Source organism: Callorhinus ursinus, unplaced genomic scaffold (assembly GCF_003265705.2).
Source record: "Callorhinus ursinus isolate GAN/ISIS: 27379988/994484 unplaced genomic scaffold, GSC_fseal_2.0 scaffold33, whole genome shotgun sequence".
Classification (NCBI taxonomy): Eukaryota; Metazoa; Chordata; class Mammalia; order Carnivora; family Otariidae; genus Callorhinus; species Callorhinus ursinus.
In genome coordinates, this window is record NW_027397095.1 from 904906 (window position 1) to 976994 (window position 72089).

Below are 72089 nucleotides of genomic sequence, written 5' to 3' on the forward strand. Positions count from 1 at the left end.
GTCTTTCCGTAGATGGTCTCTGCTCTCCCTTTGTGCTTGCCTAAAGGTCCCTGCTGTAATTTAAATAGAGCTGTGCTATCCACTATAGTAGCCACTAAGCACATGTGGCCATTTAATCTAAGTTTAAATGAATTACAATTAAATAAAAAATTTGGTTCCTCAGTCTTCGTAGCCACATTTCAAATGCTCAGTAGCCACTCGTAGCTGGCGGCTACGGTATTCGACTGCATGGACAGAGAACATTTCCATCACTGTAGACAGAGTGGGACTTCCAGAAGGAACGACAAAGAACAGTCTCAGAGCCTCCGTAGGAAGGACTCTACTAGGAGCTGGTTTCTCAGTAAGCTGATACTGCTACCAGGTGCATAAAGCTGACAGCCTGTTCCAGTATACCAAAGACTCAGGATTTCCAGGATTATCTTAGCACAGAGTCGGATGACTTCATGAAAAGTAGACTGCTGGGGCGCCTGGGTGGCTCAGTTGGTTAAGCATCCGCCTTCAGCTCGGGTCATGATCTCGGGATCCTGGGATCGAGCTCTGCATCTGGCTCTCTGCTCAGTGGTGAGTCTGCTTCTCCCTCTCCCTCTGTGATCTTTCGCTCTTGCTCTCTCTCAAATAAGTAAATATTTTTTTAAGTTTATTTAAAAAAAAGTAGACTGCTAGTCTAAGTAGAAAACGAAGTAGGACTGAGTAAAACTGATGAGAAATGTAGTTGTGGTTGTCTTAGAATCTGATCAGATTTGTTCTGAATGTTCTTTGTGGCCGGCATAGACAGAGCCCCCTTTCTCCTTTGTCTCTACCAGCCCTCAGTTTAGCAGGCTGTATCAATGCCAGTATGGTGAACACAATTGCTCAAAGTTCATTACCAGTGGACTCCCAACCTAAACTTCTAAACCAACAGCGTAACTCCTTCCTTGACTGTTGTGCTATTTCAATTATCTGATTTGTGGAGGGGTGCTTTTAAAGAAAGCCTTGTAGGGGCACGCACCTGGGTGGCTCAGTCGGTTAAGCGTCTGTGTTCAGCCCAGATCAAGATCCTGGAGTCCCGGGATCGAGCCCAAGTTGAACTCCCTGCTCAGTGAGGAGCCTACTTCTCCCTCTGCCTCTGCCCCCCCACCTGTCCCCCATTAGCGAGCTCTCTAATATATAAATACAATCTTGAAAAAAAGAGGAAACCTTGCAAGGGAGGAATCAAAGCAGGACAGGGACAGGGAGGGAGTTGAGCAAGGATATGGCCTCGGATAAAGTCTAGTCCTGGCCTGACTCACAGGGGAGAAACCCCCTGCAGTGTCCTGTCTTGAGACAGGGGACAAGGACTTTGTATCCTAGAATCATTGGCTACCTGGGGAGAGGGGGCGGATAGCCTCCCAGGCTCCCATGTGGCAAGGGCAAGTAACCAGAGAAGGTCGCGGGTGGAAACTACATACCAAACAAATGTAGGATGAGGGCACTAGCTGGTCAAGGGAGCTGGATAGAGTGCCACCAGCAGCTACCACACCCATGTCTGTAGTGAAATGAGTTATCATGGGATTTTGTTTAGAAACAGCTTCCTAGTATAGGAATCCAGTTTAAAGGAATATTACTATATTATCATGAACATAAAGGACTTTAATAATGACCTTGTGTGCTACATAATTAAGACTATGTCTAATTTCCACCATTTGTTAGAAATTTAAAAAGCAATTGATTGGGCAACAAATTAATTGAATTTTCATTCATTTTCGCTGGTAGCTATTTAGTAATAATTTGTTTAACTGAATCCAGGTGACATTCTGGAATTTACATGAATACGTAGAAATGTTTCTACTCAACTTTATGTGTGGACTTTTAAAGGCATACTGTCTGATGTGTTTGTAAAAATTAGTTAGCAACTGTATTTTATCTCTAGTTTGTATTTCTTAAAATTCTTAAGTGTCTTTGGGGAGTTTAAATTAGTATAAAACTAGATTAATAAGCATTTAATTTTATACAGTCTACTAGAATTGCCTGGAATATATGTCTGTAACACATATAATATAGAGATGGTAATTATATATAAAGTGAGTGCTGACCTCAAGATGATTTCAAAAACCTCAAGAACTTGTGTTTACATCTCCCTTCCCCGTGAGAAAACTGTGGAAATTTAGATAAGAATAGCAAACACTTAAATTGCACTTACCATTGGAGAAATTTAAACACTGGATGTTTGAAGACAATCAGGGATTACTATTAAAAACTGAGGAGTTCAGGGGCGCCTGGGTGGCTCAGTTAAGCGTCCGACTCTTGGTTTCAGCTCAGGTCATGACCTCAGGGTCATGAGATTGAGCCCCGCGTTGGGCTCCCTGCTCAGCAGGGAATCTGCTTGGAATTCTGTCTCCCTCTGCCCCCCCCCCCGCCTTTTCCCGCCCCCCCCCCCCCCCCGTAAATCTTTTTTAAAAAAGAAATTTATCTTAAGGCTATAATCAGACAGGGGCAGAAAGCTCTATGTATAAGAATGTTCATCTCAGCATTATTTATTTTCAAACGTTTGTTACCCATGTTTCCTATAAGAAAAAAGGAAATGTTACTTCAACAAAATGAAAAAGGAACCTAAGATAGATTAGATGAGGACACTGAAATACAAAGAAAACAGTGGCAGCCCAAGGGTGAAAACAACTCATAAGGTCAATTTCCTATATTTTGGGTGTACTCCAGTAGAAAAGGTTAGGAATCACCCCAAGTACTGGGGAGGGAGAGAGCTCCCTCTGGGCCACTTGATCCAAATATAGTTCATGCTCTTTCCCCCAGATGTGGTTCCTTAGTGGCCTTCCTCTCTAGGATACTTGATCCAAATATAGTTCATGCTCCTGCCTCCAGAGTGTGGTTCCTTTTCCCTCCCCAAACCTTCAGAAGGATGACTTCCCAAGTCAACCTTCAGAAGGATGACTCCCCAAAGCTTACTCCTGGGCCTTCTTCAGGCTCCCTTAATAATGGCTGCTATTTCTGCGGGTATGCCTAACTTTAAATTTTTTTCCCAAAATTATAGAAAAGTTGCAACAGTACAAAGAGCTCTTGCATATCATCCATCAAGATTCATCAACATGTGGTATCTTGCTCCATTTGCTTTATCTCTTTACACACGCGCGCGTGCGCACACACACACACACACACTCTTCTTTTTCTGAACCAGGTAAAAGGCAGACATGACACCTTTACTCCTAAACACATCAGTATATATTTTCTAAGAATAAGAATATTCTCCTGTAGCCACAGTTATCAAAATCAGGACATTAACGCTGACATAATAATATCTAATCTTCAATCCATATTTACACTTAGTCAATAGTCCCCCAAATGTCCTGCACACCAAGAATTCTTTTTTTGCTGAGCCAGTGCCCAATTCAGGATCACACATTACTTTTAGTCATCATGTCTCTATCACCTTTAATGTGGAACTGTTCTTCAGCCTTTCTTTGATCTTCAAGACATTCAAGACAAGTACAGGCCAGCTGTTCTGTAGAATATTCTTTAATCTGGGGTTCTCTGCTGTTTCTTCACCATTGGATCAGCACTGTTTATAATAGCAAGGTAATAGCAATGACAAAACCTGGAAACTTAATGATCTAGTGATAGGGAAATGGCTAAACTAAGACAGATCCACAAAATGGACTATTATGCAACCAGTAAGAATGATAGAGTTTATTTACTGAACTGTGAAGATACTTCCGATTTTTAGGTGAAAAAAGCAGAATACAACTTAGGTATAAAATGCGCCTGTTATATATAATTACATATATGCCCAGATATGTTTGAAGATTTTACAAAAAATATAATGGTGACCTTATGGTTCATAAGATTAGGGGAGATAGGAAGTTTTTTTTACTTCTCTCTATTTTCTAACTTTGGTTCAAGGAGCATCAATTCATGTGTGAGAAGTGAAAAAAATACAAAAAAACTTTTCAAAGTGACAGGATAGCTTTACTTTTACATCTGAAGGATCACGTGTGGCAAGGGGACTAGCCGATAGAAGGATTTCCAATCTCGGTCCTGTCATCTAATGTGTTACTCTTGTTCTTGGGTTATCTGCAAAATAACCATGTGACAGCACTGTGACAGTCAGGGACATTACAGTCAAGAAGTCAAGGAAATAAGAACTGAAGAGGATCCACGGGCTTTAGCAATGGCCACTGGTGGACTTTGCTGGAACAGTTTCTGTGTAGTTGAGAAGGTGGAGAGGTGTGAACAGAAGTGAGCGCAGAGAAGCTGAGGAATGAGTAATAAAAATATGGAAGCAGAGGTGTCAAGTGGGGGCTCAACTTTCAAGAAAATTATATGAGAAGAGAAGAGAAACAGGGTAAAACTAGAAGGGAACATAGGAACAAGGGCAAGCGTTTCAGGAGATGGGAGAGTCTTTTTTTTTTTTTTTTTAATTTATTTGACACAGAGAGAGACAGTGAGAGAGGGAACCCAAGCAGGGGGAGTGGGAGAGGGAGAAGGGGGAGAGTCTGGAGTCTGTTCTCTCCTTTAATCGTCACAAGTCCATGCATGGAGTACTATTTTTGTGGGCATTTTAAAGGTGAGATCATGGAGGTGGAGACTGAGTAACTTAATCAAGGTTACATAGGATCCAAGCCAAGGCCACCAAACCTAGAGTCCGTATGCTTATGTTTGTAATAGTTTCTAAGTATAAAAGGAAAGACAAGTAAAAAGGACTGAAGACCGATGTGGAGAGCCTGAGACTAAACACCAGTATTTGGGGCGGCATCAGTCCGCACTGCGGCGATCTCCTCTAGAGGGTCACCTTCCCCAGATGGAACAGTAGAAGGAACTCTAGGCCAGGGGCAGGAAAAGGGTGATTAACCATCTCCTGCGGACTGAGTGGTACAGGAAGTGAGGCCAAGAACTGCTCCCTAAAGAAAACGAAGGCATGAAGAGTCTGAGGAACAAGGGTGTGGAGCGGAAACAGAAGTTAGGATTCTGGGCAAAAGGTGAAAGAGAAAAACCAACACCAAGTAAAATCCAAACTAGTTTATCAGCAGTGAGAATAAGGAGGATGGCTCCAAAAGACAGAATGACAGATTCTGAGGAACTTAGCAAGCGGATGTGGAGATGGAAGCAGACCAAGTGTAGCCCTATCGACTGATGGTGTCATTAACAGAGATAAAATTCAGGTCAGGACAATTTAGTTTGGGACTCATGCTCGAGTAGCCCGCAGGCTGGGTAGAAATGCCCAGGAGAATAGTTGAGACTATTCAGTGGGTGGAGCCGACTGTGCCTAAAGATGGGGGACTCCTCAGCAGAACACAGAGCTGACAGCTGGAGCAGATGATGGTATAAGTGAGAACAACACAAGATGGCAAAGACGGGAGCACTGGAACACTGACATCAGGGCTGGGGAGAAGGGTCGGCAAGGGAGTAGTCTTGGAGGGGTGGTACAGATCATGGGAGTTAAGGTAAGAGAGTTTCCAGGAGGGCATCAGAGGAAGAAAAAAAATAAAGATGCGAAATGTTCCAAGTTTTGTGCCGATCTTTCTAGGAAGTGGCCTAGAGTTGGCTGCATTTCATGGAATGAAGTGACCCCAGTTATGAAATGCCGGAAAGGCTACCGAAAACTTCTCTCTCCTGCCCTGCCTCTTCCGGAGCAAGAAAGCACATCTGTCAAGCCTTTCCCTTAAGCAACATATGTTTTCTTTAACCCCGCTCCCCGTGTCCTCGCCCCCAGCCCCCACATACTGGATAGCTGCCCTAAGTGGTTTGGGCACATGGGATAGGTTGAAATGCTTAAGAACAACTTTTCTAAGGGAGGTCCGGAAAGACTGTTGTATTTGAGGATAATGCCAAAATTCCAGCTCTCTGATCTGCCAACTTTCAGAGACTGCTTATCTTTTGTGCTTGCTCTCTAACCGAGAACATGTGAAACCAGGGTCCCAAGAATGATTGCTTCCTGGTAATACTAAATCAATACTAAATATAGAACATAAGCCTAGTTGGGCTTAAGGATCAGGAACATTTGAAAATAAGCCTTTGTGTTAAATTGTCTGGCTAACCTCTGAAATGAAAGCAACAGCAGTCTCCATGACCACTGAAGTTCAAAGTTACAAAAAGAACGAATGGAGTCAGGGTGTTTTCTTACTCCTCTTTACAGACTTCATTATTTCGTAAACATAGGAGAAATGAGTGGAGGGAAACATGATCAAAGGTTGGGTTATTGGTAAAACAGTAAAGAATTATTTTTGTAAGGTTATACATCTGACTTAAATCTTTTTAAATAAAATGGCTGTTTGGCTAATGTCATAAGTACCTAATTAGCACAGACTGATTTTGGGAATTAGAAAAAACTTCTTTTCAGGTGGCATCGATCATCCTTGACTACATTCAATTTATTCTTTACTTAGAAACTGGCAGGTTGACTGACCAGCATAACTGAATACTTGTGTTCTTTTTACCAACAGTTTATTTTTAGACAGGCAGGTAACTGTTGCTTGAAATTCTTAAATGAAAACAATCATTTTTTAGCAAATGAGCTAAAAGCATGATATATACACCAAGTCGATTCGTCTGGTTTGTCTTAGATTTTACTCATACAAGGACGAAACAACTAGTTGAAAAGGGAAAAGTGCCAATAGCTTCATCTTGTTTTTACACAACTGACTAGTTGTTAGACATATTCATGATTTGGGGAGTAATTACGAACCATCACGACAGATAAAGGTCATAGGAATTCTTCAACAAAACAGTACATGACCCCTTCAAGTACATGGAACCGAGCCACATATGACCCTGGACACACAGAGAAGCAGATCCATCTGGCAACAATGAACAGCTTTGAACAATCTGTTACTTTTCAGAAAGCAGGAGGAAGGGAAATGATTCACCAATTACTACTGTTACTAATACATATGAAACAAAACCTTGACTTGTTTCACAAATGAGATATGGTGTCCAGTTTCCCCAAAATAAGCCATATTCTACTTTGAGATACAGTCTACATGGGCTTTATGACAAAATGAAACCCCAGAGTTTTCCATAGGGCATGTATCATGTTTTTTAAAAGAAGGTACCATAACTCTTTCCATTAAAAGACACTCCTTTGGAGAGGAAAAGCAGGGAAGCTTAATCCCTTTGGGTGAACTTTTCAATTGGTGCAGTTTTTGGATGGCAGTTTTTATTATAACTTTAAATATATTTACCTTTTACTTAGCAGTTCCACTTCTGGAAATTTAGCTTAAGAAATGGCCTGCGTAAGAACGTGAAGACATACATGAGACCAGACAGAACAATTCCAGTTCTTCCACACATTGCCATGGATCAGAGCTGCTGAACAGAATGCGAGAAATCTAGTTGTTCCGACACTTTGTAGTGTTGTTCAAGTGAAAACGACAGGTGCAGAACTGCATGCCTAGCATGATCCTATTTATGCTAAAAAGTAGAGAAGTTATATATGTACACAAGCACTTTAGAAGGACATACGTCAAATACTGGGGAGCAGGCTTGTGGAGAACAGGGGAATTTCGCATTTTGCCCTACGGATCTTTGTATGTTTTAATTGTGTACGATGACCACAGAGTACTTTTTTAAAATCGAGGTAAAAGTCATATAAAACTCACCCTTTCAGAGTATATAGTTCATGGTTTTTAGTATATTCACAAAGTTGTGCAACCATCACTACTACCTAATTCCAGCCATTTGCATCACCACAAAAAGAAACCCTGTACCTGCTAACAGTCGCTCCCCGGGGGCCCCCCTCTCTGCAGCCCCTGGCACCCACTAATCTGCATTCTGGCTCTATGGATTTGCTGCTTCTGGACATTTCACATGAAAGGCATCATGCAGGGGCCCCCAGGTGGCTCAGTCAGTTAAGCGTCTGCCTTCGGCTCAGGTCCTGATCCTGGGGTCCTGGGATCGAGCCCCACTTCTCAGGCACCCTGCTCGGTGGGGAGTCTGCTTCTCCTTCTCCCTCTGCCCCCTCCCCCATGCACTCGCTCTCTCACGCTCTCTCTCTCTTAAATAAATCAATTAAATCTTTAAAAAAAAAAAAAAGGGCACCATACAAGATGTGATCCTTGGTGCCTGGCTTCTTAGCATTAAGTTTCCAAGCAGGGATCAGTACTTCAGTTCTTTACACGGCCATGTATGACTTCAATAAATAAAAATAAATCTGGGGCGCCTGGGTGGCTTAGTCCGTTGAGCATCTGCCTTCGGCTCAGGTCATGATCCCAGGGTCCTGGGATCGAGCCCCGCATCGAGCTCCCTGCTCGGCGGGAAGCCTGCTTCTCCCTCTCCCCCTCCCCCGCTTGTGTTCCCTCTCTTGCTGTGTTTCTGTCAAATAAATAAATAAAATCTTTAAAATAAATAAATAAATCTGTAAATAGCTCTGATTAAAACAAAAGCACTCAGAAAAAAACCTCACCCTTTTGTACAGATCACTTTGTAGAAACTCAGCAGCTCTAAATCCAATGTCCATATTGAAGCACAGTTTATTTCTATCTTCCTGCTCCTAACACTCACTTTAATATACTCTCAGGTCCCATTTCAAAGGTTTGCCCCTTCAAACGGTATTTTTATTTCCACATAAGTCTGTTTATGAGATCATTATCATTCACCCAGCAGACCTAGTTAGTTCTTTGCCCAGCTTCATCTTCCCTATCTCCCTGGCACTGCCCCTACCCCTACCGTAAAAACACATTTATAGCCACAGAGAGGTAGAGACAAAGGCATAATGTGGGTATTTATGGACCTCCTATCTTTTGACAAAGATCCAGGTCTAAATGATTTCAGTACACTGACCATGTGCAGAACATGTCTGCCACAGTGTAACACTTTAAATGCTATCATTAACTTTCGTAAGTAACTTTATAGTTTTCACCCTCTGAATAGAAATCAAGAATACATTTTTGCTTTATGTCCTTAATGTCCAGATACCTCATTATCTAAAGGCAAAACTGTGTAACATTGGTTGATCTATAAAGCAGCACTGTCTGTACAGCTGAGGACTCCGGTATATAAATAAGGAGGGTTTTCCCTTAAAAAGATGGACTGGCCCCTTGCTGGCCATAGAATTTTCCTAGGAAATTCTACCAGCTTTATACTTTAGAATGACCTCAGCAACTGCTGATGACTGCAGCTGGGGGGGGGAACAACAACCCCCCCGAAGGTCCCCAGCTGTCAATAGTTTCAATTAGCTAAAGAAAACCACAGAACCCCCTTCTCCAGATTTTTATGGTGGTTATAAAAATGGAACTAAGTAGTAGGGGTGCCTGGCTGGCTCAGTGGGTAGAGTATGTGACTCCTGATCTTAGGGTTGTGAGTTCGAGCCCCACCTTGGGTGTAGGGATTACTTAAAAATATATTTTTTTTAGATAAAATATTTTTTAAAAGTTTTTAAAAAACCAAAATGAAACTAAATAATGGATTTTAAACATACACACTCACACACGCATGCATGCATGCCAAGCACCACTGGGTGACATTTGCAGTCAGGCACACCATCCCACCAGTTCCAGCATTAATCAGAACCTGTTACATAATTTTTTTCCTCTCGAGTAGGAATGCAGGTGAGGACTTGTCTGTATGGAATGAGCTCATTCCACTAATTAAAAACTGATTTCTGTCCTGGATACGACTACCTCAATATATGAGCACTGTACTAGAAGTCAGCTGTCCATGATAAAGGGAGGACATCTAAATCTATAAGGTGGAATCCCTTCACAAGAATATTAATCCCCATCCTTATTAGCAGCCAGATAAACCACACTAGGAGTTTTGGTTCATTTTCAAAATCACCTTCTAACTAGGTTCCAGAGGACCCAATTTCAGCCAAAGGTACCCGAGTCAGGTAATAATAAAAGAACCAACGTGTAACGCAGTTCTGCTGTGGACTTGAAAGATTGCTGTTTCTCTCCATGATGAAACCTTCATGTGGTGAAACCTTGAAATGGACTCAAATTCACTTTTTGTTCTCTCTCATACTTGTTTAATGACAAGTTACTAAACAAACTAGGCATTTCATCTTGAAATGAAGACTAAAGGGACCACAATCCTATTGCCGCTACAAATAAGCTTCATTATACCCTTTCACAAAAAAGACATACATACAAACATGAAAGTCATAACTCATTTATTGAATGAATAGTATATGCAAGAATACCAATAAAAGGAAACTAATACTACAAACTACAATTCTGAAAATAAAGCCAATATAACAGGAACAAAATATACATAACATGAGAGGAATGTTTGATTTTGACCCATGATGCATTCCTTATCTTTACAATTAACCTAAATGCCTGTTAGAACAAAACGGTATACCTTGGTCTAACCTTTAGTGCTTTTCAAAAAAGCAACAACATTCTAGAACACTTTTCTTTTTCTTTGAGATATTTAAGGTTCACACATTTGTTCAAGTACATAGACTCTGATCCAACAGTAGATCTACATAGCTTGTTATTCTCGTAGTATCTTGAGTAGCGTGTACTCCTGAGCAAGTACTATCTGAAATTCTAAAATTGCTGATCTTTGAAATAAAATGTATTTCAACTGTGGGTTTTTAATAAATTGAGATGAAAGTAAAATTCACACCCCACCCCCCTCCCCCCAGGAACAAAGAGCTCTTATTAAAGTATAGAAACTCAAGTCTATCTTTCTACTCTAAAGAACATTTCTTACTAACAGTTCTGGTAAGGCAATAAATGCTCCAGAATAATCTTCAATATACGCTTGCAAAGATTACACTGTTGAGTATCAATAACGAAAACAAAACAAAACAAAAGGGGAAAAAAGGAAAGAAAGAAAAGACACTTCAAAATTTCAAGCTAAAATATGCGTAAAAGACAGTCATGGCAGTATTTTTCAAAATGATGTACATGTTATATACTTATCAAATAATGTCATGCTTATTAAAACTACAGTTAAGGACTTAAGAGATGAACAGTAAATACACTGCTGAGGTCCATTTTTCTAAATATTCATACCACAATGTAATTACTACCCAGAAGATGATGATGCTACTTGGGAACATAAGTACTGTACAATTTTTACATTGTAAGGCACTTTTTACTCAGCATGTGACGAAAACATGGATGGAGAATCAAAGTATTGGAGGTTTACAACCAAAGGTGATTTTTCATGTGACTTCAATTTACATTTCAACTTTTAATGAAAGACTGTTTAGCCAATCACACCACAGTGAGAAAAATAGGTAGCCAGCCACTTATTCTAGCCAACCAAAAGGTAAAGTGCTATTCTGGTTGCTAGTGGCAGAGAAAGGGTTGAAGACACCCATACAAAGTTACACACTTGATTACATAACAAACCCATCGACTGACAGCTATAGTATTTGAAATCTAAGATATGATCATTGGCTGGCCACTATTACCCCAGCACCTTCCATTTTTCCTAAAAACATCATTACAGTAGTTGTCCAAAAATGAAGGTGCTCTATTGTTCCATGGGTAAGTCTATGGCACACAATGTAAAAATGATCAAGACACAGTGATTCAAAGATTTTTAAAATAACAGGTTTCAAGCTGTTGTAAGGAAATAAAGTACAGATCCTTTGGGAAAAGTCACATAGCTTGGTAAACAAACATCTAGATCTGTCGTTGCACTTCAAGTCATGGTGAATTTTGAAAATTCATCACATACACACACACACACACACACACACACACACACACAAACCCAATGGCATATTTAGAGCAAAAAGAAAAACATATAGGGCAATCCCACTAAAGCTAGTTTCCTTCTAAAAATAACAAAAGATGGTTAAAATAAAGCAATCATTGAGTCCCTTGATTTAAGTGAATGTGTGAATACACACTTGACAAATGTGACCTTAAGGGACTAGCAGTTAAAAAAAAAAAAATCAGTCATTAAGCACAGTGTAATTTTCCACCTGTTACATTTTAAAAAATGCTTCTCCATAAGCTGCAGAATATCTTGATGTACAGTCAAGTTAACATGTTATTTCTTATTTGCTAATTTGCTTTAATGTGGTAGGTTAACGAAGAATTCGGAAATCAGGATCCCTACCCTTGGTATTGAGGTGCTATGGTAATATTAGGCAGACCACAACTAAAGTTTTTTGGTTTTGCCATAATGAAATATATAAATGTGCTTCAGCAGGTAAGTGGAAGAAAATATCCCTAGCTAGAAATGCCAGTGTGAAAATCCTTTCTAAACAGCTGGGTTCTTAGGCTTTGAAAAACAACTCTGATGATCAAGAAAACACCACCAAGCCCTACCAGAAAAAAACGTAGGGCACAAAAGCCTAGTCAATAGATAAGCAAAGCGATGCATGAAAACATTAAAAATATTAAATAATTTTTTTTAAAAAATAGTGGTCACAAAATGAAAAATAAATACTGTTTTATGCAGACTGTTTTGTTTTTTTTTTTATTCCAACAGCACATGAGACCTCCTTATGTACTTTGGGCCAGTATATGAAGTATTCCACACAACACGGCACTTGAGAGGAACCAGTTTCAGACATGGTGGCTTAAGTCCTTAGTGAGTGGTAACCCTTTAAATCTTAAAGAGGTTTAATTTGCTGTTGCCAAATCTTAGTTTAAACTTGAAAGGATCCAATCATTTTGCTAGAAGCTCTTTGTAGGACATGATAAGAGAAGAGGTTTACTGTCAAGAGAATTTTGGCATAAGCACTGGAGCTCACAACTTAAAATCACCAGTCGCCCAAGTGCATGCTGGTCAGTGAGAACAACTTTAACAGGAACGAAATGAAAAGCTTTAGCACACTTCTTGGAAGAGATTTTTAGCATGTGCTGTCAAAGCCAAGAGAAAAAGAAGGTTCTCTTCATTTCTAGCCTCCGTTACTTGAGTGTGAAAAAAAAGACCACAAATTCCCATGTGTTGCCACCAGAGGCGTGTTTGCACTGTAAAGTGAAATTTGCTTATGCTTTCCCTTGAGTATGAATCCACTAAACAAACTTAGACACTCTAAACAGTAGAACTTTGTTCATTCCAGAAATATAGCTTACTTCATTTCAATGTCTGCTTTAACTGTTGACACTATACACAGGGTTAATAGTGTTTCGATTGCTTCCCAGAAACTGCAAACTACAGCTACGTAATATCAACATGTCAAATTCTGCCATCTAGTGAAGGCTCATAAAACAAACAAGACGTTTTTAGGCAGTTCAATGAAGGATCTAAGAGTTGGGCAGTAAAAAGTTACAAACCCTTTTTGATTTTAGAAAACAGTGAAAAAAGAATAGTAGTTATGGATGTCTTATTCATTCCCAGTTTTCTAACTCTGTCCCATGAACCTGTTTAAAAGATGATAAAAAATTGTAAAATATGATGCTTGAGGGGAACACAATAAATATAATGTTACTGAGGAGCGAGAACATCTTACTGGTTCGACATTACAACTACACTTATTGATAAAGTGGATAGCTTGTTTTTACTGTTACAAAATCAGCTAGTTAAAAAAAAAAAAACTATGCAAGCCTACACAATCCTTTAGCATTCTAGTAACATGCTTAACTAAACATAATAGCATTAAAAAATCATACTGCATATACCATTACTCCAACATGTATTTATCAGCGAGTACTGTATCCTGACAACAGATCCGACATAAGTAACGTTCATACCTAGTTTCCATTAAGTTGCTGCTGAGTTAGTTGTTGCTGGTCAATTTCTACTTTTCCCCGGCTTTTACTCTCTCGTTCCTCATCTTCTTCGTCTCTCTCATCATTTCCACTATGATTTTTACAATATAGTCTACAATGACGAAAGATAAAAATCTCAAAATGTTTTGTCGCTGTTGATGGGAATATATTTATGCCATTAGATGAGGTTGGTGCCCATTTAAAATAAGGGTTTCCTCATCCATGCTTTTTTAAAAACGCTACAATTAGTTACAGGTCCATTTCTATCTAAACGATAGGAAAGCACTCTATTGAGATCGTAAAAAGTTCATCTGACATAAAACCTCTGGTTTAGCATAAAAGTTGTTATGTATGCCCGAAGATGAGGCAATTCCTCATTTTGCCCATTTGATTAAAAATAAAGCTTCCAGCCAACTTGAAAATATTAACTTGAAGATATATAGATGAAATAGTCAAATTCTAGGTTTCAGATACAGAATTCAAAAGCACATTTTAGGAAATAATATAAACTCTATAGATACTGCTGCTTTCTGCTCATATTTCATGAAACATTTTTATTCAAACTCCTCAAAATGTCTTTTCATCATTAGTGTCCTGGCCCTTTATGAGCCCCCTAACAGTTTTCCAGGCCCTGCATTTGGCTTGTTCTCTCTTGATCTAGGCTGGCTCCTCCCAACTTCTTTTTTTCCCATGACACTGACTTTTTGGGAAAAGTTAGATCAGCTACCTTTTCAATTATACCATTCTGGAATTTGGCTAACTGTGGTACTGTTTTATTTGGTTCTCTCTTACCCCATATTTCCTATAAACTGGAAATAAGGTCTAAAGGCTTGGTTAGCTCTAGGTTCAACTTTTCCTTGTTAGTCCAGGATATTTGATAGGGGACCCTGCATACTTCAGGAGGCATGTTAATTTCAGAATGCCCTACTATTACTATTAGTGATGTTGTTGGATCATTTGGTTAAAGTGGTGGTGATAGCCAGATTTCTCCATTGTACAGGTAGGTTTTCCCCCTTTAAAATCAGCAAATAACCTCTGGAGTGAAACTTTGACATCAGACTATTCTGACAACCTTTTATGTGAGTATACACACTGTTTACTTGACTTTAGTTGTTTTTAATAAAAAAGCAATGCGCATTATTTAGGACAAGGGTTTAGGTAGGCCAATTAATGTATATGTACCAATATGTGTTTTATAGTTAACCACCCCACCATAATCAATGGGTGAGCTGATCTCAGCTCAGTTTTAGGTCAATGATATACAAGATGACAAGATGGAACAATGCTTTAAAAATGTTCAGTGGGTGCCCTCTTGTGGTCAACAATAGGTAAGACATTCATATACGAATTCTGACACACATGACCTAAAAACTAGGTTTAACATGAAGAGTTTCTAACGTGTGAGTAGAATAAAAGGCAGGGAGGGGGGTAGGGAGCAACAATAGCAACGGACTTCTGACCTAGTTTTGCTTATTTTTTTATTCTTAAAACATTTTCAATTTTTTCCAAAGAACTATGGAGAATTTGTACTCTTCTTCAAACGCTACATATTGGGAATCACTTAAAAACAAACCAACAACCTGAGTTCAAATATCAAGAGTGAATTCCCTTATAGTACACCTATAAAGTGTCTTCCTCCAAAATACAACCCGAATTAAGCCTTTGAGCCAACTTCTAAATTACGGGGTAGAGAAACAAGGTGAATGGCATCATGAAAAAGCAAAAAGATAAATCTAGAATGTGGGACTTTCACAGGACGACTTATCAGGGTTCTGCAACAAGTAGGGGGGAAAGGCGGGGTGGAGTGGGGATTGCTCTATATTGAGAGACTTATGAGACATATCCATTAAATGCAATGTAGGGATCTTGTACATACTGAGATTTGAACAAATCAGGTCTGAAAAGGCATTTCCAAGACAACTGGGGAAATGTGAACGTGGACTTGGGAGATGACACTAAGAACTTCCTGTTAATTTTACAAAGTGTGATAATGGCATAGTGATACTGATGTATGTAGGGATACAATGACAAGAGGTGTGGGGTTCTGCTTTAGCAGATGTCAGAAAGAAAAACAACAGATGAAAGCATGTGTGGCAATAACTCAGGAGCTGCTGAGATGGGGAGCTATGCTATCCTATTTTTGTATACTTTTGAAAATTTTCAATAAGAGGTTTTTCTAAAAGGATGAGCCCTTTGTTGTTAAAACAGATTTTAATCTTTTTATGGGATTTTTCACTTCCATAGGCCCATTATGTATCCTTCACCAATCTAGACACCAAGACCACAGCTGTCAACCTGTCAAACAAGATCCCTGTCACGTAGTTTACTTTTTTATGGTGGGGGACTGACTTTTTAGAAACATACATATTTTTTAAAGTTTAGTAATACAACACAGACAATAAAACAGGATAAGCAGAATCACTGTAATCTTCCCTCGCCTTTTTAAGGAACAAATACATTTAATCTAATGAATAGATTAATGTAATAATTTAATGAATATATTCAGGATCCAGAAGGAGCCAGTAAAGAAGGGAAGCCGCATGTAGGAGAGGGAAGCCACTTCATTCAGAAGTATTTCTCCTTGCATTTCCTCCTATTTGTGCATTCTTCTATCCCCAAACTACTTGCATATGGACTCTCATTTGAACTCAATAGCCTATGAAAAAATCTGGAATCTGCACCATAAGCAGATTTTAGAAACAAATTTCAATGTGAAAAAATAAAAAGAGTCATTCAAATCATTGTGGATCCCAGTGTAAATATTTTCTTTAGAGATGGTCACTGCAACGTGGTTTTCTAATAGCTAAAGAATAAAAACCATCTGAATGTCTAAAAAAGGAACTGATTAAACTGATAGACCCATACAATGGAATACTATGCAACCAAAAACTGTTTAATGTCACAGAAAAATGTCTCAGATACAGCAAGTAGAAAACAGATTATAAAAGTGTATATAAGAAAATCTTAAATGCACACACACAATCACATAAATGTCTAGAAAATATTCCGAAAGATTTAAAATTCTCTCTGCTGGTAGAATTAAAAGTTCACATTAAGCTTTTTTCCCCTTTATTTTTCATTTTTTCCCCAAAGTGAAAATGGGTAACTATTACAATATCTTAATAGAGCTGAAATTTAAATACAGTAATTTTCCACATATCTGATTTTAGATGTTTAGCATGGGCCTGCCATTTTTAAGTTATTAATGCTACTTTAAAATAATGGACTGCTTACAAAAATATTCAACCACTGAACTATACAGAGAATGCAAAGCTGCTAAACAGGAAGTTGTATAAAGAATATAAAATTGCTTCTCTTCCATCCCCATGCAATGAGGTAACAACTGTTAAGTGGCTCAAAATTTTACGTATATAGACACAACTTGTACACATGTATTTTTATATGCCAAGATAGATCCTACAACTTGGTTGTTTCACCTTACTCGACCATGGAATACCTCTGCATGACTCTCCACACAGATCTACTTCAATCTTTAATTGCTGCATAGTATTCCATTAAATGCACGTACTAAAACTTGAGTCTCTTGATAAGACATTCTGTTTTGGGCTTGATTTTTGCTATTGTGGGTGAAAGGCTAAAATTCTTTTCCCATTTCACCTTTAGTTAACTCTAGCTATTCCCTTGGCAACTGAGCAAAAATTGGCATGGTGGGTCCGCTTCTTTACTAAGCTGCTAGCCCCCAGCTGGTAGACGGTAGCTGGATTGGGAGAATTATATTCTGATGAGCCGTATCTCCGGCCCTGTGTGGTGTAACCTGAAAATGACCCACGCCTATGTAACTATACGGTAACAGGTGCTGGCTCCAATTGGGTAGGAGGCTTTTAAGGCAGGGTGGGCCCCCTGTGGACCCACCCAGTGTGAATCCAAACTTACTGGGCCTGCGCTGTACTGCTACTCTGAATGCTGTGAGTGCTCTCTCTCGGGGTCAGCTGTTGCGCCGCTCATGCCATCTGTGCTAATGTCACCAATCCCAAGTACAGGTGAGTAAATAGGAAGCCCTAGCGGGTAGTGAGCTCTCATTAACAGGGCAACGGAACTGCTTGCACATACATCTTTGTGCTGTTTTCTGCTCATTTCCCCCGCAGAAATCCCTACAAAGCAAACTAGTAGCAAAATACATACGTTATTTTGTTAAAGGTTGTGGTCTCCAATGCTAAACTGCTCTCCTAAATCGCACCAAGGTACATTCTAACTATCAAATGTGAATGCCCAGGTCTCCAGAACCTGGCTGATAATGGGAATCCTACTAATCTCTGCCCATCAGATAGGCAAAAACTGGTAAGATCTTGTTTTAATTTGCATTTCTTTCATTACTAAGGGTGAGCGGCTTTTCACATACTGTTAGCCCATGGCTAGTTCTCCTATAAACTGCCTTTTCATGTTCTTTGCCCATTTTTTTCCCCCTAAACTGGGCTGTTTTTCTTAAGGATTTGGAGTTCTCTTTAGCCTAATTTTAATGTAGTCAAAAATTCCAAGTTTCCTATCATGCTTAGAAAGGTCATCTGTACTCAACAGATTCTAGAAAACTTCTACATTTTGTTTTACTTAGGGTTAGATTTTTAGCCCATTGAGGATGTATTCTGGGGTACAGTCTGAGGTAACGATTCAAATTGTTTTCTAAATTGAGCCAACTATATAAACTGTATAGAGATCAGATACTGAATAATCCAGATCTAGTCCACAGTCTAGTACCACCGAAATTACCCAACGAAGACATGGATCTGTTTCCTGTGATCTTTGTCACTGTGCCAGTACCAGTTTTAATTACTAGGTGACGGGGTTTGATATCTAATAGGGGATTTCTTGATCTCATTAAAATTGTTCTTGGCTGCACGTGATAAAGACTAGTTGACTACCCCAGTACCTATTTTCCCCCCTTCCCTTCATAGCATTGAACCAGATTTGGGTAGCAACGTGCCCACGGGGGGTACATTTCCCAGCCCCCTTTGGATAGGTGACTAAATTCTGGCTAATGAGATGCTGAGCAGAAGTGTGTGTGGAACTTCCAGGAAGGAGGATTAAAAACCCGTCAGCTGGAGGAACTGCCACTTTGTCCTTCCACTTTCCTTTGCTCCCACTTCTACTGCCTATGGAAGGACACCCCAAGGATGAGAGAGCAGAAAGATGGTAATCTGGGTCTCTGATGACACGGAGACGAGCCTAACACATCTGGACTGCTCTCCTTTGGACATCTTGCAGGGAAAAACAAATTTCTATCTTGTTTAAGCTTCTCGTTCTTCCCTGTTCATGAGGTAACTTAATCATTACCAGTAGAAAATAATATCCCATTCACTCTTCTAGATAAAACCATCAACATTTTGTATTTCATTAAAATTGTATTTGATGTATAGATTAATTTGAGAATAGGTATCTTTCAGTGTTGAGTAACTTTTCATCAAGGAACATAATATATTTTACTATCCATTTGGGTCCTGTGTAAAACTGTTTTTTGTTGTTGTTGTTTTAAAAAGGTTCAACTTTGGTGTGCGTGTGTGTGGGGAAGGGGTGGAGGGTGATGTTTCTCCTTTCCATTTTCTAACTGTTACTGGAAAAAACTAGTTTTTAAAACCTCATCTCATATTCAGCAACCTGAGCTTTTATTAATTTTAGTAAATGGAGTTGGTCCCTTCGGATTTTCTTGGTAGACAATGACATCAATAACAAATACTGACAATTTTATTTTGCTCCTTCATGGTATTTATTATACATTTTTCTTCCTTTTCTTGTTGCACCGGCTTAACCCTCCAGAAGAACGCTGAAAAGTAACATTAGTAGTTGGTACCCTTGTTTCGTTCCTGGATCTGAATGAAAGTGTATTGGTATAGTGGTTCTCAATTATGGATGAACATGAGAATAACCTGGGGAGTCATCGAAAAACATGGTTTGGGCCTCAATCCACTGAATTTAAAATCTCTGAGGGTGGGGCCCAGACATGAATATTTTTAAAGAGGGCCCTATTCACCCTCGGGTGGTTCTGAGGCTTAGCCCTGGTTAAGAACCACTGTCCCTTTACTTTAACACTAAATAAAGCTCTTTGCTGTTGTCTTCTCATAAATGCTCCATTAGGACTCCTCGCTTCCCAAGGGCACTCTTGGTACTGCACTTTAAAATTCAGAAATGGATGTTGAATGCTATGAAATGCCTTTTCACCATCACCAGGAAGGTAACAGGATTTTTCTTTCTCTATTAATGACGACGGATCACATTAATATATTTCCTAATTTTGAACAGTCTTTAAATTTTTAGAAACAGCACGGGATTTGATTTTCTAACATTTTATTTAGGACTTTGGTATATTATTTATAAAAGTAAGATTGGTCTATAGTTTTATTTGTTTTTGTTTTAAATGCTATCTTTGCCAGGTTTGGTCTCACAGTTATGTAAAGTTTTATAGAATGAAGTTTTTCATCTTTTGCTATGTGCTGGACCTCTCTAAATAGTACTGGAATTCTCTGTTAATTAAAGGTTTGATAGAACTCACTTGAAAAACAGCTCTGCCTTTATTATTAAACGAAGTTTGGCAAATTTTATAATATAGCACTAGCACCTCATCCAGTCACCCAAATACATGGTGACTGTTTGTATAAACTGCTTTGTACACAGAATAGTAGGGTGTTGACTCAATGGTTTATTGCATCCTGGGAATGTAAGGAAGTGCTTTACAACTCGCAAAGGCAAGTCGGAAAATCCACGGATCCCCACCAACTTATTCTCCATTCAATCAAACAAATGGAACCATTAATAGATGCGCACTGATATGGAAGACCCAGAAAACAGAGGGTAACATGTAATCCCAAATCTCCAAACCTTATGCCTTCATCATCCTTCCAAGAGTGTCTTTGGCCTTCTATCTTCACAAATACATCCTAGTCTAAGCTACCACAAATCCTCACCTGGACCCTGAGCAGGAGCCTCCTAACTCAGCCTTCCCATTTGCACCCTTGCTTCTATCCCACCGTAGGGACTTGCACAGGCTGTTCCTTCTGCCTAGCACACTGTCCCAGTGCCCACCTTGATCTTCGCCCAAGAAGATCAAGCTCTTCAGCTCATGCTCTGTTTCTTTAAGGACATTCCTAAACACTCTCCCAGTACAGACTAAGTCAGGTCCTCCTTGTCACATGCTCTCTTAGTGCTTTGTAATGTATCCTTTCTAGCACTTGAGGAGATTGTAATTGTAGATTTATTTATGTGGCCATTTAATTAGTATGTCTCTCCCACTAGACGACAGGCTTCACGAGGACACAGTCTGTGCCTCTACTGATCACTCTCATATGCCCAGCTCCTAGCACAAAACCTTGCACTTAGTAAGCATGATGCATATTGGCTGAATGAATGCGAATCCAGCGATGTGTTGTCAGAGGAAAACGCCAATCGTCATACTTGTTTCGTTATATAGAGTCCTAAGTATTCTACACTTGGCTAAATACCACCTAGGAATAGTGACCAAGTAAACTAATGCCATCTATTCAAGGGCAGTTACTTACTGACAAGTTTAAGAAAATGGACAATTGTTGTTCTCTTACTTGTAAATTCCTCGTGACATATTTTCAATGTATTTAGCTTTGTCTTGTACTCCACAGTGGTAATGGTAAGTCTTAACACAGGCTTTTATTTCACATCCAATAGTAGCACCGGGCTGACTGCAAAGTGTACATTTCTGTTTAAGGGAAGAGAAAGAATAATCATAAGCAGTATTTCAAAGTTTTTGCAACCTTATTTATTCTATTTTAGCCATATTTCAGCCAAACATTCTAGTTTACAAAGAAAACAGCCAGTTTTCTATGGAAAAAGAGTACACTGAACTTACTGTTTAGCGTATCTGTTAAATCATGCTGCAATTTAAACCATACTTTGATAGACTTTCTGATATTAAGTCATTCCCTGATGTTTCCATTATTTACCTATATTAACCTTCGAAGATCTGACATCTAAACATAAATAAGACACTCCTCATTACTGCCAAACACAAAAGAATTATATTCTATATTTTAGTGGTTGGCTTCTCCTCCTCCCTGGGACTAGTTGCTTTCCTATGATGACTAAAGAATGAGAAGACAGGAAAGCAATTCCCCACCAAGAGGGATTGCTACCAAGTAGGTAGAAGGGCAGAGGGAGACTAGAGGGGCTGAAATCTTTTTGAGACATCACAACTTGGCCTCGATCAGCCTTGCCTCAAGAATGTTCTGAGATTAAAAGGTGGTTGTTGACGAAAGGGTTTCATAGTCAAGTAAGTTTGAGGAATGCTAGTTTTAAACAGATTGCTTGATTGCAGAACTTCTCACAGGCCTTCTGCAAGAAGGAGGGTATGGTAAATAGTTCCCAAATTATTGAACTCGAGATGCCCTTGTATTTTTGGAGGGGTAGGGGAGCATTTTGACGGACTACTTTCCTTTGGAGCACACTTGGTAAAGTGCTAGGTTGGTGTTTACATGGACATTCAACTGTGCAGAGGTGAATTAAGTTCACCAGGAGAACTGAATTGTTATCCTAGTCACCTATTTGGACTTCAGCTGTATGACACAACAACACTGCTTGGTATGGTAAGTTGAAGAGATTTTTCCCTTACATTTTTTTAGTACTATACATTCTGATTTAGAGGAGTTTCATTTTTAAAAGAGTAATCAAAGTATCAAAACTGAACTGGATTTAAATGGAACAGATAACATCAACAATCTTCACACCTTCAAAAACGCAGCTCCACAAAGAAAGGGTCATCTCTAATGGATTCAGATAAAGCTCACCAACGTCTGAAACCACTAGATGAAAGACTGAAGGGGAACTTCACAACAGAGGGGGGGAGGGATTAGACTCACCACCTGAATCCAAGGATCAGACATTATGACTAGTCTGATGTGATAAAATATGGATGATACAGTCCCACCTGTGAAGTATTCTTACCCCCAAAAATCTTGAAACTGAATCTAATCAAGCCTTTACATCTAACTTCCACTTTAAAAGAAAATCTGGCGGATAGAGGGACAAGTTAAATGGCATCATGAATAAGCAAACAGACAGATAAAACATAGGGGATATTCTACAGGACAATTAATTCATTTTCTTCAACAAGCCAATGGCATACGACAAAACAAAAACAGAAAAAACAAAGACAAGGAGAGGGGAAGTGCCCTAGGTTACATCAAGGATATAGAACAACCAAATGCAATGTGTGATCCTCCTTTGGATTCTGATTCACACAAATCAACTTTTAAAAGATACTTTTGAGACAATTGGGGAAATACAAATACGAACTGGGTATTAAATGACACTGAGAACTCATTGTTAATTCATAAGGTGTAATGACATTGTGGTTAGGTAAGAAAATGTCCAACTTTTAAGAGATACATACTGAAATAATGTAGAGGTGAAATGATATGAAGTCTCAGCTCTGCTTTAAAACACTTCAAGCAACAAGAATAAAAGGCATAGATGAAACGAGTGCCGCAAATTCTTGATAACTGATGGGTCAAGGTGATGGACAGACGTGTGTTACTAGTCTTTCTAATTTTGAGATGGTTGAAAATTTTCACAATAAAAAATTTTTTTAATTCAAGTCATCTCTAGAGACAGTTGAGGTCTTAAAGAAAAGATTTTGCATTCCATTGACATTTTATAATATTCATCAACTGTAAAGGAGTAAGTGATCAATAAAGATGCCAATATTTCTTAAAGCTATTTATTAGTAATTCAGTATGTTTAAAAACATGAGACTTAGGCACATTTTATAAAGAAAACTTTAAAGCTATGATAAACATTTTAAGAGACATAACTGTGTATGTGAACTTTAAACAGAAGGCTCTGAAAAAAAAATCTTTTCCTTTTATTTGAAAAAAAAAGAAAAAAGAAGAAAAAGAATGAATAACAACATGGGGAAGTTCCCGATGCTCTATTAGGATTATGGAACTATTCTTTAAGCAAGCTTAAATAATATTAACATTTTAAACTTAGTAAAGGTGTGTCACATTCACATCTTCATTTCTTTTATTAAAAGACCCTCAGATACCCTGAAATATAAATCTCAGTGTAATTCTCTTAAGTAATGAGGTTACATAGAAAGAGGAGTAAGTTCCAGAAACATCAGCATCCTTTATTATATTACAAATAAGTCAAATATATACTTGCTTTAACATATGAACTACTTTATATTAAATGTTTTAATGACTGGATAAATTTGAGATGTGTTCTAAATTTAAAGCAGAAAGTCAGAGGAGTAACGTTGCATAGCATAAATATAAAACCACAGACCATTCTTTTTCCTCGCTTAATCTCCTGAAGTACAGTTTTAATATCAAAATCTCCAAATTCTGCTCTTGATGTTGTTGTGAGCTGGACTGTGCCAGAAGAAAATAACTAGAAAAGAAAAACGCAGGAACATTTAATGTTCAGAATCCTTGTGAGAGAAACATTAAACAACAGAATAACAAATGTGTTTTATTACTTCAGTATCCTGAGAAAGAGAACTTTTCCTTAAAAATCAAGTACTGACTCAAGTATTTTTAATATATTCATATGTCTGATTAAAATATAACCCAAAATAAGGACAATAGGGGCGCCTGGGTGGCTTAGTCTGTTGAGCATCCGGCTCTTGGTTTCGGCTCAGGCCATGATCTCAGGGTCGAGGGATCGAGCCATGGGTCAGGCTCCGCACTTGGTGGGGAGTCTGCTTCTCTCCCTCTCCCTCTGCCCCTCTGCGTGCATGTGTTCTCTCTTTTGCTCTCTCAAATAAATAAATAAATCTTTAATTTAAAAAAAGGACAATAAGGGGTGCCTGGGTGGCTTAGTCGTTAAGCATCTGCCTTCAGTTCAGGTCATGATCCCAGGGTCCTGGGATCGAGCCCCGCATCAGGCTCCCTGCTCCGTGGGAAGCCTGCTTCTCCCTTTCCCACTCCCCCTGCTTGTGTTCCCTCTCTCACTGTCTCTCTCTCTGTCAAATAAATAAATAAAATCTTAAAAAAAAAATTAAAAAAGGACAATAAAACAAAACTAATGTGTGGAGCCACACTCCAGTGTGGAGCCAAGATTAAATATTTCATTCAGGGCGCCTGGGTGGCTCAATCGGTGAAGCGTCTGCCTTTGGCTCAGGTCATGATCCCAGGGTCTTGGGATTGAGTCCCACATCGGGTTCCCTGCTCATCGGAGAGCCTGCTTCTCCCTCTGCCTGCCGCTCCCCCTGCTTGTGCTCGCTCTCTCTCTCTCTCTCTCTCTCTCTAAATAAATAAAATCTTTTAATTATTTCATTCAACAATGAAGATTTCAACAGTGTTACCCTGTCATCTCCATTGTTTTATGTTTCCACAAAGTTTTAAAAAATAGTTGAAACTGACAAATTTCAACCATAGACGCAGATCAGAATTACCTGGGATATTTTTTTTTTTTTAAACTAGACATGTTTGGGATATATTCCAGGGGTGTATATTTTGGAAAAAGCTCCCCAGGTATACCTGATACACCTCTCCAGCCAAGAACCTCGGATATAAAAAACATAATTTTTAAAACCTAACCATAAATGGGATGAATAATTCAATACAATCAAATTTAAAAATGTTTATGTATCCTATATGTCAGACCTGGATCTAAGGATGCAAAGATAAAGCGTAGTTCTTCTCTTCAAGGAATTAAAAGTCTATTAAGGGAGAGGCTCAAAAATGAGTAACTGCAGTACAACATGTAAAGGACAATGACACAGACATGTATTGGGTTATAGTGGAGGCTCAACATGTATTTCCCATGATAAATTTTTAAAGCTGAAATTTTTAGTTATGAAATAGTTAACTATCAATTACCTAGAATATGGTAACTATAATTAGGATTCCTCTAACTCCTACTAAATCATAAAGGCTGTATTTTAAAACCCTAAGGTCTATGAAGATTTGGGACTATAGGATATACTATTCATAACTCTACACCACTTATGCTAGAAGAGAAAAGTGCCCCTTTTGGTTACTTAGCTAAGTGCCTTTCAAAAAGACTTGGGTTTAAAAGCACATAAAAAGAACCATGCTTACCATGCACTTATAATGTGCAGCCGCCTTCTTGGCATTAAATATATGCAGTTTTCCTCTTGCTTCGTTTTCTTCCTCCCCTACATGACAAAATCCACATTTAGGCCTGGTGTCACTAGGGCTGCTTCTATGTGGAGACCTATCTCTCTGCAAATTTAAAAGAAAAAAAAAAACAACCACTTAAAAATATGTTATCAGTACCCTCAAGCTTAGTTAACATTTCAAATGATGAGCTTTACCTATAAACACAGTTTAAATGAAATATTCATGGTACAACAAAAAGTAAGAATCCCACATTTTTCTACTTACATAGGAACTACTTTCCATTTCATCTGTTCCATGGGAGGATGTGGACCTGGTATCTTCCGACAGCCCTTTAAAATTAGTTTTTCGTGGCCTTCCTTTGCGACTTTTCTTTTTACTTTTAGGTGATGAGGGCTCCAATTCATGTTCATTAAAACTTTCTTCTAAGTCAGCTGCTTAAAAATGAACAAAAGATTTACATAGACCAATCTTCAAATGAGCATTAGTTCATGGGTCCTTAGAATACGCATTTCTCCTTAGAATGAAATCCCCTCCAGAAATGAGGGGAAATGGTCTGTGGTATGCTCAACACAGCAACCTTAAGGTATCATATAAATGTAGCAAAAATCAAATACAAAAAAAGTTTTATTATAATCACTGTAATTATTTCTTTTGAATTTATGATTCTATAAAAATGAGTTTTGGGATCTTGACTGTGCACATAAGTCAGTAAACATTTTCAAACTCTAATAAGGCAATTTTTTGAATTAGCTCTTGTATTATTTTTTTACCATAGGTTTCAAAGAGTTTTCCCTCACACTGTTGGTAAAATCAGAACACTTAGCTAGAAAATAAACTTACTATAACTTGGAAAACTAAATGAAAATAAAGTAGGTATATCTGTGCTGTCCAGTATGGCAGCCACAAGCAATCGGTGGCTTTTTACAATTTTAGTTACTTATAATTAAACAAAATCAAACCTTCAGTTTCTCACTCACACTGACCACATTTCAAGTGCTTATTACTGGTCATATGAGGCAAGCTGCATCTGTATCGCACATCACAGATAGAGAACGTTTCTATCATCGCAAAAAAGTTCTATTAGACATCACTGTTCTAGGAGAGCTCCTTAAACTATCATGAAAATCAAATGATCATATTCAACAAAGAAGTCATCTACAAATGAACTAACCACTGATCAAGTAATTAAACAAATGTTAAGTATAAAAGGAATTTCTAAATAAATGGTAAAAAAAAAAAAAAGCTATGCTGCAAGTTAGTTGTACACTTTAATAGATTAAACAAAATGTATGCAGAAATTTTAGAACTGCATTTCCCAGCAATTTGAAAAGAATTTCTACCATTAACGGAAGGGTGTTTCATTCAGTTATTCACTACAAATATTTTATTTATTGAGGGCCTACTGTACATAAGACAATGTATTTAGTGTAAAAAGGTGTAAAAACCAAATGTTCACTTGTCTTTTAGGGTCAAACTAAAGAAAGTTTTAGGCACAGTTCTAATACCTCCATTGCTTTTTCTTTTAACATAAGTCTGCAATTCCAGGGACTAATTTCTCAATGAGAAAGCACATCAACTTTGAATCATAGATGCTAATATGTTTCCTAATAAATGCTTCAATGGTTTTTAATTTTTTGTTTTAGAAATAAAAGCATAGTCATTATGACAAGAAAAGGGTAATTCAATTAGTGTATCTGAATACATAAACTCAAGAAACTGAAAGCATCAGACTGTTTGCAAAACAGTTGATAAAAATTTATATCAATGCAACTTCATATAACTACAGTAGGATTTGAGAGAGGAAAAAAGCAGAAAAGGTAGAAGTGGATAGCGTTTTATAGGCAACAAGACAAATTTATGTGGCTAACTCCCTGTGAAGACAGAGAAGTCAAAGATACCTTCTGATCTTAACATTATAGCAAATTTCCTATCAGAACACAACACCGACTTAAAACATTCAAACCGACAGTTTTTAAGATACAGAATTTCATTAGGGCTGTTAGAATTACTTGCCCCAAATTAAAAATTCTTTAAAATGAAAAATCATAAGCAAATGCTTCAATCATTCTGATACATGTCATACCATATGTGTGGTATACATCATATTCTGTTACAGTGAAAACAAATAATCACTAACACTATAACACTACATTCTTAAACACCTTTAGAGAAATTACTTAACTGATTCCATTATCAGGCCAACATGACTAGTTTTCCACGTGGCTTTTTTTTTGGTCCTAAATATGGAACCATTCAGTGTAAAATTTTAGAGGACTTTAACAGCAATAGTAAAAATCATAAAAGACTGACAAATTTAACTATATTAAATTTTCAAACTTACATAGCAAAAAAAGTGCTAAAATTAAAAGGCAAACAATAAACTAGAAAAACCTGCTGTATTTGTGAAAAAGAATCAGTATCCTTATGCTATAAGCTCATAAGAGATTAAGACCCCAACTGAAAAATGGACCAAGCACATGATCAAATAATTCACAGAATGTAAGTAGTTAAACATACTTCTATAGAAAATTTGATTTCTCTGGGATCAAAGTGTAAATTAAATGATATATCATTTTCACCTATCAAAATAGCAGACTTTATGTATAAAAAGAATAACTGAACAAAAAATGAGTTAGCAATAAAAATCTAAAAGAAGCCCCACAAAAATACTGAGCTACACCATGCTTCTGGATGAACAGGATCAACATTAGAATGTCAGTTCTCACTAACCTAATTAATGCAACTCTGATAAAATGGTTGATCCCACAGTTTCCTGAAAGAGTAAATATATAATACACAATATTTTTTTTAAAAAGATATCAGAATATACTGTAAAGAAACAGCACTTAAAATCCTGGCACAGGAAGAGACCTATATCAGCAGGAGAGAAAGCAAGGTTGAAAATAGACCCATAAGCATATGGGAATTCAGAGTATAATGGTAGCATTTCAAATGAGTGGGGAAAAGACACGATGGCATAATTGGCTATCTACTTTTTAAACACTGAGATTCCTTTCCTCATACCATCTGAAAAAAATCTCATCATAAAATAACAAACTATAAATGTAACAGAAAAGAAAATGGAGGAGAGTATTTTTTATAATCTTGGATCAAGAAACCTAAGAAGTCATAAAGGAAAGAACTGAGATCTGACTAAACATTAGAAACCTTTGCATGGGGGCACCTGGGTGGCTCAGTTGGTTGGGTGGCTGACTCTTACCTCGGGTCAAGTCATGATCTCAGGGTCCTGGGATGGGGCTCCGCACTCAGCAGGGAGTCCTGCTTGAGGATTCTCTCCCTTCCCCCCCCCCCCCCCCCCCCCCCGCATGCACACAGGGGCTCTCTCTCAAATAGATCTTTAAAAAAAAGAGAGAGAGAGAGAAACCTTTGCATGACACAAGGCACCATAAACAGAGTTAGAAGACAAATGATAAACTGGGAAATCATTCACATTTAGTGACAGAATTAATACCCCCATTACAGGAACCACTCACTACAAATCTATTTCAAAAGGACAAACATCAAAAGAAAAATGCACAAAGGATAGAAACTGGCAATTCCTTACAGAAAAAATATAAATGACTGAAAAAAACACAAACAGAAGCCCAATCTTACTAGTGATAAGAGAAATGGAAATTAAATGAGATCACCGGATTTGCAAAAATTAAAGACTGATAACGTCCAGCACGGAGGCAGGAAATACAATGTTGGTGGGAGCATAACCTGAATGTGTGTTAACCGTCCTTTCCCCAATGTTAAATGCAAACCCCTTTTTAAAAATGTATCCTGTAGAATCACTCGTGTAAGTAAGCAAGCATATATGTACAAGTAAGATCAATGAGATCTTATTTGTATTAGTGAAACAAATAGATGTAAATGATTTTTATTTGATAGAGAAACCCTTAAACTATGGTTCTATTTATTCTATGATAGAACAGTTAAAAAGAATGAGGTCAATCGATGGGAAAAAAGACAAAATTGCTTCAGTGGAGGAAAATAAAAAGAATGAGGTCAATCTGTAAACACTGATGGGGAAGGAGATCTGTGATAAATCACAGAATAAAAAAAGCAAGTAGCATAACAGTATGTACAAAGACTATGATGCCACTGTATTTATCAATAAGTGTGCATAGACACTATCTACATAGGTTTGTATGGAGGTAAACAAGGCTCTGGGAAGATACCCACCAAACTTATTACCAGTTACTCCTAGAGAATGTGACTTTGGGGTGAGGGGGGGGCTTTCTGAACTGCTTTAATTTAATATTATTGTACTATTTTAATTTTGAAACAGCACTACTTTTGTAATCAGAAGAACTTATACCATCCAATGTGGTGAAAGGAGGGTAAACTCATCCACCACCGATGGGAATACAGTCTAGCACAATCCTTCCAGAAAGTAACATGGCAACATGTATCAGGAACCTTAAAAAGACTGAACCCTTTGATCCAGTGATTGGGCTTTGGGGAATTTACCCTAAAAAATCACTGAAAATGCACACAAAAAAATGAGTATGAGGCTAGTCACAGCGCCTTTGTTTAAATTTTTCATGGTTACAATAGGTTTTCCCCCCCCCAATTCAAAAGTGTGAACATGTTTTAACGTTAAATTTTGTTTCCTTCTTCAATAATAATTATAAAAGAACTCTGCAGAGAAGAAGGAAAGATCTTCCTTTCTACTTTCTAATTCCACCTGCTCTGCACTCCCAGCTGGTGCCCTACCTAGCTTTCTTGCCTGCCCTCCTACTTCCTCCCTCCCTCCCTCCCTCCCTCCCTCTCTCAAGCAACCACCCTTAACTGCTTTTCTCCTCAACCACAAGGGTTGAGAGGCTGGTTTAGAACCCTGGGACTGCCAGACTGTGTCCTCTCGCCTCAGAGCCGCCTCAGGGTCCACGAATGAACTGAATGAGTTAGTTCGTGTAAAAAGTGAACTTATAGCACAGCGCCGGGCCCGTGAGACACTCTCCGTATCTGTCCGCTACTATTTTCCCTGGGTGTGCAAATGGGTGTTTTTTTTTTAAAGGATACACAAACAAATGGCATCCTCAGCATACTATTCTGCATCTTGCCCTTTTCTGCGTAATTTATAAATTTATAAATTCCAATTTATAAATTGGAAATAGTCCAAATCTAAGAGCTCACATATGTGCTCTGTGATTTATACACACAATCTCACTGGAGCCTCACGACCTACCCTGTGAGGTTGTATCTGTCACCAACCCTATCCCTCATTTTACAGATAAGAAAAAGTTCAGAAAGGTTAGGTAATTTTAGCCAAGGTCACAAGGCTAGGAAGTGGCAGAGCCGGGACAAATCTATGCCTGTGAGTTCCAACATGCTTTTAAGGTGGTAATACCCACTATCACGGAAAATACACCATTTCAAGTGCTCCTGGACGTTAGAAAAAGGATAGTTTTACACATGCTTATGTCTACAGAGAAATGCTCTGGAAGGGATACTTAAGACACTGCCAGGAGTGGTTGCATTTAGCAAAGGAATCTGGAAACAGATATAAAGGTAAGGATGGGAGGAAAGCTCGCTAACAGTGGATACTCTTTCATACTGCTGATTTTTGTACAATGTTCATATACTTATTCAAACAAATGAATGCAATAAAAAACCAAAACGTTACCCTTGTATTCACAGCTGCAATTCCTACAAATCCAGGCTGATAAGGTAGGTGACAAAACAAGGCTGCGCTCCTTCCTGGGCCACCAAGCACTGCCACCCTTTGTGAGCACAGCTCCTAAAGGTCTATGTCACCTCAGAAAGGCCAGGCTCCCCTCTGGTTACCCTTCTGATTGCCACTAGGAGGCAAAGCAGTGACCAACTGACCAGGGCCCCAACTCTCCTCCCTCCTAGTACTGTCAAGCCTGATCTGTTCCTTTACCAATTCTCTTCTTCCTAATCAATGTTTTTCTCATCTCCTACCTTGTGGTTTTAGCTCCATTGCCTTTCCTCCCCAAAATCTCACATCAGTTAACTGTATGAAGTAGAAGGACCCCTGGACAGAAAGTCTGAAGACTGCCACCTACCAGGTCTTAAAACCTGGTAAAGTTAGTTAACACAAGGCAAAGTCTCCTGGTGTATCAAATGGAACTAATGATAACACCTTCCTGAAAAGGATGCCTTAAGAAAATGTGAGAAATGCTTTGTAAACTAGAAAATTCTATCCGACTGTTAGTTATTACTCTTGTCATACCTTGTATAGACCGTAGGCTCTTTGTCAAGGGGCTTATTTTCTAAATTGCCCAATGCGCCCACACCCAGGAGGCACTCAATAAGTGTATGTTGAAATTATTTTGAAAACAAAAGCAAAATGATGAGCATTAAGGTTGGGGGTAAGCATCACCACCTCTGCTTTACATCTTTAGGGCTGCGACAAAAGGAGGACTGGGGGTCACTTGCCCTGCCTTCTCCAGTGGAAACGTGATGTGCTTTTGCTCTGCATAAACTCTTGCTTTCTGCTTTTTCGGTAAAGGTAGGAGATAAATGACTTCATGCATATTCATATACAGATGCATATATAAACACATAACATACATCAAAAACATTAATTCTTAATTAAGTGTGCTAAAATGAAACAGGTCTGGAATTGCATTCACAATAATGCAGACGGAGGAAGGAGGGGAAGGGTGCAGATGAAACAAGACTGGCCCAGAGCTGATGACTGCTAAAGCCAGGAGATGGGGCTTTTTTTCAAACATACTTTTGCGTATGTCTGAAACTTCCGATAATGCGTTTGTGAAGTGTGCTAAATAAAAGATGAGCGTAAATAGTACCTAGCACAGCACTTTGCACGTGGGTAGTCAATAAATCTGGTGAATCAAAGAAAAAACTAGGGAGTCAATTCTAGCAGAGGGCACAATGGAATATGTTACTAAAATTTTCCAAGTTAAATCCCAAATACAATTTAAATTCTATTATCTTCCAAGGAAGAGCACATGTGGTATTTACTGAGCACTTAACTATGTGCCAGGAACATTGCTAAGGCCCTTACACACATTATTTCATTTAATCCTTACAATAATTCTATGAGGTAGGGTTTTTTTTAAATCCCCATTTTACAAATGCAGTGTCTAAGGCTCCAAGAGATACTAAATCACTTGCCCAAGACCGTGTGACTAGTAAGTGGCAGAGCTAAGATTCAAATATAGATCTGATTTCAGAGCCCATATTCAACCAGTGTACAAAACTGCCTTTCCAGTACTTCATAAATCTATTCAATGCTGCAAAACCTAAAAGGTTTTTAAAGACACTGATATCATAGTAAAATCTCCCTAAACTTCCATTTGATATACGTAATGAAGATTGGAAGGTGCAGCACATTCCAGAGAAAACAAAGGGGAAGAATATACTAAGGGAATATCCAAGCAGGCAAAGGCTTTGAATCTACATAGATGACAACACACTTACAACATGCTTCTAATATAACTATGATGACTCTAGTTCTTGAAACACAAATTGAGTTATATGATTTGACAATATAAAAGTTTCCAAACTGTCCGTTAAAGACAAGCTCTTCCAAGGTTAGGCACAAAAGATTCCTTTACATGGTCTTTTATGATCACTCCAAGTAATTGTGGCACTTATCACTAAGCTATTTTTAAGTAATTTCAGACTTATAAAAATTGACAGAAACAATTCCTGTACACCCTTCACCCAAATGTTAACAACCGACTACATCTGCTTTATCACTCATTCTCCCTTCATTCATTCATAGACTGTTTCCTGAAGGGTTTAAGATGCAAACATGATGCCCCTTTCTCTCTAAATACTTCCATGTGTCACCACTGTATTTTAATCAGCTGGTCACATACCTGTCACTAAATGGTGTCTTCCCCCACCCCCCAAAACCCAAAACCCTGTTTTAGTCATTCATCTTGCTCTACTAACGCCCGGTACAAGAGAAGTCACAGGAGACAGAAAGATCACCCAAAAATAGGTGATGCATTCAAAACCATGCTTTGTTTTAAGCCAAAGGAAAGAGATTACAAACATCTCTTGAGCGCCCATTCCATGCACAACATTCTATATTGGGTAGTTTAACAAAAGCAATAAGCCACAAGTTTGGCTACTTACAATGTCAAGAACCCACACTGAGCTGAGGTTATGTTTGTGATCACAACTTCAGAATCTACACATTCTTGCTACAAACAGCTAACACTCAGCAGCTATTCTACTGCTTTCTATCTCATCAGAGATGACTTTGCTCCATATAAATTATTAAACAGAAAAGCTTTAAGCCCTTAGTGAAAAGGATTTTAGAAGAACCACCAAGACATAACCACGGTTCCTTGTAGGTGCTCAAATGTTTACTGATGACAAGCTGTCATGTTCGAGTACTTCTACAATTCAGAAACTAGCAACAGTTACAAGCTAGACCTATAGGCTATTGCTAAGGTTTGACATTTTAAAAATTTGGCTTTAAAAAAAAAAAGGTAAAGAATATGCCTATTATCTAAACACATAGGCCAAAGGGGGGAAAACACATTAAGATGCAGGATTTAATTCTGGCTTTTCCTGTCCATTTTTAATGTACAAATTCCTATTAAGACTAGGAGGGTACTAAACCATTTTAAGTGCTCAACAACCACATGTGGCTAGTGGCTACCATATTGGATTGGATGGTGCAAATATAGAACACCTCCACTGTCACTGTCAGTTCTACTAGACAGCCTTGTTGAACCATTAGTTCTGTATCCCCTTGTAAAAAGCCCTGCGCCTGAGGTCCACATCATTTAGCTAAACCTCGGCTTCTCAAACTTTAACATGCAAACAAACCACCTGGGATCTTGTTAAAGTGGTGATGCCTATTTAGTAGGTCGGGGGACGGGCGCCTGAGTTAGGCATTTCTAACCAACTCCCAGATGATGCCAATTTTGCTGGTCCACCGACTACGCTACCTTCCTCCCTTCCGCGTTGCTAATAATTACCAACTCCCAATCATTCTCCCCCATGCATCAGATTTTCTTTAGCACACAGCTCACAGCTCTTTTCTCCTTCCTAGTCCCTGCTGCATCCTGGGTGATTTCAACAGCCCACGGGACAATCCAAGCAAGTTCCTTGACCTTCAACGGTGTCCTCCATCAACTACCCAATTCCTATAATCACACCCAGACACCTTTAGAATCACCTAAAAATGGTTCTAACCTCTGAAATCACTATACATCACACACACTTTGGGACCACAAAATGATTGCTTTCCCATGTACTTTCATTCTCATTGATCCTCAACCTTAGCAGGACCCCCAGTCTATTAATTGCTTCCTGTTTCTTTTTTTCCTGCCTTCACTTCCCTATCTTGGATTTTTGCCTTACAAATACCCTAAACTCCCTTTTACCTTTACCACTTTGTTGAACCCACTTGGCAAAATCCCAATTCTGAACTAACCAACTAACCCCTTTCTCTGTGCTACACACGGGATCCTGAATTGCTGGAGGAAGTCACACAACCTGAGGGTATCACTATATATAAATTAACGGTTAAAACCTTAACTGAGCCCTCTATCCAGTCTAGAAACCTTATATTTCTCCAAGCAAACTTCCTCTCCCAGTCTTCACAACTATTCTTTCGAACTTCCTCCTCTCTCCTTCAATTTCCAACCCTCATGGCTCACCCTACATTCTCCCTCACAGAGAAAACAGACCAGTTAGGAACCCACCCCTCCTCTTCCTTCTCTCCTATTACAATGGGAATTTCTCCCAGCACAGGGCAATTCTTGTTTGTGCACTGAATCCCCCTCCTTTCCTGGACCTTCAATCTCTTCTTGCCCTATCAGATCCTTTCTTGTAATCATTTACGTATCAACTAATCCGCTGCCCTCCCAGAAAAGGCCAACGAGGTGAAAGAAGCCAACCTGAAAAGGCTACATATGGTATGATCCTCACTAGATGACATTCTGGAAAAGGCAAAACTATGGAGATGGTAAAGAGATCCTCAAATTTAGTATTTCAAAACACAGTTCATATTACATCAAACTAATATGAACAGACTGAACTATGGAGTATTTAGCATTTTAAGTATTAGCAAGCTAGGTTACTGAGCCACACAGCCAATGATCGAGACATCGCCACAGCTATCAACCCCTCTTCGCTGCACAAAGGACCGCGGTACAGTTCTCCAAGGTAGTCCTTGAAGGACAACCCTATCAACCCCGACCACAGACTAATCGTAAAGTAGAACACAGCTTTCCCATTAGAACAATGAAGTAACTGGAAGTTCTGCTTCTGACAAAGCCCTCAATATCAAGTAAATTAAAGCTAGATAAAAGTGATAAAAGCCAAAATTCAAGAAATACAAACTCTGAGATGCCTTTAAATTGTAAGATTATGCTTCAAGTTCTACAATATGAGTATAAAGACACTGCATATACATCGATAATACAAGGGGTCCCAAAGTGCTACAAAAGTATACACTGAACCCAAAATTCAAAACAATTGTATCACGAATTTGAATTGCAGGAATCCTGCCAGTTACATTAAAAAACAGTCATCTTGGAAAGTATTCATTTAGGGCACCTGGGTGGCTCAGCTGGTTAAGCGTCTGCCTTGGGCTCAGGTCATGATCCCAGGGTCCCGGAATCTGAGTCCCGCATCAGGCTCCCTGCTCAGTTGGGGGAGGGGGGGCTGCTTCTCCCTCTCCCTCTGCCTACTTGTGCTCTCTATCTCTTTGTCAAATAAATAATCTTAAAAAAAAAGATTTTATTTATTTATTTGAGAGAGAGAGAATGAGAGATAGAGAGCACGAGAGGGGAGAGGGAAGAGGGTCAGAGGGAGAATCAGACTCCCTGCCGAGCAGGGAGCCCGATGCGGGACTCGATCCCGGGACTCCAGGATCATGACCTGAGCCGAAGGCAGTCGCTTAACCAACTGAGCCGCCCAAGCGCCCATAAATAAGATCTTAAAAAAAAAAAAAAAAGTGTTAATTTAGATCTTTCTCAGTAAGTTTCTCAAAGCAAAAAGGTGGTCAAAATTACTTTACTTTACGCAGTCTGCAGTGACTTTTCTCTACCACTAGATGGTACTATGAGCTTCAGAAATGAAGGGAATAAAAGGGAAGCCGGCTCCATTAATCACTGTTGGCCAAGCTCAACTATCCTGCCCCAGAGAATCCTATGCTTGTACTCATCAAAGCCTAACTCTTAACCCTTGGTTTACCATACACATCTGGTCACTACAATCTTAAAGAGAATCAAACACACTTGTTAAAATCTGAAGTAACGAAAGGTGGGCAAGCTTCCTCTTAACCTTTGAACAGGTTTTTCAATTGAATTCTAGAACTAAATGAGAAAAAAAGGAAAACACTGTAAAGGTTTCTCAGTTGCACTTTATCACCTCTAAAATGTTCTGTTCTTTTTATTTATCCAATCTGTTTACCTTAAAGACAAGTTTTTGCTCAAGATTATATATTTAAACCAGCACTACACTAAAGTATTGGAACTAACCTGGAGTCCCAAAGTGGAGGATACAGCCACAATCTAAGATATCAAAAAGGGTCACAAACTTTAATATGCTAACACTGATAATTAGGTAAATCTTGACACAGGAAACCACTTCCTAAATCAACATGTTCAAACCATTCTAATTCTTCTTTTTATTTTAGTTTTTATTTATTTATTTGACAGAGAGAGAGAAAGAGAGAGAGCGAGAGCAGAACACAAGCAGGGGGAGTGGGAGAGGGAGAAGCAGACTTCCCGGGGAGCAGGGAGCCCGATGCGGGACTCGATCCCAGGACCCTGGGATCATGACCTGAGCCGAAGGCAGATGCTTAACTGACTGAGCCACCCAGGCGCCCCTCAAACCATTCTAATTCTAAGCAACACGTTCTCAAAGGCTAGCAAAAACTAAAGATATCTAATTTAAATGGAAGGATAGAACAATCTCAGATTAAATCTAAGCCTTTGTATATTGCTAGTAAAAGTATCAAAACCATCTGTTTGCAAAGGTGTGAAACAAGTCAGAATTCAATTTAAGAACTTTCCCATCCCTTTTAAAAGACCAAGGACAACTTGGCTAACTACATATAAACACCCCTAACCTTGTTTTATATAAATTTAAGGGGAAACAAACTATAAAGTAATTTTAAAAGTTAATATATTTTAAAATTGATCACTTCTTATGAACATGTCTGTATTTTCAAAAAAGTACAATGTGAAAATTTAACAGGAAGCCATAAAAGGTACCAGTCTCTCTAGCTCATGTGACAGTAAAAAAGATCCCAATTATTAACTTTACAATCTACTAACACTTATATGAACACAGAAATCCAAAATCACTAGCATCCTTTTTTCCTAAAGATAAAATATATTCTCAACATACTCCTTACAAAAACTTCAGGGGTAAAAATTTTCTCAAAAATCCAGATCTTTTTCACTATGTAGTTTATCCTAACACTTTTCTTAATTCTTTGAAATGTATTCAATGTTGAGATACATCTTATGGCAAAAATTAGTATAGAATTCACTCAAATTTCTTCTTGATGTTGAAAAGTGGCTACATGACGTACCTTCAGAGTTATGTGCAGTTTTCTTGTGTTTTCGGCAATAAACCCTATAAAAAAATGAAGAAATCAAAAATTATCAAGTAAACAAACTAAACTCGTTTTTGAAATTAAGAAAATGAGCAGTACACTTCACCCCATTCACAAGCTGGATTCCAAAAATCTTATTAAATGTCCTATGCCATTTCTCTAACCATTAAATTCCTTACCCCAAAACACCCTTTACAATGACGATGAAATGCTCTGAAATGGGAAAAAGTTTTACAAAAGCCTAAAGAAAGTATGACTGCTAAAAAAAACTTAAAGAGAAGTTAAATAATTACATGTAAATTCCTTGTGAAGGTTTCTCTCGTATTTGAGCTTTATCATGCAATGCACAGTGGTAGTGGTATGTCCTGTGACATGTTTTCACATCACAACCAATTGTTGCTCCAGGACAATGGCACAAAGAACACATCTACAGCAAAACAATAAAATAATTATTATTAGTGTGTGATTCTGCTAAGGCCGTGATGTCAGGTTAGAGGCATATCAATCTCTGTCAAGGAAAACAAATCGGTTATTGAAAAGTTTTGTAACTAATAATGCTACTTTTGTTTTCTCGCCTAGAAATAATCTGAATAAAATTCTACTGGGGTATTTTTTTCCCCCAGATTAAACATTGACAAAATTAATGGAATATTATTAATGTCTATTGTTTCACTGTGGTCAAGAGAAAATTTGAAATGTTGCAAATCAGGAATGTAAGCTGTATACAACTTAGACCTTTTCACAATCCAGATTTTCCTGGAAACGGGTAACTGTGGAAAATGTCTCATACCAGAAAAAATTTTTCCTTCACATTTCCACTTAATGAAAATCAGAAAAAAACAAAACAAAACAAAAAACAAAACCAAAACCTCACATACTATTGGGGAACTTGGTAAAATCAATTTCAAGTGAGGGAAGAAGGATAAAAAATTAAGTAGATTTTTAAATATCTCAAGCTCTAAAAATATTTTGTGATGTCAAGTTGATTATGAGAATATGCTCATCTATTTTAATTTAATCTGTTACTTACCTCTTGTATTATGAATTCAGGCAAATAGAAGAATGGACTCTAAACATATTTTAATGTAATTTACCTTCTGACTTTATTAGATAATTCCTATTGTTTAGCTTATGCTCTCAATTTAGGAAAAAGCTCTTTTAAAAAAAAGCACATAACAATGACTGTTAGTGGTTTTGATTAACATATCATAGTATACGGTATTGAGTGGACTTTTAACAAGGCTATCCTCCTAAACTATAAATGCCATGCCAAAATAAATTCACTGTAAGGTAAATCTTAAAAACTGTTTCTTGGTTGCTAGATACCTCATTCGGAACCGTTCTCATTCCTCTATTAATTTTAACATAAAGAACACTTACCATCCTAACTTTTGGATTACTTGGCCCCTGAGCAATTTGGGTATACTGAGAAGCTAATATAAATTCCAATAAAATTCCTTACACTTCTCTAAGCAAGTCAAACACTCAACCTCTCATTCAAACTGTCATTTAAGAAATACTCCTAAGTCAGAAACATTCTCAATACAGGTACATCCCAGAAAACATGAGGGCCAGTGCCCATTATTAATACTAGGGAAATACTCCATTTCCTTAAATACAGAAACCTCAAAGTATTACTGTAAAAAGAAATATTGTGCCAAATTATCAAGCAGGAAAAGCTGTTAAATACCTTTGGGTGGCTTGTAAATTCTTGAGAAGGTGCAGCATTCGTACTACAGCTTAATTATGAAGTTTTATCATTTTAGCAAATTATATCTTTCATCAAAAAACACAATTATAGAAATTTTGGAAAACACAAGGGCAAAAAAGGAAATTAAAAAAAACAACTCATGCTTACCAAGCAGAAATGCACTTACAGTGTGTTACAATGTTTACATGCGAGTATTTTTCTATGTAATTCTGTACATACTATTTTACAACCTGTTTTTATCTTAACAAGTTGAACATTACCCCACCTCTACTGCAAGTAGTTCATCTTGAAATTTCATCAAAAATGGGTTTGCGCAGGTATATTTTGAAAAAAAATTTTTGAATTCAATTAGCAAGCAAAAATGAGAGGGGAGGGACTATTAAAAATACTGTACTTGGCTCAACACTGGCAAAAATACAGTGAGATGGGTCCTCTCATATCCTGCTGGAAATCACTATACTCTGGATAGCAGCTTGCCTTATTTATCCAAGAGCTTTTAAAAAAGTTCTTATTGGGGCGCCTGGGTGGCTCAGTTGTTAAGCATCTGCCTTCGGCTCAGGTCATGATCCCAGGGTCCTGGGATCGAGCCCTGCATTGGGCTCCCTGCTCAGCGGGAAGCCTGCTTCTCCCTCTCCCACTCCCCCTGCTTGTGTTCCCTCTCTCACTGTGTCTCTCTCTGTCAAATAAATAAATAAAATCTTTAGAAAAAATAATTAAATAAATTAAAAAGTTATTTCCTGATCCACTAACTTTACTTCTATTAATCTAGTCTAAAAAAATGAGATTGAAATGATTTATATACATATCATCTTCATTGCAGAATTGTTTACAATAGTCCAAAATGTAAAACCACTCATGGGAAACTGAAAAATCTTTGAATTATAGCACACCCATATTTAGAAATATTCTATAGCCACTCTCCAAAGAAAACTTAATGGCATGGGAAAATGTTTATGTATAATACTAAATGAAGAATAAAGCAGGATACAAAACTATGTTGATTATGATCACAATTATGTTTATAAGTTCTTTGAAAATGGGGGGAAGCAGATACAGCAAGATGCTGAGGGGTTGTCACTAGGTGGTTGGTTTTCTTTACAATTTCCTGTATTTTCTGATTTTTCTACAATGAGCAAAAATACTTTCACATACAAAAAATTACTTTGGGGGGAATATACTAGCAAATGCTTTTAATATCCATCTATCAGTTTATTGAGAATAAGAAGGAAACCAAATGTCCAAAATATATCAAAATTTGTCTTTGCTGCTTCTTAATTTAAATCTGCCCAAAGTATCTCGAGTTAACTACAGCAATTTAGGACAGATAAAATTTTTTAAGTGAGAAAAAGCTCATTCTCACTTTTGTCAGTTCCTCAAGGAAGAAGATATTCCAATAAAAATGGTTTCAAACAGTGGAAAATTCTTTTTAGGGTTAGCAGCAGGAATTTTTCTCAATTAGAATTTACTGGATCTACTTTAAGCAGCATTCATATAAAAGTCAAAATACCCACTTGTATATGAAATTCTGGCAAGATGCTAATAAAATAGCAGAAAGTACCCATAATAAAACTAAATATTCAATTTAAACATGCTTATGGGATGGAAATGGAAAACGTCACTGTTATCTTGAAGTCTACTACACTATACACCCCAACTCCTAAATAATTCTTTTATCCCTGAACTCCTGTGGGACTTAAGATACAGTATTCATTTTGGCTCTTACCATTTTACTTCCTTGTACGGCTAACAGATTTTATCTATCAGTTGTTTCTAGACTTGAGTTTTTTGCAAGACTGACACTGTGCTTTACAAAGCAGTGCTCGATACATGTGTTCACTTTAAGCTTACTGTTATTGAAGATTTTAATATCTTCCGGTATATTTTTTCTCATTCATATTTCTAATACCTACAGATTTAACATAATAATCTTCAAGCGTGTCTACAAATTTGAAGAGTCTGATCTAGAATTTGGAAAGGTAAAATTGAGAAGAACAATCCAGCTGAAGGGGCACAGAATGAAGAGAGGTGAGAATATTTGGGAGGAAAAGATTAGCCCTGTGAAATACAAGGTTGAGAATCAAGAGAGAAAAAGAAAAATTAGAGAAGTTGGAAAACCAGATAGGTGGCTGTACACTTTCCTTAAAAAAAAAAAAAAGTTATGGGAAATAAAACAAAGATGACCTCTCTTGAAAAAAGTAGAGTCCTAGGAAAATGGGATCCCCAACACAGCAAGACTGCAGTTGTTTGGACCCAAATAATGTCCTGTGTTTCTCTTTACATAGAACATCTGCCCTCAAATTTGTCATAGTCCCTACTGGGCTCCTAGCAGAGTGACTGTCAGCTGTCATTTAACATCAAGTTTGCACTACCCGTGACTCTTTCAAATGTGGGAAAATGAAAGTTAACCTGACAGGAACATGGTGAACTAACTGTGGACCTCTTCCCCCTGCAAAAATGTCTGTCCCACACAGCAAATATTCTGTTGAGGGCTAATTTCCTGCCCCCAACATAAGTATAAATGTCAACTGTCCACTTATCCTGTTCATACCCTGATTTCAAGTTCTTTAAGCAGAGGTGAAAATTTGTTGATAATGATTTTTCTTTTATTTTTCCTCCTCTCTTCAGTTTGCTACCTAGTAGACCTAGTAAGCCTCAAAACTCAATCACCTCTTCTGAAATGGGGAGACTGGAAAAAAAAAAGGCCCCATCCTATTACAGATGTTTGCACGTCATCTTTATAGTATGGTTAGAAGCTATACTAACTTAAAAATTTTTTTTGCTAAGAGTTATATATATTTAGGATGTATGGCACAATATTTTAACATTAGTGAAATGCAACTTTGTACCCTTTAACCAACATCTCCGCACCCTCCCTATCTGTGGTAACCGCCATTCTAAAATCTGTGAAGCTATCCTATGTTAACGTTAAGCTGTACCTGACAAACTGAGTCTCAAGGGACTGACCCACAGATTTAAGAGGAACTAAGTCACACATAAGAGCCGACAAAGGGAACTGAAAGGACTATGACTTAGCTAAAGTCCTGTGGGAGCCAGAGGCTGGCACGTACCCGCTCTTCAGTCAACTGAACCAGGCCAGGGCTGAAAGTCAGTTTGTAAAAGGAAGAAGTCCTAAGGAATAAAAGGAGAAATACCGCTTTCTCAGTAGCTATGGGTAAAGCTCAGGGAAAACTCAGCCAAGGGCACAGATAGACACAAAGTAAAACTAAAATGAGATTCCCAACTTCTAGGATAGGCAGAAAGGGATGGCTTTTGGGGGAAAAGCCAGAGTCTGGTGGCTAGACAGAGTCATAGGGAACCAAGGGACAAAGGGCTTGCTAAGACTTAGCTTTGCACAGCTTAACTACTGTGTATGGACCATGCTTATCAGTGACTGACCACCACTGTATAGATATAAATCCTCACAGCCAAGTAGTTACTACTCTCAAGACATCTGCTCCAAGAAAAGAGCTATAAACGTATGACAGTGCAAAAGAGGCTCCAAAATGAGGCCATATTCTTGAGTCTGTAGGCAAAGAAAACATGCCAAAAGCACTTGAGTTGGGAACAGGGTACCTAGGGTATCTGCACGGGAGACATGAGACAAAAATAAAGTGAGGGCAGTCCACCTTACACTGGTGTCTGTTGTTTTCAATAACAGATAACACTACCTCCAGTAAAAACCAGAATGCGGGACAAGGCAGTTGGGGTAAGTTTCCAGAGCTGCCTAAAAAAATGCTCCTAAACTCCAGGTTCATTGCTTTACTTATAGGACTCTCTCTCCTATCCAACATGGTTAGAAAGCTCAGAGTGACCTCTGAATTATCTGGTTAAGTGACAGCTGTCTGATTTACAGGTTAAAAATTCCTAAAAAGAGAGGTGCCTGGGTAGCTCAGATAGTTGAGCGACCAACCCTTGATGTCAGCCCAGGTCTTGATCTCAGGGTCCTGGGATCGAGCCCCACATCAGGCTCCACGCTCAGTGCAGTCTGCTTGAGATTCTCACTCTCTCCTTCTGCCCCTCCTCCTGCTCTCACTCACTCTCTGTCTCTCTCTAAAAACAAATAAATCTTTTTTAAAAACTCCTACGGGGCGCCTGGGTGGCTCAGGTGGTTAAGTGTCTGCCTTCGGCTCAGGTCACGATCTCATGGATCTCAGGATCCGTCTCAGGATCGAACCCCATGTTGGGCTCCCTGATCCAGGAGGAGTCTGCTTCTCCCTCTCCCTCTGTGCACGCACGCTCGCTCTCTCTCTCAAATAAATACATAAAATCTTTAAAAAAAAAAAATCCTAAAAATAGTACTGCATGGTAGGGTGGAACATGAACTCAGGACTGTTTCTGGTTTATGCTAGGGCTACAATTAAAAAAAATAGTTCAACATTTCGAAGAGGGTCTTATAAAAGCACAAATTTCACAATATATTAATAATAATAAACTTCATATAATAATTAGGTCTAAATGGAAAGCTAGTAAGCAAAAGTGACATCTGAAAGCCATCAAAGTCATCAGAAAAGCACACATCTGATAGGTTAGGACCTTAAATTCCAAGTGTTTCTAAAAAACAGGGCCACTGAAAAGTACTTGTTTTTACTAGAGTAACAGACTAAATCTAAGCAGTTACTGAACAAATCAGTTCAGAAATCTTTTTAGAACTGGAGGGCCATGAACTAAGTAAGCCTATCAAGTTCTTCCTTAACCTAGTCCCCTGACCTTGCTCTGAATATCACATACTCCATACTCATACTTTATGAGTCATCACTGATGAGCAATTTAAATTCTCTTATTGTAGCTTTTGAAGGTTTTTTTTTTTTTTCACCTGAAAACATTCAGAGTTTTTCTGAGTTCAGATCGAAAGGTTCAGGCTGTTCTCAGGTGTAGGTGTCTCAGGCTGAGAGTACTGTAAACTCTAAACATGCTGCCTGCTATTCTTAATCAGTGAAGAACGTCAAATACACATCCATGCTCAAGTCAGAACCAAGATATACCCCCAAACCAGACATAGATTATTTTACATTACTGGTTTGGGTTCTCCTCCATTAGCACAAATAAATGAGAACTAGTTATATAATGACATAAATTTACATTATTCCCAATTACAAAGAAGTATTTAATGAAGGCAAAGGAAAAAAAATTAACTTATTCAGTAATAGTCAAAGATCTGATTTTCTCCATCATTGGGATCGAAGTTTCTCTTTCACCTTACATTCATTCTCCTTAATCACTTCCAAAGTAAAGCAAAATTCATTTTAATATAAATGACAGGTAAAATATTTGCACACATTAAAATTAATCTGCATGCCATAATCTGAGCTTTATAAAAAAATACACATATAAAGGAATACACTCATGATGGATTTACACTTAGTTACACAGATGACAATGCGGCCAGTGAACAAATCTGCAGGAAGAATTTACCTGTTTTTCCACAAAAATACCCTAAGGCAGGGTCCTGCAAGTCCAATCCAGCCCAACAGCCATTTCTGAAAATAAAGTTTTATTGGAACACAGACATTCTCATTTCTTTGTGTATATTGTCTGTGACTGCAACTGAGACAATATAGCTTGCAAATCCTTAAATATTTATAATCTGGCCCTGGACACAAAGTTTGCCAACCCCTCTCCTAAGGCAATGGTCCATAACCAAGAGTGTTCATCAAAAATCATTGGGGGGCGGGAGCGCGGGTGCCTGGGTGGCTCAGTCGGTTAAGCATCTGCCTTCAGCTCAGGTCATGATCCCAGGGTCCTGGGATTGAGCCCCTGTGTTGTCAAGCTCCCTGCACAGCAGGGAGTCTGCTTCTCCCTCTCCCTCTGCCCCTCCCCCCACACTGGTGCGCGCTCTCTTTCTCTCTCGCTAATAAAATCTTTTATTTATTTATTTATTTGACAGAGAGAGACCAGAGAGAGAGGGAACACAGCAGGGGGAGGGGGAGAGGGAGAAGCAGGCTTGATGTGGGGCTCGATGCCAGGGCCCTGCCTGGGATCATGACCTGAGCCGAAGGCAGACGCTTAACGACTGAGCCACCCAGGCGCCCCTCAAATAAAATCTTTTAAAAAAATTATTTGGGAACCTTTTTCAAAAGATACAAGCCTGCAATCCCCTGCTCACCCCCCTTCAGATTTCATAGTTGGGTAAGGACCACTGCTCTAAGGATTTAGTAGCACCACTGACCGATCACCTGGTATCTTCTGCTTCTCTGTATGCAGTGAACAGTCGTAGCACCCTATGCACTGCGGGCACTCCGTTTTGTCCTTACTGAATGCTAAATGAGCCATTCACTCTACTTTAAATAGCACTGGCATTTAATACTTACCTAGTATTTTTGCCCACTTCCTCCTCCTTGAAATTCTCCCCGCTCTGACTTCTACGACATCACTTTCCCACTGGAACACATTTCAAACGTCACTTTCTATGAAGCCTTCTGACTTCCCCAATAGAATTACTGATGCTCCTCTATCCCAGCTCTCCGGTGGCATTCTCTACATATTCCTAAGGCTAAACTGTATGTATTCACAGTGGCACCGCCACCGAGGTATCTCGCCTTGTGCTTGGTACAAAGTAGGCACTAAATTAAATACCTGATAAATGGACAGAGAGATGAATTCTAGATTCTAGGGTGAGGGCTTGACAAATACCATGCCCAGGGAAACAACAGAAATAACATCACACTGGGCCAGGGAATGTTGAAGAAACATGCAAACCCTCCTGGGTGAGGCATACATAGCTCTCCACCATTCTGAACAAATAACCAACTGGATTTTTCCCACTAGATTTCTCTCCTTCCTTTTCAAACTGCTAGAGCTGCAAACCACACTAGAGCACTGATTAACCAAAAAAGAGGAATTTTATGCTCTACCATTACTTCCCTGGCCAATCTACACCTAGCCCGTTATTAAGGTTTCACACTATTATCCAACTGAAGCTCTTCTCCAACAATCCAACAATTAATGAGTGCCCACCTATTGATTAGAATGCTATTGAGCACAAATGAGACATCAAGTACTGTGCTAAGTGTCTTCCATGCATTATCCCCACTTAATCCTATGCTAGGCCAAGAGAAGAGTCTCTACCTTCCCAGAGACCAGGATATAGTGGGGAAGAAAGCTTGCACACATGTAACAAATACAACGCATATCATGTTAAACTCTATGACAGAGGTGAAGTTTGAGCTGAACTCAAAAACAGAACTGAGAGGCAGCTAAGAAACAGCTAGGATGAATAATGTCAGTATGTGCACAGCAGTGGGGACAAACAGAGGATGTTTGGGAAACCAAAAGGAGACAGAATGAGATCAAGAATGGAAAAGGTGAGTTATGACTTCTGAAGGACAGGCTGAGGCCTCTAGGTATGATTTTGTATACACGAAGGCATCAGTGTGAGTTCGAAATCAGGGAAGTAGAGATCCAGTAATTAGCAGCAGTATGCTGGAAGGATGGGCAAAGGAAGACTGGGTACAGGGTAACATTATGAAAGAAAAGTCAGCAGAGACATCCCAAAGGAGAACCAATGTGACAGATGTGTAAGAAGAGCTGAAGGTAACGGATTCAGAAAGAGAATCAGGGTTCCAGGCAGGGAAGATGATGAAAAATGATTTAGACAGGCTGAGTTTTAAGATGCCCTTGCAGGACATTTACGTACAGCAGACAAATATGCTGCCATGATTATATTTCATTCTCCACAGTGACTACTGTATACCCCTTTTCTCCTGAAAACTGCTTTGCCCGTCCCCATCCCCTCCTATCCAAGATGAAGTTCCTGCCTAAGGTTTAAAGACCTTAGCATTATCCCACCTTAACTTGAATCCATTACTGCTGGTCTCAATGACCCATTCTGGTAGTTAACCTATTTCCTGGACTCATTCCCCCCTCCCTTTTTTAAACACTGCCATTTCTAGGAAGCAGTCTTACTTACCTAAATAGGCAAGGCTCCTCCCACACAGAAAAAGGTGTACCTATGAATTGTCATATATGCAGATTCATGGCATACCCAATATTTAGATCATAAACTCTCAAAATCAGATACCCCATTTCTCTAGGGTGCCAAGCACTCCATTGGAACCATGTAAAACTGGTCTTTCCCTTTTTAGAGGCCACAAAAAATATCTGGAGGGTAACAAAGAATCAGAATACTCTTAGCTAGTACGTATATAAGATTTTTGTCCTAAAAACTAACAATGCTATTAAGACATATTAAAAGGAGTCTGATTTAAATCCAGTAGTATTTCCATATTTTTCAAAAAACTACTAAGCTCTAATAATTGTATTTTTTAAAATCTGATTTCGGTTGGGTAGCTTAAAAGGCAGTCTAGTATAAGCTGGGGTGACCAAGAGTTCTAGCTGTGGAGTTCACTGTCCCTAAAGTCAAATGGCAACTCAGCCACTTAGTAGTAATGGGGCCTTAGGCAGGTTACTTCTCCGGGCCTCAGCTTCCTCATCCATAAACGGAGAAATAATACCTCCCATCTCCCATTATGATTGTCAGGATTATAAAGAATCATGTATTTAAAGTACTTTGCCCACATATTAAGTGTTCAATAAATGTTAGCTATTTCTACTAGTGGAAAAAGAAAACAGGAAAAATGTTCAGAGGCTTTCTTTAAACGTGTAAAAATTTAGTTTGAAAAGGGGAAAGTTTAGGAGTGACCTGCGGATACTCATCAAGTATATGAAAGATTTTCCAGTTTTAATAAAGAAAAAACCCAAATACTTCCTTTAATGGAAGGAGAGAGACCTAGAATAAACAGCTTAAATTAAGTGAGATAATTAAGTTATAAAGAAGGATGAATTTCTCAATTCTGAAGAGTGTCATATAATTATGGTCATGATTCAAGTTGCTTGGGTCTTCACAACCTCTGGATATATTTAAGAATAGCATAAATAAGATATATTTAAGAATAGCAGAGATGTGGGTGCCTGGGTGGCTCAGTTGGTTAAGCGACTGCCTTCGGCTCAGGTCATGATCCTGGAGTCCCGGGATCGAGTCCCGCATCGGACTCCCCGCTCGGCGGGGAGTCTGCTTCTCCCTCTGACCCTCTTCCTTCTCGTGCTCTGTATCTCTCATTCTCTCTCTCTCTCAAATAAATAAATAAAATCTTTAAAAAAAAAAAAAAGAATAACAGAGATGAAAATCTTATGTTGGATGGCTTGGAGGCAATCTTGCATAGGGCTTGAGGAAGGTGAACTAAATGGCCTTCTGAACTCCTGTTCTCAGTGATACATCTGACACAGTTACCAATTCCAACGGTAACTATCCGATGTACATATTCTTAATGATTTCACCACCTAGCTTCAACCAGAAAGAGTATGTTCTTCAAATGTACTCCTCCCAAGTATCTCCTTAAAGAAAATGAAAACGGGGACGATGATTCATATAATTTTACTTGGAAATTTGCATTTCTTGGCTAGATGGCTGGAGAATTAAGAGTAGATGGTACAGATGTGGTGTCTCCATATGGCTGCAAAAGGAACTAGAAACCATTCTGGAAAAATATATATCTGTCTTAACTGCAAAAACAAAGACTCAAATGATAAAATCCTTAGTATTCTGGCAAATTCTTCCTGGTCCATTTTGGTGCCAAAAGGTAATGCAAAAGAGACGAATTTGCTCCTACAGAATAGCTTTCCTCCCCTGATCTTTGTGACTGACATGAAAACCTTGGAAAACTGCCTGTGGCAGTAAGAACACAGAAACCACATACCTGTACCTCCTGTTCTGTGACCTCCCACTCTCTGAAGACTCTGACCCATCTGGTCACCTAAACACTTTCACTGCAAGCCCCAGACTCTTTCCTCTTTACTTTTCTTTCAGGAAGAGTGAACACCTATCTTAAGCCAACACCAGGTATAGGCCGGAACCTGACTTGAAAGCACCCAGGGACCAGCACTCCTGTTTATTTTCAACAGGTATTCATGACCTATTTTTCACCTAGAAATCAAAGTTAAATATATGAATGCTACTCTAGCCCTATCCCCTCTGTAACTTATTTAAATTCTGACAGCTGGGAGAAGGAAAAGAAGCAAAACTATGTACTAGGCTCAAGAGTTCCCTCCTTTTGACCCTATTCCTTACTACTAGATGCCCACAGCCTCAAAATAGCTTTTTAAACACCTTTCCTAAGGTAACTCTATCTTTCATAGAACTGTTTAGCCATGGAACATCGCTGTGTAGTAAGCAGTGATACAGCATTAGCTGTTTACCATTGGCGAAAAGACAAATAAGTTAACGACCTGTCTAAAGTTACATAATGTGTCAGTGGCGGAGTTATTTAAAAACAAAGAAACAAACAAACAAACAAAAAACAAGCCTCATGACTTTCCCAGCCAGCATGCTTTTCACTAGCCTACAATGCCATTAGCAGGATATTATTATTTATAAACACTAACTACAATGGGTGCTATCATTTATCAAGTCCTAACCACGTGCTAGGCACCATGCTAAGTCCTGTATAGTCTCTCTTTTAATTCTCACAATATCCCTGTGAGACAAGTCCTGTCACTATCTCCTTTTAGCAGGTGAGGGAAACATAGCACAGAGAAGTAGATAACTTGCCCAGGGTCATCCAGCTAGTTAGTGACAGAGCTAGGATTCACATCCAAGTCTGTTACTATAGCTTGTGGTCTGAACCTCCAATGTTCTTCTACTCCCTCGATCAAGGGACAAATTTAATTCTTTATAACTCACTACACTTGGGAAAAAATTAACTCCCTGCACCATACCATTAAAAATTAATCAAAACAATTTATATTAGTGAAACCTGTACAAAGTTCTGGTGCTCTCCTCACAAACAAGTCCAAATAAATGAAATCTCCACTGGATTTAGCAATGCTGCCAGATGTACACTGCTGCTTCATGTAAAACTAGGTCTTGGATTTGTTAATAATAAGTAACATTAGAGACCAAAACAGCTCCTGTTCGGACCAGAGCAGCCATGCCAAGTGACAAAAATGCTAACAAGTCAGGATGTAGAAGCATTTTCCAGGCATATTCATAATGCCAAGGAATAAATAATGGGGTAATAAGGTTTACAGTACAACCACTTTCAGGTAAATAGTATTCTTTCTTTACATCTGAATTTGTTTTTAAGGACTAAGAAATAAAAACATACTGCTCTGTTTCTCAAAAATCAGCAAGCCATAATAAAAACATGAAGAAATCTGAAACCACCAAATAAAAAATCACACTAAAAGAAAATGAAGCATTCTATTACTACTACAGTTTTGGGGGTGGGGGAAGATAAATACTTTCAGTTAAGGTCTCACTGCCACAAAAACTGTCTGACCTCTGAATTCCCATTTGTGCCAATACTGATCCTAGGGTTTTAGACTATTTATCCTAAACCAAGTTTCAAATCCTTGAACTTCTTCATATTGCTTTTTTTTTTCCTACTACTATAAGACTGACAACTTCTAAAAAATAGATTATTCCTGGTCATCGAAATGATAGTTCCTAGTTCTGCTCCTTAGATTCTTTGTGAAATATGAGATTATCCGGTGCCTAAGAACACAGACTGATGTTCTGCTCAACCCATCTTTAAAATAAGGGAGCACTTAATAGTGAAGCTACTGATGGCACATTTGCAGATATAATTTCAGTAAAGGGTTCAAAGGAGAAAAATAATAACCAAACGAACAGAAGTTGCTTCAATGTAAACCATAATGGATCATAAATACCAACTGAGATGATGTTATTTTCCAAAAGAGCAACATAGTATCCTGCCAACCTGGTTGCTAGAAGAAGACAATTACAGGATCATTCAGTGTGGCAGAGCTTCACACAAACAGTAAAAGCCATCAAAGTAATACTAAGTTATAAATGCTGGGTTATATAGCTGAACCACAGTCAAATACTGCAAGTGCTAACATTTTCCTGCTGAAAGGGTACGGTCATCTTCATTTATGATGACCACAATAACTTTATAATGGAAGATGAAAAGACATCTGAATTATGAAAATTCACCTAATGAAGACTTCAACACACGATACATTCAAATTAAGCAAACTGCTTGTTTTCTCAGTCAACACAGCCTCCAAGAAGATTTTGATTCTTTTTGAAAAGGAAAAAAAAAAGTGAATAATATAAATATTGATTCACTCCTTTTTTGTTGAGTGGTAAATAAGTTAAGCCCAACCTTGGAATTTCTGATTCGGGGGGGCAGAGGGGGGAAGACTGCAATTTAAAGTCATAATGTTAATAATGCAATACACTGTAAACTAAGCAATTTCCTCCTTAATGAGCTTAAAATAAGTTTTATTCTCAAGAGGCAGAAATACCAACTTACCAGCTTCGTGCCTCTTTTAATTTCCTTTTGGACATCTTCAATAGAAAATCCACCAAGACTTTCGTTATCAGAGTGTGATGATACCAAAGCAGATGAAAAGAGCTATAAATTACATTTAAAAGAAATTAAGGTTCATATTTAAAGAAATTGCAGTGAAACAGTGAATAAGATGTTAACTTTACAAGGAAATTTTCTAGTAAAAATGGCATAGCATTAGTGAGAAACCATCCGTTTAAAATTTTAACTGACTTTTTTCGTATTTGGGAATATTCATTGTCAGGACTCTCAGGGTTTCAGGTGTCTCGGTTGCCGGCCTATACTTACCATGCACTTATGGTGTGCTGCCACCTTCTGGTTTTCAGATATAAGCAACTGTCCACATTCCTTGTCTCTATTTGACTTACAAAAGCCACATTTGCGCTGTCTTGTAGGCCCCTTTTTCTGTTCAACTGAGCTTGACATGATTTTTAAATTGCTTTTAGAATGCCACTTTAAGCCTCAAGAAATGCTACAGAGAATAAGAAGGGCAACAAAATGGTTAATTTCACTTTAATACCCGTTTGCAGTCATGTAAGTTGTTTAATATTTAACCTAAGTTTTAATGTATGCATTTTAAAATGGCTATTTAGTATAGACAAATTAATAGTAAAACCTACAATGCCTCTGTAATGAAAAAAAGAACATATGCATAAAGACAAGGTAATGAAATAATTCAGGAAAATCAAACTGCTCCCAAATTAGGGGATATGTGAAATAATTAAAACAATTTCTGTGTGGATCAATAAAAAAATGTACAATGTGTGATACTAAAACAACCATCTGCTGACATAATTAATATAAAACATTTTTCATGTATAGCTAGATGCCTCTTCAAGGAGACCAAGAATTATGTATCTAAGAGCAGAGCAGAAACTTCTCAGAGAAGGACACAATATCCAGAGTGAACAGAATTCTAACATTGCACAATTCCTTAAAGTTCACATATTGATAAACCAACAAAAGACAAATGAATGCACTTAACCATGATTCTGGAACATTTATTTTTTAAAAATCTGAATTATTTTTAAGTTTAAAAAAATCATGTATACATCTTTAACAAATTTTTGCTATTGTATTCCTTTTCAGAGTAAAGAAAAATTAAACTTGTAACAGTCTATTCAAAAAAAAGCATGCTTTAGGAACCAATTATTTATTTTAAAAAACTATATAATCTGACTCTGAGGCTTACTCCAGAGGCCTGCTTATCAAATTAAAGTTACAAACGGACAGTGGTGTTCTAAATGTAGTAACTTCCACATTAAATTAGCAATATTATATAAAAGGAAGGAAAATTTTTCTGAATGACCCTTAAATCTAGTCAAATTATAGGTAGCGGAATCAAACAAAAAAAGGGAAGAAAAGCTTTAACATAGAAGGTTTCAGATTTAGATCATCAATCTCAACATGGATTCTTAAGAATCTGAACAAGTGTAAAATCGGTGATGTGACTTGTGTAGTTTTCCCAAACTAAGCAGTTCAGGATCCAGGTTGCTACAACACACATCACAATCAATAACCTCTCCAATTTTTGTCTTAAAATTTACTGAAATTCTTCCCGTTTTTCTATATACTTGAATATTTTCATGATACTGTGTTGAAAACTGGACTCACTAACACTACATTGTAGCTTTCTGAGAAGCACTTGCTCCCCAACAAGAACAGTAGCAGCTGGATGCCAGCAAGGTGGTAGCTGCAAACCATTCAGGGTTTTACAATATAAAAATGCAGACACGGAATTAAAATTTAAGGTGAAGCCACAAAGAAACAGGTCTTTTTAGCAATTTATACCTAGGGTTGTTTTTGTTCTGCTTTATTTTGTTTTTTAAAAACAAAACTTCAAAGGCCTTGGCAGTCTCTGCGTTGATGGGTTTAACAAACTCTTAATGCTATCTACAATTTTAAATACCTCAGTCTTTCAAATGGCATCGGATACTTTGCAACAGTACTGTATTCATAGCACTGGCTATAAACCATGAAACTGATTGAAAACAGGCAGCAAATACTTTTAGGATTAAAGAAAAAAAGGACATAACAGAAACAAAAGAAACAAAAGGGGAAGTGTGTTTGCATTTGTACAGGCAAATATGTGTTCAGTTGCTTTATCAAGAATATAGCTGCCAAAATCTTTAAAATTAACCATGCAAAACACCAAAATTCACAAATAGTGCCAAAATTTGCTATGTGAGTTCTAAATTAGCTTTCTTTACTACTATGCAATGAATAGTAGGCACTCTGAAACCACTGTAATGTATTCAGCATTTCTCCCGGTCATCCTTGGCCAGTTGAAAGGATGGCACATTATGAACCTTATCTGTACAGACATCTCTAATGTGTAATTTCTGTACAATCCTAGCCTACGCTATAAAACCGGTTTAAGATCTGAAAAAAGTCCTAGAGTAGAAAAGCACTTTTTATTCTTGAAATTAATCCTGAAAATGGTGTCCCTCAAATTCTATCCGTATTGAACTCTGCCTCTTTGAATTTATAAACAGGTACATTTCTCCTCCTAATTTTGAGAATTTCTTTTTCCAGATATCAAAGACCCAAAAATCTGAGAAAAAAAGGTACGCTTTATTTTGCATTCAAAAATATTCTAGTGTCTTAATCAGTTTAAATTGGTAAAGCAAACAGAAACACAAAAAAAGTGCACCAAACCAATTAAAAACTTTCCCCAATGTACAATGACTAAATGGATTTTTCCACCAAAATTCAAATAATGCATCTGTGCATATCTCGCTAATTTTTTACAGCCTTCTAGTAAAACATGAAGTGGGGAACATCATGGAAACAATGACTCCTAACAAAAATGTCTTTATCATAAAAATACAGATTTTTATCTAATGCTGTCTCATTTGTGGTCTCTAGTTAGGGAGAATAAGGGCATTCCAAGGACCAATATTAAGGGATTCATAATGATCCACACAGCTCTATGGCCTTTTAATTTCAGTATAAAAGGTTTTTCAGCGCATGCAGAGATCAAACTTTGATGCTTTCGCCCAACAATGAAACCTTTTCCTTAAAAGAAACAGAACATTATGGATAATGTTATAAAGCAGAAATAAAAAAGCAAAGGCATCGGCGTGAAAAACATCATTTAAATGTCTGGCAAAATATAAAAGCTCGATTAGTTAGGCTGAAACAATCAATGCGTTCCTGATTTTACAAGATGCTGTAAAGCACCAAGGTAGAAATAACCTGAAACATCAAGGAGAGCATTCAAGAACCCAGTCGAGAGCTCATTCAATGTTGGTATCTGAAAGACCATTTTCACAGAAAAACAAAACAAAACAAAACAAAAACTGCAGTTCCGGAAGATCAAACAATTCCGCACGCAATCAAGCTGAAATATACAGTTCAGAATATATAAACGTGATCCCTAAAGAAGCAGTATTTCTGTCAGGAAAGTTACAGCAGAGAGAAATAAACGAATAAGAGATGAACCGGAAGGGCACCTGAATTTGGTTGCACGATATTATTACATGCTTCGCACTGCTTTTTGCGGTTATTCAAAAGGAAACTGAAGGAATTTTCCAGTTGCTTCAAACCCAAGGGTAAGAAAGAATTTGAACTGTATGAATAAGACCTGATATTAAGTAGTAAGCCGATGAAAAGAAAAGGTTTTTCAAAAAGAAAGGATTTTTCAACTTCCACGCAGGATATCGAAACGAACAAATTTCAAAAGAATGCCGTGCTGTTCGTCCATATAATAAAGGATGGTACACATAACGTACCGGATTCTCTCCCCGTTATTTATTCCTCAATACACACTAGACTCCAAGACCTCCCTCTAATCAAGCGCTGGATAAACTCGCAAAACTATCTTCCTCTAAAACACTTTAGCAGGTCCTTTCGGTCGGCAAGTCAGGGTCCCCTAATCGTCCTTTTCCAATCCTCCCGAATCCAGGAAGCTATCCCACCACTTTCTTTAACCCTCCTTCCCCAGGAGTTCGCCCTCAAACAGTCTTCGTTTCAGATCTCAGTTTCGCCCCTAATTCCCCCCACCCCAGAGTTCCGTAAAGCTAACCCTCTTGCCATCCTAACCATTCTTCCTCTTACGCTTCCCAAACTGGGAGTCTCCCTCCTTCCCAAATATGTCCTAAGCGATGGCAAAGACTAAAAATCCCCAGTATTTTTTCCTCCCTAAATGCTGCGCCCCCTCCCCCGAAGTCTAGGCTTAAGCCTAGCCTCTCCCTTAGCTCCTCCAAAACACTTTTCTCAGCAGCCTCTCTGCCAAGCGCCTTCAACGAGCGGCGCTTCTGGGGTCCTTGACAATAAAGCGAGACCACCAAGAGTCCCCCTTAACAACGGGCAGGGGCGGCGGCCTGGCCATCGCCATCCTCCTTGTCTTCTCCCGCCGGGCAGAGAATGGGGGGCCCCAAGCTACCGTGGGGACTCACCGGCGGGGCCCAGAGGCGAACGGCAGCGGAGAAGCGCCAATGAGGGAAAAGAGAAAGAAGTCGGTGTCGGTTCTCCGGCAGCGCCTGGGAGCGGGGCTCTGTCGCCGGAGGTTGTTTCCTTTCATTCGAGGAGAGACGGGCTCGCGGAGCGCCCTTACGTCGCCCCCCTCGCACGCAACGACTCAACACAGCGTTAATACGTCTCGAGCGCGCCGCGGGCCCCGATTGGCTGCACGGCCGGGCAACTGAAGCCGCAGAGCCACAGCGCATGTGCGAAGGCCACCCCCAGTACGGATCGGGGCGGCAGGCTCCGCCTCCTGCTCGCGCGCGTACCTTCTATTCTCCCGTCCGCCGCTCAGCCAAGTGTTTGGGGGCCGGATCCGAGGAGATAGAGAAAGAGATTCAAAGATATCGCTGTGGCTCGGGCGGAGAAGGGGCAGGGTTGGGACTAGAAATCACTGGACAGGGGCCCTGGGTAGCCAGTTTTCAATAGTGATTCAAGTGGGTAGGCCTGATCCCTTGCACTTGTTCACCGAGGCCTTTTCACATCCATTATTTCATTGTACTCTCGTGGCATCCCTTTGAGGTCCTCCGTTCTCTCATTTTACTGCCAGGAAAGACTGAGAAGCTCGTAGTGGAGTCAGTCGGCCTGGATTTCAATCCTCGGGCAAATCATTTTCATCCCCGTACCTGAAAAAAATTTTTTGTCTTTAAGATGGGGATTAAAAATAGGATCTCACGGGTTTATTGTGAAGAAGAAATGAGATAATGCAAGTTAAGCGTGTATGAGCGTCCCTGGCATATAACAGGCCCCCTATACATGCGGAAATTATCATAATCAGAAAAAGATAAGTGCTTTTCTTTGTAACTCAACACAGGTAAACGCGACAGCTAATCGAGCGCTTTCCTCTTTGATGTATGGAGCCTGACTGCTTGGGTTTGAATCCCAGCTCCCCCACTTCTAGCTCTGTGACCTTGAGCACGTTGCATTACCTCTCCTCAGTCCCTCAGTTCCAGCACGTCCAAAATGGAGATCACAATGGTATCCATCTCATAGAGCTGCTAAGAGAAATGAGTTAATACATGTAAATCACATAGAATAACACTCGGGCACATAGTATGCCCTGTGTAAGGGTCAGCCTTTGTTATTTTCAACTACGCTCACACACTAAAAGCCAGTGGTTTAAAAAATAAATAAAAAGCCTTAACAAACTAATGAAAATTTAAAGATGCCCTCTATGTAGCTATTTTTCCTGTAAAAGCCCCCCCCCCCGCCGGTGGATTTCCGTTGTTGCGATCCAATGCTGTTACTACACTGTTTCATCATACTTTTTATTTTTCCCTGCAATGTCAACCTTAAATTGTAATCCTGGAGAAAACAGTGATCGTGTTCTTGTAACACTGTATCCTGTTTTTGATATAAACAGGTATCAAAAAGGTTGGACAAAGCAGTCATTTAGCCAAATGGGACCCTTAGCCCTTTTACTCATCTATGCACTCATTTCAACGATTTGATTCAATAAACATCAGCGAAACTACTAAGTTCCAAAACACAATAGAGACACAGATCAACTCAATCCCTAACCTCAAGTTCATGGTCTAAAAAGGGAGACAAAGAAGCAGATAAGGTATGGTGTGATAAATGCTATAGAAAGGTATGTGCCTGGTACAGCCATCCTCCACCTATTACGTACAAGGCCCTATGCGAAGGTACAGTACAACAGTGAATAAAACACAGCCTTTGCCCTCAACTATTTACCGTCTAACAAGGAAAAAACAAATAGCAATGATAGGAGATGGACGGCAGCACTTGCCTTAAGAGGTGGAAAGGAAGTGCAGGGAATGTTCAGAGAGGAAGAGCTCAGCAACCCTAGTGAGTTTCAGGCCCCAGGTCGCTAGCCAGTTTCAATTAGCATGACTGATACATGCAGCCTGTTATTTCAAGGGCTACAGAAAGGAGTCAGATTGCGATAACACGCTATTAACAATGCCTGAGGATATAGCACAGGATCTCTTAATCTCTTATTGATCCGGGCGCCTGGGTGGCTCAGTTGGTTGGGCGACTGCCTTCGACTCAGGTCATGATCCTGGAGTCCCGGGATCGAGTCCCGCATTGGGCTCCCTGCTCGGCGGGGAGTCTGCTTCTCCCTCTAACCCTCCCCCCTCTCATGTGCTCTCTCTCTCAAAAATAAATAAATAAATCTTTAAAAAAAAAAAATCTCTTATTGATCCACCAGCACACTCCCACCAACACTCTTCTAGTCCTTCTTCAGGCTCTAGATCCTGCTTTCTGTACCTCGTTCTCAGCAAAGGCCTTAACTTCCTGACTTATTTAGAGTTGGGCCATCTGAGCTAAGTGACTTTATCTTGTACACCCATCCTTTCTTGCTTCCTTCAAGACTCAGAAAGAACTGTCCTTCCAGCTTTTTAAAGCTAAGGCTGTGGTTTTAATCACGTCTCTTCCATGCTCTAGACGAACTGCTTCTCTTATTCCCTGCTGTTGTTTGCCTTCAAACACTTAGGATTCTTCTACCTTCTTCACTCCCAGACTGTGTTCTCAGCCTCCGATTCCTTCCCCAATCACACATTCGGCAGGCACACATATTCTCCGTATGCCAGGTACTATGGCACACCCTGGAGATTTGAAAAGAAATAAGAAACAGCTCCTGCCTTCAAGGAATTCTCAGTCTACTGAGAATGAAAACCCAGTATTTCTAACAAAGAAAAACAGAATTTCAGTATAAGAGACGAAATGTTCTAATGGAATTACATACCACAAAGATTGATGGGCTCTGTCCAACAGAGCAGGAAATACATCCTTGGGGAGGAAATGTTTTGAGTTGGATCTTGAAGGACAAGTCCAGGCCCAGAAAAATCTGGATTCCATCTTCACAACTTTTCTCCATCTTCATTCTTGACATCTCTGTGACATTTGACACTTTGGGCAGTTTACTTATTCTTAAACTTTCACCTTCTTTGGCTCTTAATGGGGACTCTTGACTCTGGCTCTCTGGCTTCTCTTTCAGTCTGTTCGTTGAAGATTTCCCTTCTTCTTACCTTATAATGCAGACTTTTCGCTAGTCAGAGTCTTAGACCTGCTGCAGGTCTATTGTGATTCCAACCCAGCAATTCTCAAAATTTGGAAGTGAGAATTACCTGGGGGCTTGTGAAAAATGCAAAAATTTTTGGTGCCACCCCCCACCCCGCACCCCACTCTGGGGATGCTGTAGTGGGTTCAGGAAAATGCCTTCTTAAACTGCCCAGATATTCTGATGCAGATCTGTTGGGGACCACACATTAAGAAACTGCCTTCCATTCTTTTTTGTAGAATTGAAACAGTCTCTTGATTTTACCCTGTAAACAACTGCTTAGCAACTCCATCTGCTCCTGTCCTTGAGCTCACTCACTAAGTCCAGTAGAAGCAAATTCATCCTTTCCAGCAACTAAAAAGTAATTCCTCTTTCCCATCTTCAGTGTTTCTCTGTAAGATACCTCTACTATTTCTGCTCCTGCCTAAAACAAAGGCTAAATTCAACTACATGCCTGTCACCTCCCTTCTAGCTATAATCAACACCAGTGGATCATTCATTCATTCATCAAGTTCATATTGATCACCTATGGCACGTCAGATGAAGGTGGACACAGTGCGTTTTGGTGTAGTGGCGGACAGACCTTAATCAAGTAGTATAAACAAATGTAAAATTACAACCTCGTCTTGTGCAAAAAGAAGTAAATGTCACCTATATGGAACTGAAGTCTATTTGCATTTTGTATATTGGATACATTTTACATTTCTTATTTTTTATTTTTTAAAGTGGAAGTATTCTGCATTTTAAATAGTTCTGTGCAGGGGCACCTGGCTGGCTCAGTTGGTGGAGTGTGCGACTCTCGATCTCAGGGATGTAAGTTCGAGCCCCACTTTGGGCATAGAGATTACTTAAAATGAAATCTTAAAAAAAAAAAAAAAGATAAATGTTTCTGTGGGGGGAAAAAAGTGCTGTTTATTTGTGTGAGATGCTGCATAAGAGTCAGGAGACCTGTGTTTGAGTTGCCGGCCTGCCACTAACTAGCAGAGTGACCTTGGAGTATTCATTTGACTTCTCTGAACCTTAGTTTACACGTCAGTCAGATGAGATTGATATTACTTGCAAAGTTGTTATGGAGCACAAAGACAGATAATGATGTATGTGAATATTCTTGCCCCAACACATATGAAGGACAGGTTTTTTGTTTTTTCTTTTTTAAGTATCCCTTAACTGCCACATCATCTGATTGATCAACCTGCTAATGTCGGCTGCCAGAATTTGGCCCCTATGCTATTCTACTTAGTTTTTGTTGTTTGTTTATTTAACTTCCACTTAGTGTATTGGTGAGGTTTACTTTGTCCAGGCTATGGAGCTACTCAGGTACCTAACGGAGGAGCTAGGAGCCTTGGCGGACTTGGATGTTTCCTCTTGTTAAGCAGTTTGACGCTGGGTATGGTACAGACTCTGCCCAGGAAACTTGAGACTGTGGCAAAGGGAAATGCTTTAGAGGCACATGGATGGACATCTCTAAGACGTTGTTTATTGGATGTTAAATAAACACAGAAGCTGAATGTAATATATCGATGGCAATATTGGGGAAGTAATAAGCTTTATAGTGCTGATGCTTGCAAAATTATAAGAGTTAACTGACTTCTGAGGACAATGTACTAGGCACTCTGCTAAATACTTTATGCATGTTATCTTATTCATCCTTACAACAGCCCTGAGGGGCCGGGAGTAAGTACTCCCATTTTACAGAGGAAGAGACCGTTGAGCAATTAAGTAACTTGCCCAAGGTGATACAGCTGAGAAAAAGAAGAACCGTGGGTCAAGCCTACATTTGTTTTGACTCCAGAAGTCAAACTCTTAATCACTATGTAGCACTGCCTCTTTTTTATTTGTTTGTGTGTTTTTTTATCTGTCTCCATCAGGGCAGGGGCTCTGTTTTGCCACGTTCACTGCTCCATCCCCAGCCCGGAGAACTCTGTGCCTAGAGTAGATATTCAATAAATATTTAATGAGGGAAAGACCGTGGAGAATGGGGAACGGAAAAGAGGAGAAACGGAGAATGGGGAAGGGAATATCATGAAGAATGGGGACAAGTACATTTGGGATGGAATGGAAACATCTCAGGAATTGGTTAGTAATGCAGCAGCCCAAGCCCAGCTACAGTGATTCTGGCACAGCCGTGAAATGGGGTCCAGAAACTTTATTTTTAACAAGCTCCCCAGGTAAGACTGCAGTACACGCAAAAGTTTGAGAACCACTAACCTACAGGCTTCAGGCGGAAAACGAAAACAAACACTTCCCTCCTGGGCATTTTGTCAGTTACATCTGAATGCCTGAGAGACTTCCTTCTGAACAGTATCATTCTTAGGCATGTATCTTAGTGAAGACACTTGCCACTGGGTCCTGGGTGATCTTGAGCATCTTTGTTCCTTTTGGTCCTACTTTGGCTGTTGGTTAAATAACAAAACCAGAAAGGGCTACACTAATCTCAAATAGTATAAGAATCAGTCTAAAAACTCAAAGGATTTATACATGACTAAGATTTGAGAGAGCTAATATTCACAGTGAGATGTAACTACCGGGAGGAAAAAACCCGAATGGCCTGGACACAAATCCTGATTTCAGATTAACCTCTTAGTGCCTTGATTTCCTCATCTGTAAACTGAGAATGATGGAAGTAACTTTCTCAAGGATTTTTTTTCTTTTTTGAGAATTGCATGAGATAATCCACATACCGCACTTAGCACAGTTCCTGGCCCACAGAGCTCAATAAATAACTATAAGAGCTAGCTTTATAGGAGGTAATATGGAGCATTTTTTATCTTATACCACTTACGAGGAGCTAATAATGATCTCCAGTTTTTCTGAGAAGTGGAATAGAGAGACAAAAAGCCTTTGTTTCTTTTTTATTATTTCAATAAGCTTTTCTTTCTTTCTTTTTTGAAGTCCAGTTGACACACAATGTTCCATTAGATTCAGGTGTATGACATAGTGATTTGACAAGTCTATACATTATGCTGTGCTCACCACAAATGTAGCTGCCATCTGTCCCCAAACAGAGCTATTACAATACCACCAACTATATTCCCTATGCTGTGCCTTCCATACCCAAGACTTGTTCATTTCATAACTGGAAGCCTGTACCTCCCAATCCCCTTCACCCATGTTGCCCAATCCCCACCTCCGTTCCCCCTGGCAATCACCAATTTATTCTCTGTATTTATGGGTCTGTTTTTGCTTTGTCTATTTGGTCTGTTCTTTAGATTCCACATATAAGTGAAATCATATGATATTTGTCTTTCTTTGTCTGACTTATTTCACTCAGCATAATACCATCTAGGTCCACCCTCTGTTTCTTTATTCGTGCTGTTCTTGCCTCCCAAAACTCCTTTACAACTCCTTTTGGACTAGGTGGGAGCCTTCAGGATGCCATTCAGGTGTCAGCCCTTAGCTTTCCAGAAGTTTCACTCACCATTTGATTGAGTAAAGCTCACCTCCAGCGCTTCCATAGCACCCCGGCCAGACCTCTAGCTCATCACTTGGCACATCATATTGAAATTATATGTACTTCTGACTCTCCCATGAGAGAGTGAGCTCTTTGGGCAAAGAGACCACGTCTTATTCTTTTTTATACCCCCGGCACCTAGCACAGTGCTCGTCCAATAAATATCTGCTGAACTTTCTCAAAGGAACTTGTCAGGGAGCCAATGGTTATGGCTGTTGGAGGACAGTTTCCTGCCTGAGACTGTTGTCTTGTGCTCCGGGCGTTGGCTCCTGTGCCTCTTTTCACCGAGAGTCACGCAACGCATTTCAGTAGTTAATTATATACTGTATACCGTATATTATTCTCTCATTGCATCATATGTTAATGCATCACTTCTTTCCTCTTCCCTCAAGCATTGAGAAGAAAAGATTATGAATCGAAAGTGGATGATACATGGGGCGCCTGGGTGGCTCAGGCGTTAGGCATCTGCCTTCGGCTCAGGTCATAATCCCGGGGTCCTGGGATCGAGCCCCTCGTCGGGCTCCCTGCTCAGCAGGGAGTCTATTTCTCCCTCTGCCCCTCATCCTGCTTGTGTTCCCTCTTTTGCTGTGTCTCTCTCTGTCAAATAAATAAATAAAATCTTAAAAAAAAAAGAAACTGGGTGATACAGCTGTAAGCCACCCCCAGTTATCAGTCAACTCTCCTTATTGAATGCCCAGGGTGCTGTGAATCCCACTGTTCGTCACCAGAGGCAAATGCACATGAAAAGGGAGCATGATTTACCATAAGGGCCTAGAGCAGTACCTTCACGTAGTAGGCACTCAATATTTGTTATCTAAATGAATGCTTTAGTGAAAAGGAGTAGCGTACTTGGTTAGGTGAGAAATCAGGAGGCCTGGCTTGTAGTCAGATTTCTGTCACTTCATTTTGAACTGGAAAAGTCACTTCATCTTTCTGGGACATGCTTTTACATTCTGAAAAACATGACGGAATCAGACTAGATGACCTTTAAGGTCTCTTCCAATTTTAAATATGCAATTCTTCCCACCAATAGTTTGAAAATCCCTCGAGAGTAGGCACAGTTGATATCCCTTATCTTCTCCATAGCACCTAGCACGGTGCTAAGCACACAGGGCTTGATAAATACTTTTAAAGTTAGAACCAGAATCCTCCATAGTCACCCTTACCCAGAATTTAAAAAAAAAAAAAAAAAGCATGACCAATAGACACCAAACACTGCCATGAAACATACATCATCTCTAAAAATAGGACCTAAAGGAAAAGTAGGAGAAAGCCTGGAAATCTCTTCTATTTGTTGCATGTCAAAATCTTTAAAACATTTATGATTTGAAATCCTAACTTAGGTGCCAGTTGCCAATCAAGGAATTTCCTTAATTCCAATGAAAACTTGAATGCAATGGGAGTACAACTGCAGCTTGATCTTAGGCCCTATCTTCATGCTCCCTTGTAATCACCCACACTCATCACTTTATTTACCACCCACTGATGTGGTAACACACTCATTTATCTCTCTAGCCAACATCACTCCTCTGAATTCTAGGACCGTATAGCCAACTGCCTATTTGAAACTGCTTAGTCATCTCAAAGGCATCTCAAACTCGGTATGTCTTAAAGAGAACTCATGACCTTCTCCCTATAAACCTGGTACCAGTCCACTGTTGGCTAGCCAACTCACTGCACGGCACCTCTAGTCACCCAGTTCTGCAGGCCAGAGATCAAGGAGTCATCCTTGATACCACCCTCCATTCTGCTCCCTACCCCACCACTCCCGCTCATCTCCACTCTATCATTAATCATGGCAATTTTGTCTCCTAATCATCTCTAAAATCAGTCCACTTTTCCTTATCTCCTCCACCATCTCTGCCAACTTTAACCGGGACCACTCTGCTAACTTACTGACTTGCCTACCTGATTCAATTTTCCCTCCTCCAATGTAGTTTCCACACTCCTGCAAGTGTCATTAATTCATTTGTTCATCAAGATGTTTACTGTAGAAATACTTACCCACAATGTGCCAAGCACAGGGGATATAGCAGTAAACAAAACAGACAAAGATCCCTATTGCCATGGAGTTTACATTTTAGTAAGAGAAAGACAAACTAAAAATAGTATGTAAAATACACAGTGTGGGCGATTTACTTCTGGCAGGATGAATGAAGGAGGGCAACAAATCTTCTCCCCAAAACAACCATAAAGCTGAACAAAACTATCAAAAACAACTCTCTCGGTACTCTGGAAAGTGACCAAAGGTATAACAGAGGGACCAGTCATCCTGATTTCCTTGGTACTGTCCCAGTTTTAGCACCGAGAGTCCTGCATCCCGGGAAACTCCACCCCAGGATGTGAAAAATCCATTTTCAGCCATGGTTGCTCATGTTTGGGGGGAAAGGGACCAAACCCAAACCATGGCTCCAAAAAATAGGAGCTGAAAGCAACATTCTTTTTAGTGTCAAATAGATATGGCAAAGATTATCTATCCACAGCCACCGTCAACCCTGACCACTGATGTTGGCAACCATGATTTCCGGTTCCCAATAGCGGATCATCCACTGTTGCTCACTTGGAGGGATGCAACTTAAGAGCATTGCAAGCATGAGTTGTGACATTCTGTCTTGGACTGCCTGTGGATTAGCTCTTGTGATCTGTATGGAGACAGTGCTACTTTAATTTTTAATATTATGAATATTGTACCTGTATTCTAAGTGTTCAGATAAAGAAACTGAAAACAATCACAATACCTACCCCAGCTTGACCCAGAAAGCTTCAAAAGAGAAAGCTAAAAGACTATGTTATTTTGATGACAGATGGAACAACACATACAACTAGATTAGGGAGGTAAACAACCAAAACACAGCTTTCTGAAAAAGAATTTGGGACTGGGCATGCCAGAGAAGGGGATGTGAAAGCCCATACAGAGACTGAATCTCAGAAGTTCTGGATGAGACAGACGAGCCTTACACATCAATCCAAAGTTTTTAGTCTTCCAAAAAGACAGGAAAGTTCAGTCAACGTTGGCGGCCACTGATTTTGCTTGGCATACCTCAGCAACAAACACCCATTATTGCGCCACTCTCTTGATTGCTCTTTGAATAAAGTTAGATTTCCTGATTCAGAGGTCACAGCTAAAATGTCCTGTAGATGAACAAAAGAGGAAATTTTGCTCCAAGACGCGTTGGTCTCTAACAGTGTGGAGCTGATTCTGTCAGACCTTACCAAGGATTATGCTTTCTACAGTGTATCAACTGATGTGGAAATCACAGCAACTAAAAATGTTCCTCCTAGCTTTTAGATACTTTGATTTGAAAAGCAATTTTAAATCATTTTCTTGATTTCTATGAAGATCATAATGAAACTGCAGAAAACATAAAACAAAAGATTGTTGATATCTTGTATAATTTTGCTCATCTATCTGCATATTCAGCTGACAGTGCCAATGTAAATTTTAGAAATCAGAAGGCTTTAGAACTCAAAATAAAATGTCACCAGAAAAGGGCAGTCAAATTAAACAGGACTTTCTCAATTTCTTACGAAAACTCTAACTTATTTGGAATCCAATTTTGATTTCACAATTTCAAGTTACTGCTGTGCTTTAAAACCATTTTCCCTGAGAAAAAGAGGATTAACTTATGATGACATCCAATGTGCTTCATGGTGTTCAAAACTTATGGACATTTTGGGGGTACCTGACTGGCTCAGTCAGGTAGAGCATTTGACTCTCAATCTCAGGGTCATGAGTTCAAGCCCTGTGGTGGGTGTGGAGCCTGCTTTAAAAATTATGGACGTTTTAGATATGAATAGCCTATGTGACGAGTTCATAGATGCAAAGGACCTGTTTGGCAAACAGCTGGTCTACCAAAGGTAGCTTGAAGATACAAAGTGAATGTACATTTTTGGGGAATTGGAAACTAATTCCTACAAATCTAAAAACCTGTTGTTTTTACTTAGTAAAACCTATGTATTCCATGCTCAACACTTTTGTTCGGAGGGTATTTTAGCTCTTACAATTAAGTCTTTAATCAATTTTGAATTAATTTTTGTATATGGTGGGAAGTAGGGGTCCATATGTATCCTTTTGCATGTAGGTGTCCAGTTGTCCCAGCACCATTTGTTGAAAACAGCTTTCTTTCCCCCACTGAATTGTCTGGGCACCCTTGTTGCAAATCAATTGACCACAAATGTGAGAGTTTATTTCTGATGCTCTTCCATTGCTCTGTGTGTTTATTCTTATGCTGGCACCCCATTCTCTTGATTATTACAGCTTTGGAGTAAGTCTTGAAATTAGGAAACGTGAATCCTCCAACTCTGATCCTCTTTTCAAGGTTGTTTTCGCTATTCTGGGTCCTCTGAATTTACAGATGAATTTAGGATCAGCTTATAAAATTCTTCAACAAAGCCAGCTGGAGTTTTGATAGAGGATTCTTGAATCCTTGCTGAATTTGTACATCGATTTGAGGAGTATTGCCATCTTAAAAATCCTAAGTTTTCTGATCTATGAATATGGGATGATTTTTAATCTTTTAGATTTTTAATTTCTTTCAACAATATTTGGTAGTTTTTGGTGTATAAGTCAGCACTTCTATTGTTAAGTTTATTCCAAAGTATTTTATTCTTGATGCTATTGTAAGTGGAATCATTTTCTTAATTTCGTTTTTGATGTGGTCATTGTTAGTGTATGGAAATATAGGTGATTTTTGTACATTGATCCTGTGTCCACAACCTCGCTGAACTCATTTCTTAGTTCTAGTAGATTTTTAGTGTATTCCTTAAGATTTGATATATACAAGATCATGTTATCTGCAAATAGAGATAGTTTTGTTTACTTCTTCATTTCTAGTCTAGAGGCCTTTTATTTTTTTCTTGTCAAAGCCGTGGTTAGAACCGTGCATACAATGTTGAATAAAAGAGATATGGTCTGAGGGTGAAAACTTGCAACTAGTAGCTAAATAAGTCCTTTGAGATCTAATGCACAGTATGGTCAATACAGACAACAATATTATATTATAACCATCAAGTTTGCTAAGGAGACCAGATCTTAATTATTCCCAGGACAAAACAGAAATGATAATAATGTGAGGTGACAGAAGTGCCAACTATGGCTACAATGGCAATCATATTACAGTATATGAATGTATCAAATCAACATGTTATACATCTTAAATTTATACAATGTTATATGTCAAATATGTTTCAATTTTTAAAAATGTTGCCTAGGAGTGACAAGAGCAGACATCCATGTTTCATTCCTGATCTTAGGGGGAAAGCTTTCGATCTTTCACCATTAACTATGACATTAGTTGTAGGTTTTTCACAGATGTCCTTCATCAGGTTGAGAAAGATTCCTTCAGGTCTTAGTTTGTTGAGTGTTTTTATCATTAGGGACAATGAATTTTGTCAAGTACTTTTTCTGCATCTATTGAGATCATTAGGCAAGCTTTGTTTTTTATTCTATTGATACGGTCTGTGACATTAATTGAATTTTGGATGTTAAAACAACCTTGTAACCCTGGGATGAATCCCACTTGGTCATGGTGTATAATCTCTTTTATATGTTGCTGAATTTGGTTTGCCAGTATTTTGTTGAGGATTTTTGTTTCTAGCGGGCTTTTTTTAAGATTTTTTTTCAGCCATTTGAGAGAGAAAGAAGAAAGAGTTTAGGGGGAGGGGCAGTCGGAGAGGGAGAGAAATCCTCAAGCTGACTCCCCGCTGAGTGGGGAGCCCAATGCAGGGCTTGATCCCAGAACCCTGAGATCACAACTGAGTCAAAACGAAGAGTCAGACACTCAACTGACTGAGCCACCCAGGCACACCTTGTTTCTAGTTTTATAAGAGTTATTGGTCTTTAGTTTTCTTTACTTGCTATGTTTTTGTCTGATTTTGGTGTCAGAGTAATACTGGCCTCATAACATGAGTGAGGAAGTGTTCCCTCTTCTATTTTTTGGAAAAGTTTGTGAAAAATTGCTATTATTTTTTTAAAATATTTTTGTAGAACTCGCCAGGGAAGGCTTTTGATCCCAAGCCTTTGTGAGTAATTTTTACTTATTTATTTATTTTTTTAAAATTTTATTGTTATGTTAATCACCATATATTACATCATTAGTTTTTGGACTTATTTACTTTTTTAAGATTTTATTTATTTATTTGACAGCGAGATACACAGCGAGAGAGGGAACACAAGCAGGGGGAGTGGGAGAGGGAGAAGCAGGCTTCCCACGGAGCAGGGAGCCCGATGGAGGGCTCGATCCCAGGACTCTGGGATCATGACCTGAGCCGAAGGCAGACGCTTAACGACTGAGCCACCCAGGCACCCCTGTGAGTAATTTTTAAATTACTGATTCAAACTCTTCTTAATACAGGTCTGTTCAGATTTTTCTATTTCCTCTTGTGTCAGTTATGGTAGTTTGGCTTTTTAAAATTATTTATTTATTTATGGGGCGCCTGGGTGGCTCAGTCATTGGGCATCTGCCTTTGGCTCAGGTCATGATCCCGGGGTCCTGGGATCGAGCCCCACATCTGGCTCTCTGCTCGACGGGAGGTCTGCTTCTCCCTCTCCCACTCCCCTGCTTGCATTCCCTCTCTCGCTGTCTCTCTCTCTGTCAAATGAATAAATAAAATCTTAAAAAAATAAAATAAAATAATTTATTTATTTATTTATTTGTTTATATTTTTTAAAGTAGGACTCCATGCCCAAAGTGGAGCTCGAACTCATCAAGATTTGTGTGTTCCTTGCACTGAGCCTGCCAAGCACCCCGGTTATGGTAGTTTGTGTCTCTCTAATAATTTGTCTATTCTGTGTAAGTTACCTAACTTTTTAGCACATAGTCGTTCATCGTATACACTTAGAATCCTTTCTATTTCTGCAAGTTTGGTAGTGATGTTCTCTCTTTCATTTCTGTTTTCAGGACATTGAGTCTTCTCTCTTTTTTCTTGGTCGGTCTAGCTAAATGTTTTTCAGTTTGGTGGGGTTTTTGTTTGTTTGTTTGTTTATCTTTTCAAAGACCTAACTTTTGGTTTCATTGATTTTTCTCTATTCTTTTTCTATTCTCTAATTCATTAACTTTCACTCTAACCTTTATTATTTCCTTTTAATTGCTTTGGGTTTAGTTCGTTCTGCTTTTCTAGTTTCTAAAGGTGGAAGGTTAGGTTATTGCTTTTAATCTTCTTTTTTAATGTGGTATGTTGTGTTGACATGTTCACTCATATTCACCTTGAAATCTTTTGTAATTTCTCTTCTGGTATTTTCTTTGGCCTATTGTTTAAGTATGTGTTGTTTAGGGGCACCTGGGTGGCTCAGCTGGAGGAGTATGTAGCTCTTGATCTTGGGGTCATGAGTTTGAGCCCCACAATGGGCATAGAGATTACTTAAATAAATAAACTTTAAATAAATAAATATTTTTTTTAAAAAAAGGAATGTGTTGTGGGGCACCTGGGTGGCTCAGTCGGTTGGGCGTCTGCCTTCGGCTTGGGTCATGATCCCAGGGTCCTGGGATCAAGCCCTGCATCGGGCTCCCTGCTCGGCAGAGAGCCTGCTTCTCCTTCTCCCTCTGCTGCTCCCCCTGCTTGTGTTCTCTTTCTCTGTCAAATAAATAGATAAAATCTTTAAGAAAATTAAAATAAAATAAAAAAGAATGTGTTGTTTAATTTACACACATTTGTGAATTTCCTATTTTTTTCTTTTATTCATTTCTAATTTCACTTTATTGTGATCAGAGAACATACTTTGTATGGTTTCAATCATTTTAATTGTACTGAGGTTTATTTTATTGCCTAATATATGGTCTATCCTAGAGAATGTTCCATGTGCACTTGAGAAGAATGTATAGTCTGCTTTTGTTTTGTGCAAGTGTTTTATATATACAAATCTGTTAGCTCCAGTTGGTTTATAGTGCTATTCAAGACTTCTATTTCCTTTTGATCTGCCTAGTTCTTCTTTCTATTATTACAATTAGGGTATTGAAGTCTTCAACTATTATTGTTGCATTGTCTAATTTCTCCTTTCACTTATGTCAGTTTGTTTTTAAAGATTTTATTTATTTATTTGAGAGAGAGAGAGTCAGAGAGAGTGAGAGAGAGAGAACACGAGTGGGGTGAGGGGCAGGAGGAGAAGCAGACTCCCTGCTGAGCAGGGAGCCCAATGTGGGGCTCGATCCCGGGATCCAAGATCATGACCTGAGCTGAAGGCAGACGCTTAACTGACTGAGCCACCCAGGCGCCCCCACTTATGTCAGTTTTTGCTTCATGTATTTGGGGCTCTGCTCTAAGTGTATGTATGTTAATACTTGGTATATGTTCTTGGTGTATTGACTTTTTATCAATATATAACGTCCTTCTCAGTGTCTAGTAGTAAATTTTGTCTTGGCGTCTATTTTGTCTGATATTAGTAGAGTTATTCCAGCTTTCTTATGGTTGCTAATTGCATGATATGTACTTTTCCATCCCTTGACGTCTAACCTATTTGTATCTTTGAATCTACAGTATGACTCTTCCCATAGACAACATATAGTTGGGTCTTGTTTTCTCTTGTTCAGTCTGACAGTCTCTGCCTCTTGATTAGATTGCTTAATCCATTCACTTTGTTTTTTTTTTTAAGTAAACTCTACCCCCACGTGGGGCTCAAACTCATGACCCCGAGATCAAGAATTGCATGCTCTACCAACTGAGCCAGTCAGATGCCCCAATCCATTCTCTTTAATTTTATTATTGGTATAGTTGGATTTACATTGCTATTTCCTATTTTGTTTTCTATAAAATCTCATGTCTTTTATATTCCTCTATTCCTCCTTTACTACTTCCTTTTGCATCAAATGACTGTTTTCAAGTATAACAATTTAATGCTTATATAATGATTTTTTATTCTGTTTTTTTTTTAGTGATTTTCTTTATGGTTGCTCTAGAGCTTCTCACATACATCTGAACTTATCAGAATCCACTTCACATGGATACTAAC

The 72089-nt window shown here is 38.9% G+C and overlaps 1 protein-coding gene across 4 annotated transcripts; it reads right to left on the reverse strand.

Annotated features, from left to right (window-relative positions):
- Positions 1-10058: 10058 nt before the first annotated feature.
- PHF6 (PHD finger protein 6) lies at positions 10059-56782 on the reverse strand. 4 transcript variants are annotated; one of them, XM_025852559.2, is made up of 11 exons: positions 56606-56782; positions 52494-52677; positions 52170-52271; positions 38480-38613; positions 38163-38206; positions 25919-26085; positions 25613-25756; positions 23853-23957; positions 21134-21267; positions 13572-13701; positions 10059-13241 (listed from the first exon to the last, which is right to left on the reverse strand). In XM_025852559.2, the coding sequence occupies exons 2-10, from the start codon at positions 52629-52631 to the stop codon at positions 13572-13574; spliced, it is 1098 nt and encodes a 365-aa protein (XP_025708344.1). In that variant the 5' UTR covers positions 52632-52677; positions 56606-56782; the 3' UTR covers positions 10059-13241. The 4 variants fall into 4 exon arrangements, with proteins under 4 accessions (XP_025708344.1, XP_025708343.1, XP_025708345.1 ...); XM_025852558.2 differs by having other exon boundaries at positions 25919-26088; XM_025852560.2 differs by lacking the exon at positions 52170-52271 and having other exon boundaries at positions 25919-26088.
- Positions 56783-72089: the final 15307 nt, after the last annotated feature.

Excerpts from the sequence above, each read along its gene's own strand:
- PHF6 (XM_025852558.2), bottom strand. The coding sequence starts at position 52,631 with ATGTCAAGCTCAGTTGAACAGAAAAAGGGGCCTACAAGACAGCGCAAA. Across the intron at positions 23,958-25,612 it reads CTGCACATTATAAGTGCATG|TTATTTTCTTCTGGCACAGT; the intron begins GTAAGCATGGTT and ends TTTCTTTTCTAG. Across the intron at positions 21,268-23,852 it reads TTAAGCGAGGAAAAAGAATG|AAATGTACACTTTGCAGTCA; the intron begins GTCTGTGGTTTT and ends TCCCTTAAACAG.